This window comes from Protopterus annectens, chromosome 4.part1 (genome assembly GCF_019279795.1).
Source record: "Protopterus annectens isolate FY-2018-M chromosome 4.part1, PAN1.0, whole genome shotgun sequence".
Classification (NCBI taxonomy): Eukaryota; Metazoa; Chordata; order Ceratodontiformes; family Protopteridae; genus Protopterus; species Protopterus annectens.
This window is the reverse complement of record NC_056734.1, coordinates 745050531-745122619: the sequence shown is the minus strand read 5'-3', so window position 1 is coordinate 745122619 and position 72089 is coordinate 745050531. Positions and strand designations below refer to the sequence as shown.

Genomic DNA, 72089 nt, shown 5'->3' with positions numbered 1-72089 from the left:
CCACAACTACATGTCCAGGAGCCAGGACAGTGCAGGACGGTTGAGGCATCGACGTGGACATCTGCCAGCAACATTTTCAGCTGCCAGTCATCGCGGATGGCAACAAACACGCAGCCGCTCCCATAGTGCCATTACCAGCCCCAGCAATGCTGGGTCTGTGCTGTCATTACACCGTCCTAGAAGACCATGTGCACGTGGCTCTGGACAGTCCCAGCAGGGACATGTGTCCAGTCAACAACCCACTGCTTCTGATAACAGTACCCAGTCTGGCTTAGTACCTGATACTAAAAAGCGATTCAGCCAGTAAATCCAATAAATTTATTTTCGTAGTACTGAATATAGATTTCTCTTCTCCAGCACCTCGGCATAAGCCTTTAACAGAGTATAACAAGAACCATTTCTCATTCCTTTTTATAGTAAAAACAGTTCTAATAAAACAATTAAAAAACAATTAATTATAACAACCATTTCCAATTAAGCTCTCTGTTTAACCCCCTTAGGGTGTAAGGTGTCAATTTTAAAATAAGCAATACTTCTTTCCATTGTAATTTATTCTTAAGGCACATACCTTTTTCACAATGCACTTTTTCCAAAACTGTGCCTATTAATTTATTTCCGTCACTGTTATGATACTTTTTAAAGTGTAAGCCTAATGGGCTTTCCACCTTTTCATTTCTAATATTTCTCAGATGTTTTAAAAATCTAACACGAAAACTTCTTTTAGATTCTCCTATATAAAATAAATTACACTCACATTTGAGCACATAAACAATACCTTCTGTATTACAACTGCAAACTATTATTCACACTAAATTTCTTTCCATTTATTCGATCAAAAGAATTCACTGTCTGGCTACATATACTGCAGTGTCTACATGCTTTAAAACCACAATCAGCTACAGACTCCAGGGACGTAAACCTCAGCACAAACATAAATAGGACATGCTGCAGGGACAGATTCATTACTCACAGGCTCCCCTCACTCTGGAATTGAATCCCAGTTAAAGTTAGACATAGCCCCTCACCAACCCTCTTCCAGCAAAATACAGCCGCATGGATGGGAAATTGCAAATTCACCCCTGGGATCTCCACTGTGTCCGTGCTTGACAGAGGCACAGCAAAGTAGCCTTAAAGGGTGGCTTCTGTGACCTACTTTACAGAGGCACAGTTGGCTACTCTACTGGGGAGGTAAACGCCAAATACACTCTGCCTAGGCTTATGAATTCCCCAGGGCAGGCAGCCTAGTATTCATCTCTGCACCTATGTTTATGTTTGGGATGCAAAATATTTGTTGCTGCTACTGTTTGCAGGTCTTTATTGCCATAGCTTTCACAGTTTCTGTGAACAACGTGTGTATCCACATAACATGTTTTATCATGACAGGGTCCCGGTATATTAATATATGTGTCTGTTGTTATTTAACTGTGTGCACAGGGTGGATTGCTGGATCATGGGAGGTTCCTGGCTTAACACATACAACTGCCAGATATGTGTGACTGACTGCTATACTCAGACATGGCCTAAGTGTGTGAGCATGCCCAGTTCTGGTTTTCCATGGTTTGTTGCCTGACATGTGTCTCATTTATCCAAGTGTGTGAGCATGCCCGGTGTGACCTTTCCATATGTTGTGATCTGAAGTCCACAACATTTGTGGTTGTGTGTGAACATGACCAATATTGACATTAATACTGTGTTTGTTGGACGTCATGTTGTGTTCTTACTGCCAGACTCCTTTGTGTCATAACTCAACAGGGATTATGCTGTGCTTGCAGGGTTTCCATGGGATAGTTTGCAAAGACTTGGCAACATTCTCTCATACTGGCTGAATATTGCAATACTGTCATGGTGTGTGGTTCAGTACTTTCATAATAGTGCACAGTATCATGGGTTTGAGTCCCATCACTGCTGTAAATGCTCATACTGACCAGACTAGTTAAGGGCCAGTTGGGCAACTATGAGCATGTTGCATTTTGTTCAGCTATGGCCTACTTAAACCAGGCTTGTCTGACATTGCTGTGTATTCACCAACTTGGGTGGACATTGGCAAACATTACTCCACAGTGACCACAGTTGTACTACTTGGTGTGTGTGATTCTGTTCATAGGTTCATACTAGGCTATCTGCCCTAGGACATTTATAATACTAGCCAGAGTGTGTTTGGCTTTCAACACACATTGTAAGTAGAGTTTGCCATTACATTTTTCATGGTTAGTATACTGTGCCTCTGGCTAACAGTGACATAGAAGTGATACCCAGGGTAAACCTACAATCTCCCATCCACTCATCAGGATTCCTCTTGAAGAGAGTCAATGTGGGACTCTGGCTAACCTGGAGTGGGAGTTTACTCAAGAGTGGGGGGAGCCTCTGGGTTATGGATCTGTCACTCCAACATGTCCTATTTATTTCAGTCCTGAGGTTCAGGTCTCTTGAGCTCATAGAATGATGGGATTCTGATTTTCCAAGGTGCAGCATGTCCATTGATTTCAGGTTGGACATGGCTTTATACATCTGGCACAGATCGCATCGGGGCAGGCAGTATGCCACTAAGTGGAGCTGCAGTTTCTTTAACCAGGCAGTGACTGGCATGTGTTTGAGCCTTTGATCCTCCTGGTGAGGTACTTTTGTAGTCTTTCCAGCTGCTGCAGGTGTCTGAAAAGGTACATCCCACAAAGGGCATTGTACTCAATTATGGGCCTGATGAGGGATAAGTTAAGAGGCACAATGACCTCCACTGATGTAGATGTGATTACCTTCATGATTCGGTGGGCTATATGAAATGTTTCTCTGCACACTTTGGCCACATGGTTATCAAATGTGAGATTGCTATCGACTTGGGTCCCCAGGTCCCTTATCACTTCTTCCATACTTAATGGGTTACCACATATGTAGTAATTTGTGGGCACTTCGTTTTTGACAAAGGGGAGGACTATACACTGTTTTGTGTTTAGCTTGAGGACATGGCTCTAGCACCAGTTGTCTATTTCTACGAGGCCCTTTTGTAGGATGCTTGTGTCAGCTTGAGGGTTGATTATGGTGCCCAGTTTGCAGTCATCTACAAACTTGTTCACCAGCAGTCCTTCTGTGTTGGCCTGTACCTCTGAGAAATATATACCAAACAAGGGAGGTCCCAGGACTGAACCTTGTGGGATGCCACTTGTAGCTGGTTTGTGGTCTGACTTAGATCCAGCATTTTAGACCATGTGGGTTCTGTCCTTGAGCCAGTTTGCAACCTATCTAGTGACATAGGGGTTTCTATTGAAGCTGGTGATCTTATCTATGATGACCAAGTGGGGTACTGTATGGAAGACTTTTGCAAGGTCCAGGTAGGCTGTGTGGACCACCATCCCCTCGTCAATGGCCTTGGTGACTGTTTCAAATGACTCAACCAGGTTTAAGAGGCAGGATCTGCCCTTAACAAAGGCAAAATGGGTAGGATCTAGTGTCTGTGTGTCCCCAATATGTTTATTTCTGAGGTCCATGATGATCCTTTCCATAGTTTTGCAGACCAACCTAGTCAGGCTTCTGGGGCGATTGTTTGCAGTATCCGTTGAGGCACCACCTTTGTGGAGAGGGTCCACTGTTGCTGTACACTGATCTTTGGGTACATATCATGTGTTAAGGCTGACATTGAACAGTGGTTTTATGTGTGTGTTCAATTATTCTTGGGGTTCGTGTTGGACATAGCCCAGAACACCGTCTGGTCCCATTGATGCTGTGTGTTTTGCTTTGGAGAGGCTAGCTGTTACCTGAGCATCTGTGACATCACGGGGTCAGCACTCTGCTGGGATAGATATTTGCCCTTTTGGCGGGGAGGGGTGGAGAAGTTTGCACTGAACCTGTCAGCTTGGATGTTGGCAATGTGTGTGGGTTTGTTGTATTGTTTGTCATTTTGGACTAATTCTGAACATACATAGGGATTCCCACACAGGTTCCTACAATAAGTAAAGAATGCCTTGTGATTATCCTTGGTGTCCTGTATGATTTTTATCTCACAGATGGCCTTAGACAATTTTATGTGTGGACGTTGTTTTTCAATAATACTGGTCAGAGATGGCTTCCCTTTTTGTGATTTGGATCTATCATATAGTAGCTTCCTCCTTGTATTGTATGGTTTGTTTATGGCTGGGGTCCACCAAACAGGATGCCTGCCTTTGGAGGATTGGGTCTTGGTTTTATTTGGGATTGCATGATCCATGCATTCCTGATGGTGTTCATAGAATGCGTTTATAAACGGTTATGAGGTCTGGGCCATATTTTCCACAGACACAGGGGCTGTGAAGGATTCCACCTCAGTTTTGAGGTGTGGGACATATGCTTTAGTGAACATTTTTCACTGTGGTTTTCTGGCCATGGGCTGGGGTGGGGATGTGAATATCCAGTGAGATTACTATCTGGTGTGATCATACCAGTAAGGGATACACTTCTGGTCTTGGGCATAGAGTCCCCATGTTGGTGATGATCAGGTCCAGTATGTTTTCCCCTCTTGTGGGAGTGGTAGCAAGTTGTTCCATATCATTTTGGTTTATAAATTCTGGGAACCTTTGGCCTAGGGTGTTAGAGCTAGGGTAATGCTCTCAGTGTATGTTTGGGTAGTTGAAGCCACCCAATATAATGGTGTTTGGGGAGATCTTCATATTTTCATGTGTTCTCCAGTCAGCCAAGTGTGGTTCCTGGGTTTATGAGGGTGGTCTGTAGCAGGCTATGAACTGGAAGGCGGTTTTACCCACTGTTGGTTACACATGGGTAGTCTCTGATGCTTCATGCTGTGCCACCAACCTGGGGGTGTGGGTATCTTTGACAAATATTGATACTCACCCTCCTTTTGTAGTTTGTTCAATGTTTTGCAGCTGTAAAGCATGGTATGAGGTGTACCTGTGAATGCTAGGCTGCTCTTGGGAACCTTGAACCAGGGTTCTGTTACTGCACAGATATCAACATTCTCCATGCTGAGGAGTGTTTGGAGTGCATGCATCTTGCAGTTTAGACTTCTGGCATTGAGTAGCATTACTTATACTTTCTTATCCCTTGTGATACCTATGGAGGTGGGTTTGTGTTTTGAGCCTTACCTACAAAAGGCACTTTGGGGGTGACACTAGCCTTTGGCAATATTCAATAGGCCACAGGTGATAGGTGAAATCCATCCCTAGCAAAGCATCATGTCTTGTCGAGCATCTCATCCCAGGCTGCCAGGCATTGAATCCCCTTTCACTGACACCAATACTTAAGCCAATTGTTGTAATTGATCATCTTGTCTTCATATTGTGGCCTCATGTTTGGTGAGGGTAGGATGCTACTGAAGGTCATCAAGTTTGCATATACAACATGGTGGTAAATGCTGTTTAGCACTACCTTACATTGCTTAACACATGGCAATCATGCCTCAGGTGATGCTGCAGGGCTGCCTATGTCGGATGCGCATACTACACTCCCTATACATGTTTGGCAACAGGTAGTGTCAAGTTAGGCATCCCTTTTACTATATGTGCAAGTCAGAGAGAGGTATATTTTCCAGGATTCCTACTGAGCCAGTGTATGTGCTATGCGTTGCCTCTTTGCCAAGGCCAAGGCATACTGGGCATACCTCCGTCTGCCTACTGGGGCAGGCTCAGGTTGTTCCTCCTCCGAGTCACGCTCTGCCTGTGATGGCCTTGGCACTGGTGGGGGGCTGTTTGGCCCAGGCCTATGCTGGTCCTGTTGCAGCTGTTTTCGCAGGATCATATTATGTAGCATAGCACATACCATGACAATTTGGGTACATGTAGTTGGTGAGTATTGCAAGGCCCCACCAGATGTGTCCAGGCACCGGAACTGTGACTTGAGCAACCCAAACACACGCTCAATTACATTTTGTGTTTGTGCGTGTGCCTCATTATGGCGTTCTTGTTCAGGTGTGTGTGCATATCTGATGGGAGTCATCAGCCACAGCTCTAGTGCATAGCCAGCATCCCCCACTAAGTGACCATGTGGGATGTCCCCATTGGCAAATGTCTGGTACAGCTGCCTCAGATGCCAGATATGGGAATCATGGTAGCTTCCAGAGCAGGCAGCACACACATTCATTATTATGCCCTGGGCATCACATATGACCTGGCAGTTGATGGAGGGCAAGCCCTTGTGGTTAATGTAGGCCCTACCCTGCTCACCGGCTGGTGTTTTGATGCATATATGCATGCAGTCTATTGCACCCACTACCTCAGGGTATTCTGCTATTTGCTGGAAGAGATGCATATTGCTGGCCAATACCTCACGGGAATTGGGGAAATATACATGATCACAGACATGTGCTGACATGGCATCCAGGAACTGGTGCAGTACCCTGGATGCTGATGCCTGTGATATCCCCATCATATCACCAGTTGGTCTCTGAAAGGTACCTGTTGCTAGTATTCTTAGGCCAACACATACCTTGGTTTCCACTGGGATGGGTTCCCCTCTGTTGGTTCTGTGTGTGAGGCGTGGCCTGCACAGCTCCACAATTTGCTGCAGGAGGTCTCTGTCCACTCTATAGCGCTCCACTATCTCCAGCTCATGTAACCCCTGGTAGGTGACCCTGGGCCTGTACACTCTTCTCTGTCCCCTCACTGTGGGTTGTCCGGCAGCATTTGCATTGTCACCACCCTCAGCATTTTGCATATGTCATCTTATAACAGCAATGTCAGCCCCTAGCATTTTTTGCCTGAGTGAAGCTTTTTCAGTTTTCACTTCTAGTAGCATACTCCAGTGTTTCAGTGTCTCTTGTGAGAAACAAACTGCACTGTTGTTTGCAGAGTTTTAAGTGCTGGGCTGGGCTAGGCTAGTGCTCTGCCTGTGTTATTGCCTGATTTGGATTGTTTTCACCTGCTAGCTCTACTAGTATCACCTGATAGCTTCCTGCTATTTGTTGTGCTTCCTTTTTCCTTTCTGTTTCCTCAGGGGGAGCGACGCGCATACAAGCACAAACACGCTCACAGCATCTTACACGCACGCACACATGCTTACATGGACTAAACTTGCTTATTCGGGCTAAAACACATGCACGCCAGTGCAAACACACTTACAGGTCTTTAAACAGCCTTATACATGCTTACTCCAGCTTACACGCGCGCAGTCATGCTTTCACGCGCGCACTATGTCTTACTCAGGCTTACAGGTGCGCACACGCACGCATACCCGCTCAGCAAGAAACTTTGGTGTTATCCACAGTATACACCTTCCATTTCTTGGCTTTCCCTGGCCTACCTGTTGACACACCTCTTTCCATGATGTCTAACTGACACCTAACAGATGCCACTGTCCTCCAATGAGCTGCACTACTTTCATACATACCCCCATGTGATGTTACCTATCTCCTACTCTGTTCATCCCCATATCCTACTCCTACACTCCACTGGCTGTGCTCATTTGCTATGTAAAAGTGTGATTCACTATCCTAACACTCATTTATATAGGATTGCCTACTAATGCTTGGTTACATGTCTTAGAATTGGCTTCTCCCCTTAGCAAGCACAACTCGGTGGCTATGTTGTCTTCAGCCTGCTATTCCCTTACATTGAAATTTGACAATTTTCATAAATTCCATGTTTGTGGCTTTTATTGCCTTATTTTATGATTTTTATAGTGCACCCCATTTGCGCGGTGCTGCGCTATGCTTAAACATTGGAAATCGCCAAAAAAAAAAATTATTTTAATTTTGCATCAGGGAAACTTTCCAATGGCCGTATATTTGGCCATTGGCATGCTTCCTCAACCATATGCAACCTTTATTTGGAGCTGCCAAGGCTCCATTGTGCTATTTGCAGAACGGTACTCAGTTGTCAATGAGTACATTTCTGCAGCTAACACATCTCCTACTCGGACAGGTTTCTGCTTCCTGGATCACAAATTTACCTCATTTGCATGCCTTTCAGCTGCAAGTGAGGTAATTTGCATACCACACCTCTCTCCATGTAGGAGACATGTTAGGAGCTCTCTTACACGCCCCTACAGGCTGTTCGTGGATCGCTCATCGGACATGATGGCTGCATGGAGTCTTACTCTATTCGTAGACTCCATGCAAGCCATCATGAATCCGGCCCATAGTCTTGTAGTCAAAACTGAGCTTACATAGTTAGCTAGTTAGTCACATTATCAATAATATATAATAGCATATTAGTAATACAGCATGATTGTTATAAACAATGTTATATGTGTTGCATTTTATCTGTGTTAATCCATTTTTTTCTCACACCTGAAAGAAATTATTGGATTTATTCTAAAATTGTATTGTGACAAAAGTCACTCTACCAGTTCTGTCAGGTAAATGCTTTTTCAAATAGAGTCTGCATGTATTGTTTGTACACTGCTTTCTTGCTATGATTTTCTTATTTTTGTATTAATATGCAATTATATTTATTTTTGTTACTATGTATATATCAATTGTTGGAGCTTTTCTCCTCGGATCTCCACTGAAAATGGGCTATAAACTGCTCAGTTGGACCAAACCAGTTAACAAATGTGAAATAAATAAATAACATTTTTTATAAATAGAATAGAACCAAATGTCTACAACATTTGATATGCTTTACAGTTTATAAGTTTTATAGCAAGCAAATGAGTGTTTATAATCTGAATAATATGTATATACTAACTCCTTTTAATTTTGTTAAATAAGTTTAACCTTTCATATATCATAACTTTAGAAGTAGTAGAGTGGTGCTAGATACTTACTTGAGGGTAGATGGTAGTGTTTGAATAAGATTATTATTCAAACCAGGAGTTTTAAACTCCATGGTGGGAGGGGGAGATGGGAAAGAAAAGTACATGTATAATAGTTTACAAATTAATTTTTTTTTTGTGTGTATCTACTATTCTTGATAGAAAGTTTACAGTTAATAATCTCAGTCATTTACTTGCATTTACTAGTAAGCAGTTCACTAGATATAATAATAGTATTTCAGTGTTATATTATTTATAAATGTATGAGGGTATTATATTTAATGCTTATTTATTATTTCCTATTTCGGTAGTATGGCATACTTGAAATACATATCAATTAACATCAATGCATTAAATAATTGTAAAAGGGGTAGTTTATACATTTTTTTAAAAAATGTTTCGTTCCCAAATTATCTTTTTCCAGGAAATACATTTAATAAAAGAAGATTTGGACAGACTTAACACTAAACACTATTCTATATTGACTAGCTCTCATTATAAACAAGAGAAGAGGAGTGGTTATTTTATGGAAAAATTATTTGCCTCAACCTATAATCCTGAATACATTTAATGATGAAAATGGCATGTTTTGTTCAGTGACTTTAGAGATTCAAAGGTAATGATACACATTTCTTAATGTCAGTTGGATACCTGGATTGGAATACAAATAGCTAAACAACAGTTGGGGAAAATACTATGAATATCAAAGGGAAACATTATTTTTGTAGGTAACTTCAGTTGTATTTTATCTGATAAGGATACCAGCACTAGCTGTAAAAGGAGGAAACCTGCCTCTGTCAAAACTTTGATGGATTTCACTGATTTATATAACATGAGAGATATAAATGTGTTTTCAGTATCATATTCAGTCTTCTTTACACATTTCATACAGAGGCCTGGGACACAATCAGAAATAACTAGAGTGTATGTTTCAAATGAGATCTTTAGTAGAATAGATAACCTTAAAGTAGTCTCTTGCCCACTGCCAGATCATAACAAAATAACATTTGAAGTTATATTGAATTCTAGTAATAACATCCCAGTTAAATGGATTCCTGCACATATAACCAATATGAAAGACTTTAATAAAGAAATTCAAACTTTTATTAAAATTAATCATGCAGGTAACACCTCAGAGATTTTTGTATGAGACTCTTTAGAAGCATACATTTTTGTTAAAATTACAAGTTGGTATGCACAAAAAAAAGTAACAGTGAGACAAAGAATTGATATATTTACAGGAGAAAATTGATAAGTTAGAATTAGCCAAAAAAGAAACAATAACATAATTGAAGAAATAAATAGCTTAAACAGTAAATATTTATAAATTTTACAACATAAAACTATAATAAATTTAGAAAAGATTAAAATAACTAATTATTACATAAATTCTAAATCCATGCATAAACTGGCTGCTAGAACAAAAATTATTGTTGCATCTAACCACATCAAAGAATCATACTCCTATAGTAGTAAAAAGGTTACTGAAATAGAAGATATTTTGCATGTTTTCAGATCTCATTTTAATAGGAGTAATCAACACAAACCAACAATGGATACACAAAATCTAATTAAAATGGATCTATATTACTTCATCAAAAGCTTAATTGAGTGAATTTCTATTAAATGAGCTCAACTGGAAGAATCAGACTACTCCTACAATGAAAGAATTTGTACACTTGGCAACACAAGTTTGTCATCTTGAACTTATCATGATCAAGACAACAACATCTAGAATCACGTCTTCATATATTATGTGGTTGAAATTCAAAGAACCACTTGATAAACAGACTTTAATAATTAACTAACTCTTATCACATTTATTTTTCTGTTTAAAAACTTTGTTTTATAGTAAACACCATTGTAAATAGTTATCTTAGTTGTTGTTTATTATTGTTCTTTTAGATATGTATATTCATTTTATATTTCTGTTATCATATATTAATGTTTTGTTGTTAAAAATTTCAGTATAACTAGTTGAGAAAAAAATTATAGTTCTGTATTCAAATCTGTGAGCTACAGAAGCAAAACAAAAATTACCAATGAGTTACATTTATTACTTTCAAATGTATTGGTACTTCTAATGTGACAATTAGTTTACTGACTCTAGTTCAGTTTTACATTTATTGGGATAATTTGCATGTCTCTGAAAAAAATGAAAAACAAATGAAGTAATAACTTAAATTAATCTATGTCAAGTAAAAACTTGATATGATATCACATATAGAGTATTATGCTTTGTGTCTAGATGATATGGCTTTTAAAGTTTTACACATATATTTACTAAGTGCATACAAAGTAAACATCTAAAGCTCTGCAATGTCTTGCAATTACATCATTTTAAGTATTATAAATATTAAATAAATAAAACACAATAAATAAATAAGTATAGCTGGTTAATTGCATATTTTATGTACTGCATCATAAACGATTTATTATATAAAACAACATGCATTCATGGAGTCAGATAGAAAAACAACCACTTAGTAAAGCAGATATTACCCAGGAAAAAGTATTAAAAAGGAGCAAGGTGATAAAATAATTGATTTAAGTGTAAGCGGCAGATGTGTGAATAAAAGTAGAATACAGGGATTATTTGAGCAGTGGGAGGAAGTTGCTAGGCGATAATGAAACTCTTGTAGCAACTAAAGAAGGAAAGTCAGTGAAACTTATGTGAATGGATTATCATGTTAGAGGAAAGGAAATGCAGACTTGAATAGGGATAAATTTAATGTGGTAAACTGTGAAACTAAAGAGTTAATTATTTTCTAATAAGCAGCTAAGTGACAGGAGATAAAGGGGCTGTAAAGTCTCATAAACAACATTAATACCTAATTTAGTGAGAGGGAGAAGAGAAGATACTGGAAAAGAGATTCAGTGCTACATGTTGGAAAACTAAAGAGGGCTAGCAGTATATGCAGGTCTGGAGAAACTAAACTGCAAAACTCATACAGGAGTTAGGAGGCTAGAGTCAATGAAAATAATGGAACATATTACTTACTTATATGGTGAAGCTGTTGATGAGGATGGAGGGCAAAATAAAGTCGGAGGAAAGAAAAACACAGGATTCATTAACACCTACACAAAGTGTACAACATTCTGAGTGAATAGACAACACAAGTATAACTCAGACCTTATTACTCCTAATTTTAGTTTTCCTACTGACTTTCTTGCAGTCTTAAATATTGAGGCGGATGCATAACGGTTACCACAAACTGTAGACTATATGAACATATAGTGTAATCTTTCTGAGTGACTACAAAGCATAAATATGTGGTAGGGATGATCTTGAATACAGATTGTGTACACTTAGTATAGGCCTTAATGAATGAAACTAGATGCAGTTGTTGCAGATAAGGGGACTATACAGAGCATAATGGGATAAATTACAATGGAAAAAAAAGCAACTTGAACAAATATAGTGTCACAAAGAGCCAGACATTGATGGAATTAATAAAAAAGTTGAGGTATTAGAGACTGAGTCTAAATTAGACAATGCGAGTTTAAAACCTGTGATTTGGAAAACAGATCCCAAAGAGATAACATTTATATAAAAAGATAGAAGGAAAGGCTGAAGGGTGACACAATGAAGTTTGTGCAGGATTGATTCACTGAACAGTTCAATAAGTTGGTGGTTTTGATCAATACATGGACTGGGCGCTCAGGATACAAAATGGCCCAAATGCAAGAGGCAGACATATAATTTTTAGGATATACAGCCATCAAATGAGACCATCTGTCTTCACACAGGCTACCTGGAAGAGGGGGTTATGATGGGAGGGGAGAAAGTGAAGGTGATAGAAGACATTTAAATACTGGTATATCAGCAATGAATAGAGATGAACCCATTGTTATGTTATTTAAAACAGCAGGGGGTCTAGACTTTTGGAACATTCAAAAGTTCGAAAACTGAAGTGGCAGGTTAGGGTACATTATTGCCATACCATAGAGGAAGCCATCAACTTCTTCACTAAATTGATGGTGAGTACTAACAAAGAGAGGGAATAAGCAGTCACTGCAGGATGAGGAAGGAGGCCACCAAAGAATATGGGATACGGAGAAACTGAAGGTATGTGGTATTATGGGGTGCTACAGAAGCAAACAGGCAGAGTTACCAGTTGGGTAAGCTATGATACCCTCAGTGGGAAAGGCTGAAACATGCATTCATATGAAAGCGCAGATGGAGGGATACAGGGTTAAGTCACCAGTTTGTACATTGATTAGAACAATCAATGTGGCACAAAATATGCCTTGCAGAAAACAGAGTGTTATGGGGTGGAGAGAGGGGTACAGAGATAGATCATCATTAAAGACCCTGAATCAAAAGGAAGAAGATTATTATGGACCATTTGAGGTGTATTCAGTATAAAGTAGGTGATGGAAGAAAGGAGTAAAGCAGAGAAGAATGGATTCTGGGAGGTATCCTACTTGGAGAATCAGAGAAGGACTTCAGAATAAAACAAGATCCAGACAGATGGTGGTGTCAATATTAATGGCTTTTTGGCTAGAGATGAGCCAGGCTCAGTCTCTGCAATACATGTGTGCCAAAGAAGAGGAGCCCAGTTAAGTGTGGAACACTTTCCAGTGGAAGCCTCAGACACATAATGTTTTGCAATGTGTGATTGCATCTCTTCTATCTCTCACTAGTGAGATAAAATATTGAGAAGGAAGATGAAGATGAGCAGATAGAGAGGACAGCTGATGAAGGAGAGTACTGATATAATGAGTAAGAGGATGAACGTCAGAGTGAGGTAAGACCTTATTGTTATGAGAAACATAGTAAGAGGAAGTCTTGTTGTGGCAACTGGCCAAGTGAGCAACCAAAGGTTTTTCCCTTGTGGAATATAATATTGACTAACATATTTATATTTGAAAAATGTGTGAGGAGTAGTAATGAAAATAAGAGGGTATTCTCTAATTGCCACTAAGAAGTATAATTATGCAGTGTATGGACAATGCATTTAACATTCTGGACCAGTTTTATTAATTTTTGTAAGAAAAAGTAAAGTTTGTATACACAGAGGTAGGCCTACAACAACTAGATATAGAATAGGTAATGTTTACTTTATATATGCACTGTTAAAGTATACAGTCTAGTGGAATATAGTCAATCAGTACTTTCACTCCTATTAATCAAATTGCATTAACGAGTGGAATAATTGTTGTTTTATGCATGATGTAATCTAGGAAAATAATGTGCACAGTTTTAGCATATTATGTCTGTGTACAGTCATACTCTGCATGTAAATTATACAAATGATTGCTGTTCCAGTCCCCATAGGTTATATTATATTATACTTGTAGCATTAAAGGATCATATATAATATAAGACAAAGAGCTAGAAAGGGAATGATTATGGTGGTAATATATTAACGGCATGAGGCCAGAAGGAAGGGCTGGAGAGTAAGGAGAAAGCAGAATAGTAGGTAGTTCTTTGGGTACCTTAAAAGCTTTTTTTGTAGTGTGAGCTGTTGTTTTTAACTGAGGTAGAAGAGTCAGTACAGAGTTAAAATATTACCCAGGTGGCATCATCCAAGTGTTAAGGGGCATGAACAGCACTGAATTTTTACATATTTTGTCCTGGGGAGAGGGAACTCTTTGGCTTCTTTTTGGTTTATACAAAGAAGACTGGGGTCCAGCTATTACGCAGCTATGAATAGATCAGAGGAGGTGGTATGATGGCCAAGGAGTTGGAATATAAGATTGTGAATAACCCAGTAAAGAGAAACTGTATATTGAGCATAATTAAAATGGATGGGCTAGCAAAACTATGCCTACATGAGCTAAAACTTCTTAGAAGGACATGAAGAAGATGCAAAAGAAAGGTTATAAAATTAAGGGGAAAAGGATTGTTTTCCAGGAAGAGAAAAAAAGAAGGGCGAGAATATTTGTGTAAGGGGGGGGGGGGTAGTGGCTGGTGACAGTAAAGTGCAACAAGGAAGACTGGGAAGTAGTTGGTGTGCAGAGGTATGTTTGAAAATAACCCTTGACAGAGATCAAGATATATGGGATGGTACAATTTCATATGAAATGACAAAATGTCTAAATAAATGTATGAAATGAGTAAGAGTGTCAGATGCATGGATGGAAAATGGGGAAAGTGAATCAGGCTACACTTATTAAATAAAAAGGTAAATTGAGTAGACTGCATAACATATCACTAAATGATAACATCGTCTGAGGAGGAGACTATAGATATATGCCAAAGTGGATGCCTGATCATTCCATTGTTACTGTGGTATGGAAAAGGGGAAATGAATGAAAAGAGTTGTGGAGATGAAACTCATGTATGTGGAGAGGTGCATATCAAAAACGGCCAGGGAGGGATGCAAAATGTATAGAGCATGATGGTGCAAATGATGGAAAACACAGAATGTCAAAATAAAGGGCTACATGGCACAAAAGTATGGATCCCTAACTGTCACTCAGGTGACTGGGATTTGATTTAGTGGCTCTGGCAGTGAAGGTATGAGGCAAGAAGAGAGACTATTTTGGGGTATGGCCTGCTTTCTTCTCCAGTGGGGTAATTAGGGGCGATATTGTACTTGAGGTCCTCACCAGATGTACAGTGGCAAGCCCCACCCAAAACCCGCCCCTGTGCTGTTTCGTAATCGGGCACCAATGAATATGTATTCCCTCGAAGAATCCTAATATGCTGTCTGGCTTTTAGTATGTGTCTTGCGTTGTCTTCGAGAACAATTGTTTGTTTCTTATTTTAATATAAACAAAGAAATGTGTATTTATTAAATAAAAGCCATATTTCAGAAACTTCATTTTGTTCCTACATCTGGCTATCTGCAAAGTATATTTTCTTTTAAATTAAATAGTAAACTACATGGTCACTTTTTAGCTAATGATTTAATTGGGAGATACATTTTTTTGTTCAAAATAAAGTATATAAGCTCATATCTTATTCTTGTCCTGACCTAGGGTTACCACCAGTTTTCCTTTAGACTGGGCAGTTTCTTATTTGGCGAGATGTGTCCTTGTCGGAGAGGGGGATATGAAAATGTCAAGTGTCCTTTTTTTTTAAGTTTCCTTTATTAGTTGACTAAAGCTATTATTTTTGTATTTGAATCGCTTACCAACCAACCAAAATTCTAAAAAGAGTGGGCTTTTATTTTAGCAAAAAAGCTACTATTTTTGTATCTGAAACACTTCAAAATGTAACAAGCAACTAAAATTCTTCAAGAGTGTGCTTTTATTTTTAGCAAAAAAAGTCCATTCGTTTGCATTGTTTGAATGCCATGTCAATCATGGCTCATTACATATGCAGACCTGGTCGTCGATCATTCGCGACACGCCTACTTCTACGCGAAACGCCAGGTGAGGCCTTCAAGTACAATATCGCCTAATTAGGATTGTATGCACTTAGGGATACACTGGTTAGGTGTAATTTCCCTAGTGCAAGCAAAAAAAGAAAACCAAAAAAAAGATCTCTATATATCCTTAATGGTCAGCCCACTGCATTTCACCTATCAAGCAAATGGGTGTGCATAGAGATATTAGGATAAAATGCAGGAAAACCAGAAATAACCCTTTATAGATACCATGGTGATGGCTTCTCCTGGTCAACCATCACTCTGTTGATGAGGAATTGATGAACAGATTGGCTAAGAGGGGCTAATGACCAAAAGGCATTGGAGACAAAATGTGTTAAATAAAATCAAGAATTCAATACACAGGAGGTTCAGTTTCAAAAGTTTACTAGTGTACACCAGGAGGCAAAAAACGTACAAGTACAGAATTTTGTCTGACATGAAACAGGAAGCACACAATTTTATATAGGTTTAACATTCAAGCTGTGCCCACCTTATTGACGTGGTATGTCACAGGGCATCTGCATCACTTTAGCTTACAGTCCGCTATTCATTAAATCTGCTGACACTGTATATTTAAAAAAAAAGTTTTCCTAATGTAACAATACGGCCTTGCTATCCACCTGGTCAGACATAATGTCTCTCTGTAAAGTTACTTCTTCAAGGTTTCATATCAGTTCGAATACAATAGCAGATTCAGTCTTTTAATACACATCTTTGTTCTCTGTTACACTTTCTCACACAGCTGCGTGCTATCTCAGTAATACATATACAAGGCCAAATCATCCCAGCAGGAAAGAGCAGAAGATTTCATTATTTCACACATTTAATTTCCTGACCCAGCAGATAATCACTTGTGAAAAGCATAAACATTAAAACTTGCTAAGCTAGCATCTGCCAGGGTCGAAGGTCAGCCTTGCTTCAAGCCACACTGCTGTTTCAAAACTACTTTACATTTAAACATGAATTAATCCTCTCTACTATATGATTAATAGAATAAAATGCATTATATACTACTTTGCTTTTAAACTAGCATTTCTCATATATTCAAATACACATTTTTCTAACAAAATGAAATAAGAAAAATAAATGGTGACAAAACTGGATAGGGAAATAGAAATGGAGCTGCAGCAGAAATGAAACTTGAATGAGCAAGAAGAGATTCAAATGGATGAAGGGTAGATGGGTAGGACAGACAGGATTAAGGAGCTGCAGGATAAGTTAATACAGTTAGCAGAGAAGCATATTCAGGCAGAAGTGGAGGAGACAGATGGAAAAATAAAGGGGAATCTGAAATCATTATTACAAAAACTTAAAGATTCAAAGAAGCAAGCATGAGAACTGGAACAGAAATGCAAAACAGTAGGAAGGTTACAAAGAATATGGAGATAAGTGAGGAATTTAGAATATTCTATGAGGCTTTCTATGCATAATGAGAATAAAGTTGGATGATGTTTAAGGAATGACAAAGGCAGCAAATAGCAGAGATAGCTAGAGAAGAGAAACATAAAGAGGTAATTCTATAAGAGTTGGTACTGGCAAACAAACACATGAAAAAAGTAAAACAGGAGTCCATCTGGATTGCCAACTAATGTTTACATTTTTAATGGATGCACAGATAAAGGAGCATTTGGCAAGTTTGTTTAAATGAAAAGGAGAAGAAGGAACAGTTCTGGAATCCATGTGGCAAGCAGAGATGGTTGCATTGTAAAACTGAAGGGATGAAAGGAAGACCCGGTAAAATATAGACCAATTCCCTTACATAACAGTGACGCAAAATGTATGGCTGGGATATAAGTAACATGTGTAACATATGGGCGGTATGAATGTTAGGTCATCTATGGACCATTGGACAGTATTGGGTTATTTTTATGAACTGGTGTGAGAGAAGAAGACAAGTGGCAAGGATAGCACTTCTGTATATTCAGAAGGCTTTTTCTTCAACAAATTGGGACTTTATGATGATGACAGTGAAGGAGATACTGAGTATTATGAATAATTATGATGTTATAAAAGGAACCAAATGTCCATGTTTTGATATATAGATAGCCTTCAGATAAAATGAGATTAAACAGGGGGATAAGAGAGGGATGTCCATTATCCATGGGAATATTCATTTTGGTCATACATACATTAACACAGAGTATACGTTAATTGATGGAAATTTAAGTAAGGAAAGCCTGAGGAAAAGTAAGGTAGTAGGATAATGAAGAATGTCAAAATACAGGAGAAAGGCTATGCTGGTGAATGTAACATGAAAACTGAGAGGTTTGGAAAAGTGACAAAATTAGGTGGAAGGTTTAGGGAGATAACAAAAATAAGGCAGAGAATTTGTAGGATAGAGGAGAAGAGAGCAGAAGCAAGAACAAGAAAATTTGTTTGGGGGCAGAGTGCGAGGACTGAAATTGTCTAGCACTGGGGACATATAGAGTAAGCAGCAGCAACAAGAATTTAGAGGTGAGCTGAAAAACTGGGGAGAAAAAGAGTTGCGATATGTTGAAGAGATGCAAGAAGATGGAAAAGCAATGTTTTTTCCAGTATGTCCTTCAAAGAAGTGGAGATATTTAGGTTAAAGATTTGGGACTAGTAAATATATAGGTAGGTAGTGAGGAGGATAGTTGTGAACAGTAAACCAAAGGGTTCTATATTAGATCAGCGAATGCTGATTGATCCACCTTATTTTAGCGAAAGTGAAAAATATCGAAGCAGCAGAAACTCAAATTTTTTCCTAGGGAAAGAATTTGGTTGTCGGTTTCTGTTGCTTCTGTATTTTCAGTGCTGTGGTGGAAAGTTACGGGTTGGATTCAGGTAAGTGTGCGATTGTGTGAATGTGAGTGTTAGGGTGGTTTAGGTGACTTAGGGTTAGGGCTCGGTTTAGGTATGTGTGCGATTTTGTGGACATGAGGGTTAGGGCAGATTTTAGGTGAGTTAGGGTTAGGGAGCAGGTGAGGTGAGTGTGTGATAGTGATGGACCTTAGGGTTAGGGTTTGGGTTAAGGTAAGTGGATAGTTAGTGGTGTGTGCATAGTTTAGTGTAGGGTTAGGTGTCAGATTTTAGGTGTATGTGTGTGGATTTCTGTTTGTTTGGTGTGCTTGTGTTGTGTGTATGTGTTTTGGATCAGCGATTTTTTTTTCCCTAAGAAAAAAATTGCTGATCTGACAGTTCGAGATTGTAAGCTTTCACTTACATAAGGTTGATCAATCAGCTTTCACTTTTTTAAGTGTTCACTGATATAATATAGACCCGACCAAAGTGCCAAAGAGGAGAAAAGATAGATATCAGCAGAAAAGTTAAAGTAGTGACTTTGGAGTGTAAAACTAGGGATGATAAGGTAGATAACATAAGCATTTGGGAGTGGAGGAGAATGGGATAGTCATCAGTAAGTTTAGTGAAAGAAATATCAAGGAAGTAAGGCATAGGAAAGCATCACAGCCAGTGAAAGATCAGTATAACAAGTTCTTACATCAATGGAATAGTACTCCAAATTAGGAGAGAAGGGTTACTGGAAGAGCACAGCATGTTTTAGGTGTGGAAAAGAGGAAGTAGACAGCATTGATAAGTGTTGAGGATGTAAAGAAGTGCAGAGAGAATGACAGACAATGTAAGGTATATGGAGCAAACTATATCAGGAAAATGTGAAGGGGTGTCTATGTTATCTTTATTTGGACTGGATGAAGATCAGGATTAAAAGGAAGAGAAGAAATGAGAGAACTAGTTGAAAATCACAAAGGGAAGGAAAGCTGGGGATATCAATAATGGTAAGGAAAAATAGGATGATTACTTAGGCACGTAACATTAAGAGAAGGTAATAGGAGATGGATAAGATTACTGAAAGAGAAATGTGATAACTTTTAGTTTTATCTATTAACTTAAATTGATGAAAATGATGGAATGTTTTATGATGGATAGTTTGTGTCAATAACTTAGATGAGAAGTGTTATGATTTCAATAAAAATGATTTAGAAGTAAAAATAATGCACATGCCTTGTATTTGTGCATGCTTGAGTGTCAATACATTTTTGTCTAGAAGTGGGTGCATTTATGTTTCTACGTGCACGTGTCTGTGTATGTATTTATGTGTGGCTGTTGTGGTGTGTGTGTGTGTGTGTGTGTGTGTGTGTGTGTGTGTGTGTGTGTGTGTGTGTGTGTGTGTGTGTGTGTGTGCATATGTGTGTGTGTGTGATAAAAGTTTTCCAGTCTTCTGACATCTTGCAGTTACTGTGTAAGTCTCTTATTTCTTGCCTATGTTGTATACTGATACAACACAATTTATATCACAAGCTCACATATGCACTGTTCTGCTTAGGATGCATTCATTTATAAATGGCTGTTGTGATGAATTTCAGTACTGAAGCATTAAAAATTTAACATATTACACATTATGGAGGCATTTCAACAAAAGCAAGAGCTATTAGGAAATAATTAGGAAATGGAAATTTGTAAATGCAATAGTGGCTGGTGCTTTACTAGATGCATTCATTTCATTCAGAAAACATATTTATGATTCTCACTATCTTACTTAATCCCATGTTATACCTCAGGAAAACTCTGGTTACAAAACACAGAAGTTTGTTCATAACCCAAACTAGATTACAGCTTCTGTTGTAAAGCCTATATTTTTTTAGAACTTTTATTTCCCATTAATTGTTCCTTTGTATTTAGATGTGGCCTTAGTAGAATAATATAGCATTTTGGGAAAAATATGCAAATAATAATTCCTACACCTGATGCAATAATGGCAAATATCTCCACAGCTACCATATATTTCCCTGTTGTGCTGAGGTATGCTGGAATAAAAGACAGCCAGACACTGAGAAACACAATCATACTGAAACTAATAAATTTAGCTTCATTAAAACTATCTGGCAATGTCCTGGCTAGAAAGGCAACAACAAAGCTAACACATGCCAGGAGGCCGAGATATCCCAACATGCAGTAAAACATTATCTGTGAGCCTTCATTACATACCAGGATCATTTTCCCCTCTTCTATATTTATATTCTGGTCAGGAAAAGAAGGATATTTTGCCAACCATACAATGCATATACAGACTTGACCTATTAAGCTGACAATGACAATATAATAGGGTGTCCTTGGTCCCACATAATTCCTTAGGTTACTGTCAGGCTTTGTTGCTTTGAAGGCAATAACTACAGTAATAGTTTTGGCCAGGATCCCAGAAACACAAAGGGAGAATATAATGCCAAAGCCAATTTGTTGCAACAAACATGTTAGTATTTTTGGCTGACCAATGAATATTAAAGGAGACAAAAAACAAAAGAACAAAGATGTAAGAATAAGGTAACTGAGTTCCCGGTTGTTGGCTTTCACAATTGGAGTTTCCCTGTACTTAATGAAGATACATAAGATAAATCCAGTAATTAAGGACAAGCATGCTGTGATGACAGTCAAAACAGAACCCAGAACCTCTTCATAAGAAAGGAAGTCCACTGATTTTAGAATGCAGGCACTCTGCTTTTCATTAGGCCACTGATCATATGGACAGCTGAAACAATTACTGGCATCTGAAAGAAATAAAATGGGTGAATGTTACCCACAGAGGTCATTCACAGCATTATGTCTTTTATGCAAAAGCCAATATCAGTCATTACAAAAATCTGTAATATTAAACCATCTTTGATTTTCACTGATGTTTTTAGTGGTAATATTGATAGTATATGGTTACAAGGTATATAGGTGTGTATTATGCATTCTATGCACTTGCTCACCATCAGCTGGGACACTCTAACTTTACTTCTGATTTCCTATAAGGAGACATTAAAGTTGGCATGCCCCTTGATAGTGCTTCTGTCAGCTTTAACTGTACTGTTTCTTTCTGTGGATGATTGGATAATGTTTTCCATATTTGGAGATTGTATTGCCACTCTGCCATTCTCTAAACATTACTGTTTAACAACTCCTTGCAAGCCTTCCATGTTCATTACTGCTGTATGCCACTAAGGCACTGGTTATTGCCTAGTTAGCTACACAGATCTTGATAAATGGCTATCAACCCAAACAATATGCTGACCCTTGTGTGCCTGTTCATAGACATACAAACAAAGTTCAGGTGACATTAAGGAATATACACACAAAGATGGATGCCTTTGTTAGTTAACATCAAAGTAATGCAATGAGGATAGAGTAGCAACTAAGTAATTGACTTAACTAGTCAGTATTCCTAGGTTACTCATGGAAGCTGGGAAGTTAGCATAATGATTAAGGTGTTTACCTTACAGAAGCAAGGTGCAGAGTTTGATTCTCACATCGATAATTGGCTATGCTTAAAATGGTCCACAAGGGCAGTTAGCCTAGTACTACTCTACAAACCTATAAATTGTGCACACACTAGTGAATAAAACAAAAGAATGCACTGTAGAATAATTTGTTTTTAGAGCCAAAGGGGCTCTAAATGTCAATGACCACAAGAAGAGGTTTGCATTAAACTCAGTAGTTAACAAAAGCTTCCAGTCTCCAAGATACCATGACTATCATAACCCAATAATTTCCATAATAAATAATTAATAACTTAAATAAGTGAAATCTCACATCAGAATCATGCCAAGGTCATCGGGCCCTCTGTACTGTTCTGCTGGCTGGCACCACTGAAAACTCAAAGATAAAATGTAAGAGAACAGAGAGATGAAGGCCAAAAGAAGACTGAACTATTTTAGAATAAAATGTAAATCATCATGACAGAGACAGTGAAATAAACATTAATGGGAATCAATGGTCATCGAATGCAAACCAAAGATTCAGTAAATAAGAAATGGCATATCCTTGAGCTGGAAGTAGTAGTTAATAAAACCGACAGCTAGAAAATAAAAAGATGCAATATAGTAGGAGTCTGTTTTGGGAAAGTGGCTATCCCTCTCCCCAGAACTCATATGAAGATGCTACCAACATAATCCAAAGGTTAATATCCTACGGCTACTATCACATGTTATGAAATACGCAGTAATGAAATGGAAGACAACCTTAACTCATTACATCCAAGTGACGCCTCCAGGTTCATCTGCAGTTAACTCCTACTGATGCCTCTAGGCGTCAAATATTGATTGTTCATATTTGCATCAATAATTCCAAAACCATGCTATGAATAGAGTTTTAAAAGATTTAATTTTAAAGTTTACACAATGGCAAATGCAACTGCATTAATATTTGACCTCTGTCTTGTGCAGATAAATAGATATTAACTGTTGTTTTTATTATATTAAATTATGCAGATAAAATTTTCACACTTTCTAAATATCTCAACAACCAAGTAAGATAGGCAGAACTCCTTAACATCATATGAAAGCTCTCAGCTAGATTAATAAAATGTTGCTGACAGTACAGGTCCATTAAAAACTTCACTCCTCTGTTACCCCCAGTACCTGCCCCCCCTCCCCTTATCTCTAGGGAGTAAGTCATCACTGCCCTCTCAAAGGCAAAAAGTACAGCCTTCATGAGACCCGATAACATCCTAAGCTGCATCCTACATGAACTCAGACAGGAGTTTGCAGCACCATTATGCGCCCTATTCAACCAAAGCCTTAGAATCAGCTTCATCTCAGCTGAGTGGAGGATAGCTACTGTCATCCCTTTGCACAAAGGTGGAGTGTCCACTGATCCAGGAAATTATAGACCCATCAGCCTAACTAGCCTGATCTGCAAGGCCATGGAGTGGATTATCATGGACCTCATTAACAAGGACATTGGCAACTTCCAGACACTTGATCCCATACAGTTTGGTTTTGCCAAGGGGAGGTTATACCTGTTAACTTTGGTCGACTTCTTTGAGACAGTCACCGAGGCCATAGATGAGGGTAAGACATTGGACACCACCTACCTTGATTTGGCCAATGCCTTCGATACTATTCCCCACTCAGATACAATAGATAAACTCTCTCAACTAGGCATCAATCCATATGTTACCAGATGGGTGGCAAACTGGCTCACTGACAGAATCCACCTAGTCTAAATAGGGGAAGCCACCTCAAATAGTAGTCCCATAACAATCGGTGTACCCTAGGGATTGGTCTTGGGGCCTCTGTTGTTTGGTATATACTTCTCAGAGGTGCAGTCCAAATCTAGTCGGCTATGGCTGACCAAGTATGCAGATAACTGCAAGCTGAGTGCTGTCATCAGTTCCGCTAGTAATGTGGACATCCTCCAAGAGGGTCTCATCCAAACAATGATTGGTGCCAGAAACATGGCCTCAAACTGAATGCCAAAAAATGCATCATCATCCCTTTTGGGGAGAATGACGTTCCCACAAATTATCACATTGATAATAAGGCACTAAGCATGCAATCAGTCATAAGGGACTTGGGAACCCAGGTTTATAGCAAACTGACGTTTGACCAACATATTGCCTCCATTGTATGAAAAGCTTTTTACATGGCCCACCTCATCAGTAAGGGTATTTCATCCAGGGACAAGGTGGTCATAACATCCCTGCATTCTTCCCTTATAAGACCGATTATTGAATACAATGCCCCTTTCGGCATGTACCTCACAAAGCACATGCAGCAGCAGGAGAGACCACAGAGATTCCTCACCCAGAGAATCAAGGGCCTCAAACATCTACCCTACAAAGATAGGCTAAAAGCCCTGTCTCTCTACTCAGTCTCCCACAGACTCCTCAGAGGTGGCCTCTGTCAGGCATACAAAGCAATCTCAGCCCCCACCCTGATGGGACTGCTGCATATCCGCAAGTCAAGCTCCACTCAAGTAACCTGCACACGAGACCTCACCCTGGTCTGTGACATCAACAGGACGTGTTGGCAGGACAGATTTGTGTCCCAGAGACTCCCCCTTTTGTGGAATGGACTCCCTCTCCAGATAAATCATAGTACCTCATTAAACTTTTTTAAGCACAACCTGGATAACTGGATGGGGAACAGAAAATGCACTTCTGGGATTCCACCTATGTCCATGCTGGACAGTGGTATAGGGTGCTGCCTTGTTAGAACATGGGCTAAATTCTTGGTTAGGCTTGTAAGGGCCTCAGGACCAATAGCCTTGTAACTTCCTATGATCATCTGATCCTATGTGTGTAACTTGAGTGGTTGATGAGATATTGTAAGTTATTTACAAAATATTACAACTATAGTTGTTACTGTGTGTACTGTGACTTATAAAATTATGTTTCAACCTAGAACCTAAAGAATACTACCACTATAAAAATAGTTTATGCTGAAAGTTTGGCATTTATACTTCTTTCATAACCCCTATGGTTCCAGAGATATGAACATTTGTTTGAAATGTGAGAACACAATTTGACTCGGTCAAAAGGCTTAGGCTCAGCCCATTGGAAGTTACAATGCAAACTTCCAGAGCTCCACTGAAGTGAATCAGTTAATGCTACATTTCTGTTTAAACATTAAACTCAGTAACATGGTGAGAAGTCAATGCAAGTGATAAGAAATTTGAGTGTCAGAGTTTGATAATTATAATGAAACATCCCTGGTAAACACATAGCAAAGTAGAAGCACTCACATGGGTGCTATACCTGGAGGTGGCTGTTTGATCATGGCATGTTACATTATTTTATTTTATTTATTTATTTGCATTTGTTTACCTGTATGGTCTGCTGGGCCTTAGTGAGCCCATTTTCAGTGGAGGCCTGGAGAGAAAATTTCCACAATCAATTATACAGTATACAGTATACAATATATCAATAAATATACAATATACAATCCAATATATGCATTACACAACACATACAATTGCTTAGATAAGCCCGAGTTGCAGTATGGAATTGAGTGAGTAGGTGAAAATTGTTGCACGATTATTAGATTACAACATACAGGATAAGGTCAGTGTACATAGAGAGTTTAGTACGAATCATTGCTCTTTGTAAAGTCATCAGCCTGAAGTAATGCTAGAATCAATATAGTAGGTAGTGTTAGAATTGCAGTAGCCTAAGTGGATGGAGGAAGAGTTATAACCATGTAGTAGGTAGTATTAGGTTTTGGCAAGTACAGTTTTGGCACATGTGCACTGTCATAGAGAGGAAAGGTGTTGTCTCAGGGATTTTTTAAAAAAGTGCTGCATTGCTTGTATTCCTGAGTGATAGTAGGAGGCTATTCCATAGTTTAGCAATAGTAAAGGAGTACAGCATCTGACAAGCTGAAAGGTTAGGTTTTCCTATATTTAGGAGCATTTGGTTTTCGGATCGGCGCAATCTATTTGGGTGGTACAGTGTAACTAGTGAAGAGAGGGCAGGGAATTTAGATGGCTTGAATATCAATTTGTGAGGCAGAACGGTGAGATGAATATTTTGCATTGGTTATAAATTTAGCAATTTTATTGTAACGAGTCCAGTTTGGATATAAGAGAGGACTGAATATTGGTAAGGGGTGGAGCCCCATAAAGAAGAGATGGTAGTAGAAAGGAAGAGGCTAGGGACAGTCTTGCAGAATAGATGAGGAAGTATTTGTGCCTGTAGAGCATGCCTATTTTTTTATGTGTTTTTTTTTTTTTTTCTGATATTGCTGTTTATGTGCAGGTCAAATGTTAGGGTTTCATCTATGATGACACCTAGAAGTTTAGTGTTGTGGACAACCTCGATGAAAGTGTTATTCTGGGAATGAATAATAAATTGGTCTTTGTTTAGGGAAGTGTTTTTTAGGGGTGAATAGCACAAGTTATTTTTTGGAGGGATTTAGGGCAAGGAGGTCATTGGTCATCCATGTTTCGGTAGAAACAAGGGCACTTTGAGTGAGTGACTAATTCTGGTATGGAACTGGCAGTACAGATGATGTTTGAGTCATCTGCATATTGGATTACTGTATCTTGACCAAGAATGGTATGGAAGCTGTTGATAAAAATGCTGAACAGAAGTGGCCCTAATATGGATCCTTGTGGACCTCCAGTGGTGGAATTGGGGAATGGAGATAGGGAGGGTTGCCACTTGGTTACTTGCTGCCTGTCTGTGAGGTAGTTAAAGAACCAGGTAAGGGTGGGGGAAGAGATGCCTAATTTGGAGAGTTTAGACAGAAGAAGACGGTGAGAGACTGTATAAAAAGGCTTTAAAAAGATCAAGAAAGAGTGAAGAGACAAATTTTCCAGCATCACATGTCTGGTTATCTATATCCAAGAAGGATATATGGGTGGTGGTGGGGCTGTGACCTGGCCTAACCCCATGCTGAGTGGGAGGAGAAGGTTTTATTGTGTTGCAGATAATTAAGATGTTGATTATGTATGCATTTTTCCAGGATTGTATTTTATTTTATGTTATTTTAATACAAGTAATATTAGGATAATAATATTAGGATCAAGGTCTGGCTTGACTGCGGAAGAGTCCTATGAATGGCCAGTCAACTAATGGACAATTTATCAGCATGGGATGGGGGACTCCCAGCTGTGCTATTTAGTTTGAGGACCCAACACATTGTCAAATAACTAGACTTTGACAGTTGAATTGAAAGTTACTGCTGGTGACGGCCCATTTCAGAATGTGATGATGACCTGTGAGTTGCCTCTATGTATTGTCTGGTCATGCATACATTGAAATGTGTATTTTCTCGCAGTGTTTTCTCTTATGTTTACCAGTCAAGTAGTGCAGACTATCAGCCCTAGGCATTTGCTTCTCTACTCATGCCTTTTTTTTTTGTTGTATGTCCAAAAATATTTCATTGCTCAGTTTTATTGATTGCTTTTCAAAAAATAAGGAAAAATGACATTTCCAAATGGGGAGGAACAAACAAGAATATCATTGTACAATTGTAAAGAAAAGGTTCTCTAACAAAATCAACATATGGGTATGATAATCATGTATAATTAAACTGTTGGTAGTTGTTATCGCATTGTTGAAAATGTGACTAAACTGGTCATTTAAAGTCCTCAAAGAGCTAATTGGTATTGGCATACATCCACCCCATAAAAGTAGATCATACTGTAAACATATGAAATGTCAGCTTCCCAGTCCATTGTGGCAAAACTCTCAGGTTCAACATAATCAAGCAATGAATTAAAGCTAACTAAATTATTGTCATGTGCTTGTCAGAACTGAAATAGCTTAGTTTTTCAGTATAACAATGCTATTCAATGCTGTTGAATTTAATAACCCAAAGAAAGATACAAAAAAATTCATCCCAAAACTATAGCCTTAATAGTAAAGTTTGTTCTCTTTTAAATTAGTAACACATTTAATTAAATGTTTTAGATGTTTTATGTTAACATATGCAAGTCTATTCTCCTTCCCAGGTGCTAATCTCCAAATTGCCAGAGTCATGCATTATGTTGTGACACATTGTTGTGTAATCACCGGTTTGTAATCTGATGAAGTTCCGGTTAAAGTAAACGAGAATGAAAGTCCTCATTTTTTGTATCCCACTATTGGTCAGCAGTTTGGTTTCTTCATTATATATTTTTTCTAAATCATTTGCCTGCGGTTCATCTAAGTTGTGACACATCAATAGTAACTAATTTTTAAATGCTTCATACTGTTATACTTCATTATCTTTGTCCTGTACAATCTGGTATTAAACATAGTAATAGTCTTAAAACAGGTTTGGCATTTTTGCTGAAGCATGACAGTGTCTCTACTTGATTCTAATAGCAGGGGATCATCCATTAGCGTACGCAATAGTATTGAGTTGGACTAGGTCTGTGGCAATGTCATTAATGAATAATGAGAACAGCATAGGCTTGAGTATAGAGCCTTGCAAGTTGTAATGATATTCGGTTGGTAGAGAGCCGCCTACAGGCACTTGAAGTGTTTTACTTTGTAAATAACTTTCAGACCACTTTAATGATGTGCCAGAGTTAAATTTGGAAAGTTTGTATAGGTGATGCTTGTGTTTTTACAGTTTCAAGGTCTCTTGTCATACCTATGAAAAGGCCACTTATCTTAGAATTATCCATATTATTAAAAATGGTGTTTAAGGCAGACTATATTTCTGTCTTTGTACTAAAGGGGTTGCAGAAACCATGTTGAATATCAGAAAGGACGCCATATTTATTGATGTATTCAGTTATTTGTTTCTAGACTATCTTTTCAAATATTTTTAAGAGACATGGGTTAGCTATGTGTCTGTAGTCTTTGTAATCTTTTTTTTTAATGGTGGGAGTAATATAATAAAGGCATGCTTGAAGGCTGTAGAGAAAATAGCAGAAGTTAGTGAAAGTTTGAGGATGCAGGTGATTCATTTAGCACTATGTGGAGCTGACATTTTCAGGAAGGAAGGCAGGGTGAATTTTGTTGACCTTATTGTTAGCTTTTCATTTAGATTAAGAAGTGCTTTTTTCACTTCTTTATCAGTAACTGAGCTGAAATAGAAAGTTGGGGTATATTTTGCTATAGTACATAGTTGACAACAGTCAGTGAGCTGTTCCTGTGATGCAAGCATAATTGATGTGGCTGGTATATTTGGGTAAAGTGTTTGGTTAGGTCTTGAGAGATTTCTACTAGAAAGTGTTTATACTCGACTAATTTGTTGTTACCTTTAATAGTATTAATGGGTTTGGAATTGACTGCAATTCCTTCAGTTAATTTTTAATTTCTTATCATAAATGCTTAGGACTGGTAGCTAATACTTAATGCCTGTTTCTGAAGTCAGTAATTTTTGTTATATTGTTAGCAATTCTGGTGTTTTTCATTAGCACAGATAGCTCATTTGGAGGTGCATGTCTAAGGGTTGCTTTTTCCACCTTTCCCCTACTTGCTTCTTAGATATGAACCATGTTTTAAGTTCTGACTTTAGCCAAGGACATTTCTGCTCTCTAAGTTTTCTTTATACCATTGGGATCATTGTTTCCTGTGTTTGTACCAACATGTCTAAGATGAGGGAAAAGGCTGCATTTGAATCTATACAGATATATATATATATATATATATATATATATATATATATATATATATATATATATATATATATATATTGGAGACCAATCAGTAATATTTAGTTGTACTTCTAAAATGTGTTGTTTCATCTCTGAAACTGATCTATATGAAATGATACCTGGTGAAATTTTTGATGCCTTGTAGGACCAGTTTGAAAAAAATGGACAAGGATTGCTTAGAATGTTTGATACAATGACTTCCCTGCACTTTTCTCTTATGTTGATTATAATGAGGTCAGGTATGGAGTCCTTGTCTGCAATGGGGTTGGTTCTTGTAGGTATATTCATCAGTTACTCCAGGTTATGATAAAGGAATAACTTCTTATGTGGATGGGATGTTGAAGCATTGGCTGTTATACTGAAGTCATCTACTGAGATTGTATTGTTAGGAACCCCCTTGGTGAAAACATGCTGGATTCATTGCTGTAGAGTTGATACTGAAGATGGTGGAGGATGTAAGTTATGCATAAATGCAAGATGGTGTATACATATAGTGCTATATCTATTAGAATCCTGTTTTCATTTATTTCTCCAGAGCAAGCCACATGAATTACTTTTAAGGTGGAGGCTGACATGTTTCTAGTAACAAGTAATGCTACCTATATTCATCTGCCCTCTGGTCTATTGTCATAATAAGTGAAGTAGTTGGACTCAATGTATTGTGAGGATCAGTAATTGTCTTTCATCCCGTTTTTGTTAGTCCTAATATATGTTTTTCTATTTTTGCTGATGTAAACAGGCTTCTAATCCTGTATATTTATTGTTAAAACTGAAAATGTTGAGACAAGCAGTTCTCAATGATTTTCATATATTGTGATTTGGATATGAAAATATATATGTTGAAGTTTGCCTAATAGTTACATGTTGGAAAGAAGAGGTTTGTGAAAGCCATTTGCTAAAAGTTGGTCCCTGGTCCCGGGACCAGTTGTATGTCCCTAGCTCATAGAAGGTAGCAGAGTTTTGTGAAATACCGTTTCATTAGTATATCAGGATAGCTAATTTTATAGTCAGTATTTGGAAATTATGCGCTGTCTTCTGCATACATAAGTAATGAAAGAGTAATAGATATGGGGGATGAAACAATACGGAAGATGACTGGGGATTTTTGAGGTTGTGGTGTTCCATGGTTGAATATTGTTGGGAGTGCATCAATTAAAAGTAATATGAATAGTATGATACTACAGAGAGTAGTGTAAGTTAGAGTGACTAGTGAAGATTTGGGGCAGAGAGGAAGAAGGAAAGAGGAAATGAGGTAATCCAGCAAAAATATGGCTGGATTATGTGAGAGGAGACCTTAGTCAGGCATGACTGTGGAAGAAGGTAACAGAGTAGCATTGAAAATAAAGAAACATTGATAGATGACATAACACCCAAACTGTATATAGAAAATGGGAAAAAAGGGTGTTGCTGCTGCTGAGGATGATGATGATGATACCATAAGTGAGAATAGTTCTATGTGTGAACAAGACTGTATTTAAGAAATACAATAGTAAGGTGTGAGATAAGTCCCTGCTATTCTATCCTATGTACAGATGTTATGTCACTTCTGTACACAGATTGATCACTGGATACACTGGTATGACCTATGTCTGTGTCTGTTCTGAATTATTTCTACATATAAGATTTCTAAGTAAATGATTTGGTAGGTATAGGATATTGTTTATGCTTTGCAGCATGAACAGATTTGGTCCCTTATTACTAGGGGAAAGCAGTATCTTATTTTGTTTGCTTATTGTCATTCATCAAACCCTGCTGCCATCAGTGCTCTGAGAAATTATTACAGTTATCAGACAGTGGTAAGAAAGCTGGAAATTTGGGTTCTACAATTAGATGAGGTTTGTAACTGATTGTGTTGTTTCCTGCAATTACTCAGGACCTGAGGCCACTAATGCCCTGCAAATTATTGCTGTTATCGGAGTGCAGTTAGAAACGTGAACATCTGTATTCTACCATGAGTGCATGAGTATTGAAATCACTTCTGCCACTAATGTCAATAATGCTTTAGGTTAAAGTAGAACAAGTATTTGGCTGATGGTTCTATGCATCCAATTCCGGAGAACAAATAATAAATATGGGAAGAAGTGAGAGGAGTTATTCCAAGAGTCTGGTTGGCTACCTTGAAGGAAATGATATGCGGGGTGGCTAAAGATGGGGTAATACTGAGGAGTGGAATGAAGCCACATGGAGCATAACTATAAGGAGCAGAGCTACCCCCACTTCAGTGAGTTATTTCTCAGCCAAAGACTATCTCCACACAAAAAAACTTGTTATGGGCAAGGTTGAGTATGAAAAAATGAGCTTATCCATCTCCACCCCATTCCTTTAACTCTTATGGGTCTTTTGCATCTAGAGACACATCAGACATGGTGTCGGTGATGGGGGAAACCTGATGGAGTAGGACATTCTGGTTCTTCACTTGAGCAATCCATATCCACAATGATCTGAGAGATTAGTGAGCAAATCTACATTAACTTGGAATGTATAGGAGATAAACCACAAACATTCACAATTGAAGAGAAGAGCGTGAGGCAGAAGGAGATGATTAATCATTTGGTTGATGGCAAATGGGTTCTTTGGGTAAAGATTTTATGGTACATAATTTAAGCTATATGATAATTAATGAATGTCATCTTTCTTTATTGAGAAAAGGCTTCACAATTTTATCCAACTTTAGTACTGATATAGTGAATGTTTTGATTAATCTTAAACTGTATATTAGACTTTTGAATTTAAGATTATTTTCTGGAAGTTATGCTGATGTCAGGTTGCCAGTGATTAAGATGAAAACTACATTTATTCTACCTGTGTACCCAATTTTAAAGATTTTGGGAACACATTTTGATGTAGGTTTCATGGCCTTTTGTGCCTCTCATTGTACTTTTCCTGACAACTTAACCAAGTTTGAAAGATGATCTTTGAAATAATTATTAGCTGACAAGTTAGGGTCATGAAGCCAGTAAAGGTGGAAAGTCTGTAATTCTGGATTATTTGGTTTATTCTGGCAAAATTTTACAGATATTGAATTACCCAGGAGTTTATAGTAGAATTTCTAAGAAAAAATTGCACATTTTTACTCAATGGTTGATTGCCAACTATTTGACCTTTTTATAGAAGGTACAATTACCAGACAATCTTATGAGTTTTTAACAGTTGACCACAGCATTATTCTTTTGATTTTCAGCATTTTAAAAATCTATAAAAATGCTGTAGATCCTCCATTAAGACATATTGCAGCAGCAGCCATATCAAAAATGGAACCTTTGGCTACTTATATTGATAACCACACTAAACATTCACTGAATTCTTTTTCTTATGTGTTACTTGATTCTTGGCATCTTTTTTATTTTTTTTTTGCAGAAGCTTAATGCATTTCTCTTTAATAAAAAGAGTTGTTTAGTAAATATTGATGTGGTTAACCTTTCTTTGGTTATACCACATGATGTAGGTTACATTATTTTTTGCATGTGCTGTCTGAACTGTTCATCTTATGCTAATACTGTTATTAATGTGCTTTGTGATCTTATGGACATTGACTAACTAACAATTTTATGTATTTTGAGGGCTAATGTTTTCAGAAGAATTGTGGGAGTTGCAATGGGTGCATCTGGCACCCCACGTTATGCTAATCTTGTATTATCTTGGTGAGGGAAAAGTTTTGTCTTTTTTCAGACTTTTACAGTTCTGTTCAAAACTAATATAGGTATCTGGATGACATTTTTTATTTGAAATGTTGAGACAGGTCATCTTTTAAGATTTATTGACTATATAGAGCACAATACATCCGTTCTGAAAGTTACATTTTAATGTGATTTTTCAAAGATAAGTTACCCTGATGCATTGCAAACCAAGGATTGTAACAATATGTGTTTTACATCTAGTGTATTCTGCAAAGATACATATTCTAACACCTATCTTCATTTTAATAGTTGCCATCCCCTCTGGTTAAAGAAAAAGATTGCTAAATGATAGATAGGTCATCCAGAGTAACTAGTGATGACAGTGTCTTAATTGAGGAGTTAGATTTTTTTGATTGAATTATTTCTGTCTAAGGGTTACCCATGCGACTTCTACAGTGTGAAAAAAGGAGACTATACAAGCATGATTAACAAAAATTTTGTCCAATTTTGGGAGTAACTTCTATTTTGTTTTTGCAAAATAGATTTGATGGGATTTTGAACAATAGAAATTCTATGGTCCTTCCTTTTAATACAAATGCAACATGTATAATCAGGATATTAAGCAAAATTGACATTTGACAATGACAAAAGGCTTGAAGGATAAGCTAGATAAAAAAACATATGTTCCTTACAGTAAGGGAAGAAACCTCAAATTACTACTGGAGAACAGTAAGAAAGATATAATTTTAAGACATCAACTTATGGGCATGAGTAAATGTGGTGCATGCAAATTTTGTAAATATATTAATAATGGCTCCCATGTTACTGTGGACATTTATTGCAGATCCACAAGTTGCCCATGTCACTTAAAATGCAGTAGTTGCAGAGTGGTCTACCTGAGAAACTTGTATCAGCAGTGGTGCATTTTATGTGGGTAATACCAAAAGGAGATTAAGAGACAGAATTTATGAACATGTCAGGGACATTAAGTACCAAAATCAGACTAATACCTTAGTTAAGCATTCGTTAATGTGTTCTAACTTTAATTGGTTTATATTTTTTATTATAGACCTAATACATTTCCTAAAAAATCAATAATCAAGTTCTTACTCAAGTTCTTTCTGTGTATAACCATGTAGAATTGCTCCATTAATGGGGTAGTCATAGTTGCATTCACAAATCAGATATGGGGTATTCCTGATTCTTATGAATGTGCATATCAAAGGCATGAGTCACAGAGGCCATTTATGCTAATGCACGAGGCCTAAAAATCAGTGCAATGCAAATGAGATGTGTTGTAAAGCATAGTATGTTAATGAGGCAGTTTTGCAATACATAGGTGGAGATTTAATAAACCCCATGTAGGAATAGCGGGAAGCCTACATAGAGTGTACAGTGGCTGTGCCTGTGGCTCCCTCTCGGCAGTGTGCCTTGCATATTAATGAAGATGCACTACTGAGGGAGATCCTTGTAACATGGTTACTGTATCAGTGCAGGTGGTGTGTTACAGTGTCCAGAGATGAGTAACACACCCCATGCAGTGTCAAAGTGCTGGCTGGCACTGAAATATAAAAGTTAATTATTTTATTTGTTTTTTTTTTACTTTTAGTTTTAATGGAAAAGGTCACATTAAAGCATACTGAGTGCTTTTGTGTGGTGCAGTACAGTGCTCAGCTGTGCTTAAATGTAACTGAGATCTATATAGAAATGTATAGCTGTAATCATCATATCCATGGTAGCTGAATGGTTAGAGTCCCGGTCTTTTGTGCATTAGGTGCATGGTTCGAATACACAAACTGGCAATTTAGCTTTTACATGTGATAGCAAATTGGTATAACAATTTATTTTTTTTAATTATGTATATAGAGACATTTGTTAAATGAGTTAGTCCAACTGGGCCAGAAGTCTATTTGCAGTGGAGACCCGAGGAGAAAAGCTCCAGTTATACACAAGTGTCCAATACATTAAAGTCACACTCCAAGATAACGTAATTAAAATACATAAGGTTAGGTGATATAAAGTAAAATAGCTACACATAGTAATAAAGCATCATTAATGAACAATTAATTTCAATATATTTTATTTATATTTTTAGTAAAATCTGCTTTGCTCTTAGGTAGTTCTGCTAAGCACTGCTAAGCCAAACCAAGCAATACTTAAACAGGACCGATTTTAGCAGTACTTAGCAGCACACATCTCCACTTAGCTGGTTTGGTCACTGCTAAGAAATACCTGTTTAAGCAGTCTTCAGTTCAGCTAAGTTGATTTGTGCAGCACTAAGCATTGCTAACCATTACGAGTTTAAGCACTGCTCAGCTAAGCTTAATGAGTTCGAGCGGTGCCAAACTTCACTTAGTATTTTTAAAAATTGTCCAATGGTGGCAAAGAGTAGGAAAACACCCTTATTTAAGCTGAACAGCTGGGAATACGGCCAGAACCTGTTGGAGTTTGACCTGTGTAGGAGCTATGGCAGGGTTTGGAGAGGGTGCACACTTCCAGGCACAGCTGTGGGGTATTTAGGAGTCCAGGGTCATGGTTGGGCTCCTCGTAAAAGACCATGACATATGGCTGCTGCAGGGCCAGTACCAGGGGTTGGAATACAAATCACAGGCCTGGGACTGGCTGGCACACAACCTCACTAGTGCATCTGGTATCACCAGCACAGTTGAGCAGATGCATCACCACTATGATGACCTGAAGCATGGGAAGGAGGATCTCTTGGCCCAATGGATTCAAGATGCTCAGGATGACAATGTCCCACAAGTTTGTAAGTATAGGAAGCATTTATTTACCAAATTCTAGTATGAATATCTAATAGACACGTACTCATAATGGTGTGTTTCTCTCTCTACAGCTGCAGGGGAGAGAGCTCACAATCTGGAGGCCCATGCAGGGCACCTGGCCAAGTTGTGCCATGAGTGTGCTGAGTACAGATGTATCTTGCAATCTATAGTCATATAAACAAGAAAGAGTAAATTGGTAACTGCCAGTAGGTATATTCTGCTTTGAATATAATGCCAGGTACAGTTCAATACAGATGAAAGCATGAAACCTGATAATGTCAATAAATAAAAGATTTCAATTGCATTAATAATGTTACTGAAATAAAAGTTGCCATTGGATTAGTTATGTTAAGGAAAATAAGGTAAACTGCATTAATAAACGTTACTGAAATAAAATGTTCAACTGCATTCATATTGCAAAGGATATAAAATATATACTGCATTAATTGTAGAATTACAGCTGTCTTGCAGCATCAATACAGACTGCTAGATATATAAAAATCACTGCATGATGTCACCAGTAATAAAGCTGTGACCTTCAATATTTGTGTATTTGGGCTGTTGGTCAAGAACTTGAGTATTATAACTGGTGTGAATGACAAACAAGAATAATACCACTAAGTGACTGAAGATGTGGACCTGTACAACAATATATAATGCATTCTGACATTTGTTCTGCACTAAGATCTGCACCTCTACAGTAGTGTGTATCTCTAGGATTGCATTGTGTTAACCATTGCATTTCAGCTATATGCATCCCTGATCTTAGGTTATGCTGCTGCAGACAAGTATGAAACTGTAATAGCTGTAGGCTACAAATATACCATCTGCAACTGTATATGGGTGAGATAGCCAACCCAGAACTCCAATATGGTCTGTACACTGCACACATATTTGCACCGACTAGGGATTTATTTATTTAGTTATTTATTTCCAGTTTGATGACTGGGGAGGTCCACTGGGCTCAAAAAGCCCATTTGCAGTGGAGGCTCGGGGAGAAAAGCTCCAATAATACATAGTACAAGCTCCATAATATGAAGTACAATACATAGTGGAAACAGAAACAAACTAAGCAAATTTTACATAGAAAATAGCAAAAACTAAACAAAAGTTAAACAGCAGCTTGGAGAAGGATATAAAGCATATTTACATGTTTAGTGGTTGAGAACAGTAGTACCAGGTTAAATTAATACAGAGGTTTAAATCATCTGAGAATGATATAGAAGTAATATTAGCATGGATGAGTTCTTTATGCATGAATATTAGTACAAGTTAAATTAATACAGAGGTTTAAATCCTCTGTGAGTGGTATAGACGTAGCATTAGCATGAAGGCAGTATTTAGGGTTAATCAATAGTGTGTAAGGAAGAACAAACTTTGTGTGTTATAAAGTATTTATGTATTAAATCCATTCATTGTCTACACCTGCATTCCATGTATTACTGCACAGTTCACTTGCTATCTCCGTCATATGTCTATCTCTGTCATGCATGAATGGAATGCATGTGTGTTCAACTGTCACTGTGGTCTTGTATAACAAGCTACCTCTATTAGCAGGTCATAGTTTGTTACCAAGTGAACTCTAGGCACATATTGGTAAAAAAAAAAAAACAGCAGTGGCTCAGTAGCTCGGTTTGTATAGAAACAGACAAGTAATACAGAATATTTATAGAAACAGTTATGTATTGTTAACAGATTTTCTTCTCACAGGACATACAGGGAAATACATGTCTGTATTAGCTGTAAGAATGGTATACTAATTTCTATGTCCACTGTCCAGATGTACTTGTGTGTAAACAGAATTGCTCAACAAGGTGATAAGACAGCATTAAATAAACACTCAACAAATATACTACTATTCCTACTTAATAAGATAAATAAAACAGTTTATTGTTAGTACGACTGTATGACTGGTGTGTCTGTGGATGTCTACTGATAGTCTACCCCATGCCTGCCAAGGACAGCAGGATAAGTGTAAACTCTCTGTACTGTGCATGATACATGTCTCTCAAGTGTCACACTGTCATGGATAGTGATCACTGTTGCCAAAACCCTTGGACACAGATATAATATCCAGTCAAAGTATGTCAATAGCACACTCACACAATGCCAGTGCACAGTACACTTTGGTAGTCATATATGTTCCCCTGACATGTAATAGTTCCCTGTAGTTTTGTACCTGTAGGTGTTACAGCTTGGCCCATACTGTCCCATGCAGATAACATGAGAGGTATGTACATGCTGTAGAAGCTATAGGGAACTTGTATACATAAAGTAAGGGCAGATCTCTAGAGTATTGAACACTACTTTTGCGAACAATATAGCCTATAGTGTTGTTAATGGAATGTCTCTTTCTCTCCCCACCCCTTATCTGCATCACAAATTATTATTGTTATACTGTGGGTATGGCTTCCATTTCACATATGTTGTTCTCAAAACCTAATGTTGGGCCGTGTGCTTTATTATTGTTATATATTACATTGGTTGCATACTAACATACCTTGTTGAAATACCAATGTTGTTGGCCTTTTGCCGTAACTGTTACTAGCATGCTGTTTCAATACTGACTGTTATTCCATTTATTCTTGTGTTCTGTAGGCTATGCAACATTATTGTTCTGGGTTAATTGGAACACCCTTGCTTGCTGTTATAACAAACATTTATACACTTTGAAAAAAACCTCAACACCAAAGCACGAGTGGGTAGGCCGGTTCCTGTGGATCCACCTACCCCACCTCAACTGGCTGTGGCACTGGGTCCCAGTATGTCTCAGACCCAACCTGGAGCTGCCCCCTCCGCTGGTCCTGCACCACCCATGGGAGAAACTGCCTCAGGGGACAGGGCCCATCCACCCCAGATGTGGGCACAGAGAGGGAGTGGTCACCCAGCAACAGCTTCCAGGGATGGTGTGCAGGATTTTCCAGCATGATTTGGATGATTGACTGAACCAGATTGAGGGCAGACTGGCGCACCTGGAGGGGCAGGCTGTCCTGGTGCCCCCTTCCCAGCACAGTCACCTTCATGGGGCCATGAAAGAGCAGTGGTGACTGCCCTTGAGTGGGGAGTTATGGTCCTTTCCTACACCCATCTTGCACATCCCTACCTGTCTTTCAGCATGTTTTTTCCCCCTCTTATCCCTATTTTACCACTTTCCTATCCCACTTTTTATTTCTTTTTTTAAAATTAGCATGGGTTTAAGCAGAGCTAAGCAGCCCCGCAGAGCGTCATGCAAACCCGAGCAAACCCGTTTAAAAATGCTTAAAATGGTGTTATTCACATTATATGTTCCAGATGTTGTTATCCACATTAGCAAAATAACCACCCCTGCTAAGTCTTGAACTCGGAACCCTGTCAACTATAACAAAACGCATTACCTGCTAGGCCACTCAGCTCTGGAGATTAGCAGGTGTTCCCATCAACGTATCCTGATTGCCAGTGATGCACATTGGCAAAAAGAATGACCCTGTCAACTACAGCTTAGTGCTTTAGCTCACTAGGCTAAGCAGCTATTAAGAATAACAGGTGTTTCCATAAACATATCCTGATTGCCTATGATGCACATCAGCAAAAAACAATCACACCTGCCAAGTTTTGAACCTGGGAGCTTGTCAACTGCAGCACACTGCTTTAGCCTACTAGGCCAGCCAGCGCTGCAGAACAGAAGCTGTTTCTATAAACATATCCTGATTGCCAGTGACACACTACTTCTACATATAACAGGATAAATGGCAGCAGACACTGAACCAGTACACAGCCAAATACATGTTGATGGATATAAGTGAGGCCAATGATATCAGGTAGAGCTGACACCTGCACATACTATAGCAGAATGTCCACAGTTGTGCCATCTACTTTTGGCATGGTTCTTACAGAACCTATTCCATGTGCAGAAGTACTGGCAAGTCAGTGCAGATTGACATTACAAAATCATGATAGATAGGTCACTGTCAAATGTCATACCCATCCGAACACACACATTCATGCGAATCCTGTGTAACACACTGTATGCATGCACATATGTCTTGCAAAAGCACCCACTATAAGATTAACCCAGTAGCTCTAGCGGTTACAATCCTGGCATGCTTTACATTTTGACACTCACAGTCCTGGCTTCCATCCCAGTCTGTTGCACATCAACTACATTCTTGTCAATACAACAAATAACTAACTGAGCCCTGTAGTGTCCAGCAGAACTGGTTGCTGCTACTGCAGTAACTGCCACCTATATTAACATGTCAAACGCCTGTAGGGTGGGACACACTTCACAAATATGGATAGGTGTCCCATATGTTGCCTACCAGTCTCTGGATGGCACTATTACTTAACATATGTACCAGAGTCACATGCCTCACCTGGACTTTTATGGGTACCCTCACCCTGGCTATGCTGTAGCAACACAGCTGACAATGCTCCCTCAATGACACATACAGCTTGCTATCCCCAATGGGTTCACAATCCCTAGTACAACTCCTGTCCAGAATACAGCAGATGCAGCAATATGTTCAGGTACCTGCTGCAGACCAAGCATACCTTCCAAACACCTACAACAAGGAATCCACAAAACACACATACTTAAAGGGGTGGGGGTGGGGGCATGCTCAATTTACAGGGACATGTGTCACAGTCTTATCCTAGAAACATACACAGCTGATAGACCAGCATCTACTGCAGCAGCATGCATATTCTGATGCAAATGATGTTTGACACTCACATCTGTCTGTCTCCTTACTGACCTCAACCCACATTGTTAAACAGTAAACTGCCACATAATCAGAAAGTCTGTTAAAAATGGTTAAACATAGCATGCAAAATTGTGGACATGCCATATCAATCCAAACAGTGGACAGTATTTCTACCTACCCGCTGTGATGCTGTATTCCCCATACCTCGATAATGTCTTTCTCACAGGCCAGGAAAAAGGCTAAGGTCTACATGAGCAGTGAGTTGCCATGCCATTGACTAATGGAAATGCAACCCAGCTGTTCTGGATGTAGTTAGCAAGTCTGAGCCACAGACTGGTGCACAGGCAACCACCTGTTCATGAGCATTACCTACAACAGGCAAGCTGCTGCCTATGGTAAACAGGTCTGTGACTTTCTTCATGAAGACAGGCTGCACTATTCTAGGAAAACTACCACTGGGTTTCTGCTCAGAAAGGAGGACAGCACTATACCAGGTATGTCATAGAATTCCCAATGTAATGGGATGTAGATGGGAAGATGCAGTCATGGGAAACAGGAATTACAACACTAGGTCTGAACAACATATCTTGTAATGACATGTTGCTGTTAGTCAGCTGTCAAGTACCTACAGTCTTCTCTTTTGGCTCTTTCTGCAGTGACATAGATCACAGCTCTAGCCACTGAGTGTCCCCAGCAATGCTCAGCTCACATACGAATGCTACTGGATTGTCTATTTGACAATAGTGACAGCAAGTACTGGTGGATACAGCTGGTATATCAGATCATTGACTGTCAGTGAGCCCCTCTCAGTCTGTGAATGCCATACAGGCATAGTTCAAACATTGTCCAGGTGTCCCTGACTGTTCCTGACATACTCTGGCTAGGTCACTCTGTATTCCACACCTGTATCGCATGACTACCATACCTGGTGTCTCCCTGGAGCAGGACAGCAGGTTAAAGCCAGTGGTAGTGGGGACACAGGATCCACCTCACCAACAGTGTCTACATATCAAGCATTCAATGTAAGGGAATGACTGCAGTACCAGATATTAATGTGCCATTAGTCTGTCCTGAGGGGTCTGGCATGTCACAGCTACATTCCCCACAATCTTGGGACAACCATTACATATTGTCCAACTGGTTTCCAGACATCCACATTTGTCACACACCAGGCACTAAACAGCCTATAATTGCAAAGTACCTTGCTAAGGTAAGGGAAAACAGCTCCTGTACTTTAAAAAAAAGCACCAAACCAGGCATGTCCAAGGGTCATCTTCCGTTGATTATTCCTGTCCACCTCGTGAATCTGGGCACACTGGGTCAATGCAGCAATTGCCTCATGTACACAGACAACCCTCTCCTCCTTCCACCCAACACTACAACCTGTGAGAGATGCACTTACATAGCAAAACTGGAAGCAAAGCTCTCTCCGCCCAAGATTGTGCTAGACAGTCAAGAGGAAAAGGTTAACACCCACACTACACCTCAAGCAACACATAGCCCTTCTAAACTCACACCACCAACACCTACACATAGCAGCACTAAATCCATATATGTTGAGGCCCTTAACTGGAACCTGCCCAAGCAACAAGGTCCTCTGAAGCTGAAACACAAACAAACACCAATCACAAACAAAGTGTCACATATCTCACAACACCAGTGGGACACCCAGCAACAGCCCCTAAGGCAAGACAACATACCTAACACTTTAGTCAAAGGTGACCCTATAGTCAGGTACACTGATGTCCCACTCATCAGGCTGAACAAGGAGAAAATTACAGTGAGCTGCCTGTTGGGTGCCAGGATCCACGACATAACACTTGCACTCAAGTCACTCCACAACAAGTACAAATATGACTCTGTCATTGTCCATGTTGGAGTGAATGACTTGAGACCTACCTCCCTGGACTACATGAAAAGAGACATGGAAGAGCTCTCAAATCATGTGGCCCAGGCAAGTATGACCCTAGCCCTGAGTAGCATCCTGCCTTCGCCCAGAATGATACCACAATATAAGGACAAAATGATTGACTTCAACAATTGGCTAAACATCTGGTGTCATTCAAAGGGGATCCAGTATCTTTCTGTCTGGGTTGACATGATCGACTGACCATGATGCTTTGCCAGAGATGGTCTGCACCTGTCACCTATGGGATTCAGGTTACTGGCTAAGGCTCTTTCCAGCCCTATAGTGCCTTTTTTAGGCAAATTTCAATGGACAAAACTACCACCGTAACAGGTACAAGCATGCAAAATCTGAAGGTAATGCTACTCAATGCTAGAAGTCTAAACCTCAAAATGCACTCTCTCGAGGCACTCCAAAAATGGAGAACATCTGTATCTTTGCAGTAACTGAGACCTGGTTCAAGGCTCCAGAGAACACCCCTGCAATACCAGGCTACAACACTTACCACACTTTTCGGCCACCAAACCAGGATTGCAACACTAAAGGTGGAGGAGTATCCATATTCACCAAGGATATTCACACCACCAGGTTAGTTGCCCAACACAATGCGTCTGAAATTCTCCAAGTGCAACTAACACTAGGTAAGACTGCAATCCAAATTGTAGCTTTCTACAGATCCCCCACCATGCCCCAAGATTATCACTACACCTTTCTAAACATACTGGAAAATATTAATATACAGACAAACACCCTAATACTGGGTGATTTCAACTACCCTGCCATTAACTGGGAAAACTAGTCATGTACCAACACCTTTGCCCAATGGTTCTTGGAATTCATAAATTACAATGCCCTGGATCAACTAATCTATAGTACTACCAGGGGCTCCAATATCCTAGACCTAGTCATTACCAACATGGGAAATCGATGCTCCACACCTATGGTCACTCCCTTGGTCAGGTCAGACAATAAGCTAATCCCTCTTAACATCCACATCCCACCCCCACCCCCCCAGTAAGGAAACCTCCATAAAAAAACTTCTCCAAAGCCAACATCATGCCACTCCAGTCAGAAGTTACAAACTTCATGACACCCATGCAGATGGGAGCTGAAAGTTCGACTGCTGAGTCCTACACTAAGGCACTGCACAAGCACATCCACTCATGCATGAATCGTGCCAACCCAAATAGAACCAAGATGCTCTCCTCCAAAAAAAGGAAGCCAATCTGGTGGTCCCCTGCCATAAACAATCTTTACAACAAAAGGAAGAAACTGTTGCAGAAAAGAGGAAAATCCCAGGATGCAAAAAACTCCCTTACCAGTCTCAGTAAGAAGCTGAGATCCCTCATAAAACCCTCCAAAGCTAGTTATGAAAATAAAATTGCCAAAGATTCCAAAGACAACCACAAGGCATTCTATAACTATGTCAAGAATCTAAATAGGAATGCTCAAATCTGCTCTGAGCTACAACAGAATGGCATTAAATATACTGATCCCAAGGATATTGCCAATATTCTGGCAGATCGATTTAATGCCAGCTTCACCCCCCTCTCACCCTTTAAATGGCCCATCTCAATACCGAAAGATTGCCAAATTCCAGTAATAATGGCCACACAGGTAAAAAATGCACTCTCCAAAGCTAAGAATACAGCATCCATGGGACCAGATGACTTCCCGGCTGCATGAACTACAAAATGAACTGGCACCTCACCTAAGTGTCATGTTTAATCATACCCTTACCTCAGGCTTTGTACCCACTGAGTGGCACACAGTTACAGTTATCCCACTCCACAAGGGGGGATCCACCTTGGATCCTGGCAACTACCACCCCATCAGTCTGACGAGCCTGATCTGCAAGGCCATAGAACGTATTATCATGGAACTTATAAACAAAGACATTGGCAACCTTAAAACACTGGAGCCCACCCAGTTTGGGTTCATGAAGGGCCGATCTTATCTTCTGAACCTGACTGACTTCTTCAAATCAGTCTCCAGAGCTGTGGACGAGGGTAAGGCAGTCTGCACAGCCTATCTGGACCTCGCCAAGGCCTTTGACACCATCCTCCACTCTGGAATCATAGATAAACTTACTAAGCTGGGCATTAATCCCTACATCACTCGATGGGTTGCCAAATGGCTTACTGACAGAACCCACACTGTAAAAGTAGCTGACTCCAAATCCAGCTCCAGACAAGTGACAAGTGGAGTACCTCACGGTTCAGTCCTGGGACCTCTCTTGTTTGGCATCTACTTCTCTGAAGTACAGGCCAACACTAAGGGACCCTGGCTAACAAAGTTCGCAGATGACTGCAAACTGAGATGTGCATACTCTACAAAAGGGCCTTAAAGAAACAGATGCTTGGTGCCAGAGCCATGAGCTCAAGCTCAATGCCAAGAAATGTATAGTTATCCCCTTTGGGAAAAAACATGTACCCATGAATTACTACATAGATGGCAGTACACTAAACACCGAAAGTGTGATAAGAGACTTAGGGACACAGGTGGACAGTGGTTTCACCTTCAATAACCACATCGCCACAACAGTCTTCTATGTGACACACCTCATCACTAAGAGTTTTCATCCAGAAAAAAGGAGGTCATTGTCCCACTGTACTCATCCCTCATCAGACCCATTATAGCCCCATTTGGTATGTACCTCTCAAGACATCTGCAACAACTGGAAAGGCCACAGAAATTTCTCACTAAAAGAATCACAGGCTTAAAGCAGATGCCCTTTGCTGACCACCTTAAAAAACTCAAGATATACTCTGTTGCATAACATCTACTCCAAGGTGGTCTCTGCTTAACATACAAGGCTATGTCAAACCAAAAGCTGTTGGACATGCTACACTTAAAGAAATCCCAATCCCTCAGAGTCACACACTCCAGGGATCTAAACCTTGTCATCACAATAAACAAAACATGCTGGAGGGATAGGTTTCTGACCCAGAGACTCCCCAGACTCTGGACTAGACTGCCCATACATGTCAAGCAGAGCGCCTCTTTGGCCCTCTTCAAAAGGAACCTTGATGATTGGATGGTTGAAAGGAAATTCACCCCGGGGATCACATCAGTCACCCTGCTAGACAGGGGACCAGGGAAGTAAAAAGTGTGGGAAGAAATAGCCAGGGAATTGTTATGGCTAGGCTTATATAGGCCCTAGGGCCGATAGCCTAGTACCAACCTAAGAACCTATAAACCTATGTCTGGCGGTGGGTCCATGTATATCAGGCACATGTACACAGTCCATAAACATCTGTGTACTCCAGATGTTGGACACCTATGAGGGGGATAACCTACACCACATTTGCATTGCTCTCAGTAATTGTGTAGCACAGATGTTGCTGGAATCTCCACATACACTTCTGGTACCACTCAGCTATTTGTCAGATGGTGGCTGTATGATATGATACTGGAACATTGCCCATAGGGGACACACTACAGTAGATGGCAGCAATGGGTGTGGACACATAACAACACAGTCTGTCACAGCACACAGGCCATAACTGATATACCTAGGATCATATGAGTTTACTAATCTATTGGCCCTTACACCCTCATAAGCCTAGTCCAGATGTTAGCCCATGTGTATGCAAGTCAGTACCTGACGCCCCAGTCCAACAAGGACACAGGTAGTATCCCAAGGGTGTATGTGCTGTTAACCATCCAGTTATCCAGGTTTCACTTATAAAGGAATTAATAGCTACCCTGCCTGATGTGGACAGGGTGACCATTCCACAGTAGGGTGAGTGTGTAGGACACACATCTGAACCACCAGCAAGCCATTGTTGATGTCACACACCAGGTTGAGAGAGTGTGTGTGGGTTAATAGAGTGGAGCTTGAGTTGCACTTGTGTAGCAGTCCCAGCAATGTGGAGTCTGTGATTGCCTTGCATGCCAGACAGAGGTCACCTCTGAGGAGTATGTATGAAATTGGGTACAGGGATGGGCTTATAGCCTATCTGTGTATGGTACATGTTTGAGGCCCTGGTATTCCCTGATTGGGAACCTCTGTGATGTCTCCTGCTGCTGCATGTGCTGTGCAAGGTGAATGACGAACAGAGCATTATACTTAATAATGGGCCTTATTGAGGGGAATACAGGGATGTTTTGACCCCCACATCCCTGAATGACACACCTTTTTGTATGATGTGGGCCATGTAGAAGGTTTACCTTACAACGGAAGCAGCATGGTGGTCAAATGTCATGTCGCCATCAACCTGTGTGCACAGATCCCTCACAACTGATTGTGTGCCTAGGATGTTGTTAGTACTGTGATATGTGGGGATGTCACTCTCCCCAAAGGGGTTGACACTGTATTTCCTGGTATGCAGCCTGAGGCCATGCTTTTGGCACCAGTCATGTGTTTGTGTGAGACCCTCCTAGGCAGATGACTACATCACTAGGGAATCTGGTGACAGCACACAGCATTCAGTTATCTGCAAACATGGTCAGCCATAGCCCAATGGCTGTGCCCTGCACCTCAGAAGTGTACAACACACATAAGAGAGGCCCAAACACAGGACACCAGGTTACTCCGCTAGTTATGGGTCAACCACTTGAGGTGGATTCCCCTATGTGGATTAGGTGGGTCATATCAGCGTGCCAGTGTGCTACCACTCTGGTAACATATGGGTGATGCCTACTTGGGAGCATATATCTATTATAGCCAAGTGGGTTATACTGTCAAAGTCTTTGTCCAGGTCAAGGAAGGCAGTGTGCATGATCACCCCCCCCCCCATCCATGTTTTTGGTGACTGTGTCAAAGAGGTCAACTGATTGTAACAGACATGATCCCTGCCTTGACAAAGCTTAATTGTGTGTGATGGAGAGTGTGGAGGTTGCCAATATCCTTGTTAATGAGTTTCACTGTAGACTGTGCTATGGCCTTACAGATCAGCCTAGTTAGGCTGATGGGACTATAATGTGCCAGATTGGTGGACGCCCCACCTTAGTGTAAAGGATTTACAGTGGTTGTCCTTCACTCAGCTGGGACAAAGGTGGTGGACAGGACTTGTTTGAAAACAGTGCCTTATGGTGTTGCAAGGTCACGCTTGGGGTTATGTAGAGTGCATCCTGTGATGTGACAGGCTCCCATGGCAGCTGTATACCATGACTTTCAGATGGCAGTGCTGACCTGTTCCCTATATATAGAAGAAGGGGGCAGGTACTGGTAAAATCCTGATGTACTGATGGGGTAATAGGGGGTGAAGCCTACACTGACTCTGTCAGGCATCAGGTATGCTATACCTACAGCACTGGTATAGGTGGTGTCCTTGACCATCACAACTGAGCAGATCCAAGTGCTTACTCTGATGTTGCGGGCATATGTGCAGAAGGGGAGATAATTGTCTGTAGTGGATGCCGACAATGTGGGCTCTGCAGGTTTCCAGGAGTGATCCCATTTGTTTGTTCTTAGGTTCATAGGTAGATACTAGACTATCGGCCCTGGGGCCTACACAAGCCCAGCCAAAAAGGTACCCTGGCTTTTGCCACCCAAGAAAATTATTTTCGTGTGCCACTGTCAAGCAGAGCCACAGAGGTGATCCCCAGGGTGAATTTCCCATTTCCCATCCAATCATCAAGATTTTTCTTGAAGAGTGCTAATGAGGAGCTTTGTTTGATATAGATAGGTAGTTTGTTCCAGAGTATGGGAAGTCTCTGGGACAGGAATCTATCCCTTGAGCATGTTCTGTTTATTGTGGTGACAAGGTTTAGGTCCGTAGAGCATGTATCTCGGAGGGATTGTGATTTCTTTAAGTGGAGCATGTCCAACAGCTCTGGGTTTGACATAGCTTTGTATGTTAGGCAGAGATCACCTCTGAATAGGCGATATGCGACGGAGTAAAGGTGGACTTTTTTGAGACAGTCTGCGTAGGGCATCTGTTTGAGGCTGGTAATCCTCTTTGTGAGGTATTTCTGCGGCCTTTCCAGATGTTGTAGATGTCTTGTGAGGTACATACCAAAAGGGGCGTTGTACTCTATAATGGGTCTAATGAGTGATGAGTAGAAGGGAACAATTACCTCTTTTTTTCTAGATAAGCAACCTTTTGTGATGAGGTGTGCCATGTGGAAGGATTTCCTGACTACTGTGGCGATGCAATTATCAAAGGAAAGAATACTGCCCACCTGTGTCCCAGGGTCTCTTATCACACTTTTGGTATTAAGTATACTATGCCTATGTTGTAGTTCATGGGTACAGAGTGTTTACCAAAGGGGATGACAATGCACTTTTTGGCATTGAGCATGAGGCCATGGCTTTGACACCAGGCAACTGTCTCAGTGAGGCCCTTTTGTAGGATGTCCACATCGTTAGGAGTTTCAATTATGGCTCCTAGTTTGCAGTCATCTGCAAACTTCATTAGTCAAAGACCTTCTGTGTTAGCCTGTACTTCAGAGAAGTAGATACCAAACAGGAGAGGACCTAGGACTGAACCCTGTAGTACTCCACTTGTCACTGGTCTGAAATCGGATTTGGAGTCTGCTACGTTCACAGTGTGGGTTCTCTCAGTGAGCCAGTTGGCAACCCATCTTGTGACATAGCTATTTATACCTAGTTAAGTGAGTTTATCTATAATTCCAGAGTGGGGGATGGTGTCGAAAGCCTTGGCAAGATCTAGATAGGCTGTGTGGACCACCTTACCCTTGTCTACAGCTTTGGTGACTGCTTCAAAGAAGTCTATCAGGTTGAGACATTGCTCCAAAATGAGCACCTGCTCCTACTTTGTTTCAGGCAACAGTATGTCATCCTGTTATAGACACTGTTTATTACAGATATCCTCCAGACAGGTTTATGTATCCTTGCAGAGTATGATGTAATCATGTCGGGTATACCTGACTCCATGCATCTATACAAATGCATGTATAGCACTTGTGTGTATGTGTGGATATTGGTGCCAGTTTCTACAGAGGTGTGGGGGGCTGCAAATCTGTGTATACCACCCCCAGGAGGCTGTGTTCCACTTTGAAGTCATATGCATGTCTGACCCTAGCTAGATGGTAATTGTGGGAGATGGTGACTGCAAATGTGACAGCATGATGGTTGCTTTGACACAGAGGATGACGTAGGGATGCTGCAGTGGTTACCTGTTTTGTGTAATATCAACTCCAACACACCTTCACCTCATGTGTGGGTAGTACCTAGCTGCAGTGAGGTGTTTGTAATTCCACTGTTGATGGCTCTCTAGCCATTTGCATGCTGGCATGGGTATATCATCTGGTGTATATTTGGGTCATTCAAGTAACCCAGGATCAGGGTACAGACCCAAATCCTAATACAGTTGATCGGATGATGTCCATATAGGCAGAATGGGCTTCCTGGTCACATGTGGGGGCTGGTAGCTAGCTATGATTTGAGTAGGTGTGTTGGCAATGGTGAATTGCCCCTGCAGTCTCCCCTGTGCATCTTACTTCCTGTACCGCAAGAAGGTGTGTATGTGTTTCATATATACTGAAGCCCTATGTCCCATGGCATTACTGTCCAAAATTGGGGGTCCGAGTATATGATAGGATGGTTGAGCAGGTAAGGATGGGGTGCTCTCTGCAGCTTTGAACCATGTGTCTGTGACTGCACAGATGTCAGCATTTCCCAGGGTTAAGAATGCTTGCAATGAGGGCAGCATCATGTGTAGACTAGTAGCATTTAGCAGCATGGCCTTCAATTTGTGCTGTACTGACAGTTGTATATTGGTAGTGATAACCTCACCGTTTTTCCTAATGAAGGCACTATAGGGGTGGCGAGAACCATTGTCAGATGCCTGAAGGCCAGTTGAGACAGATGGAGTCCATCTGTAGCAAAGCATCGTGGTCTGTAGACAATATCATCCCAGACTCACAGGTACTGAAACCCCCTGGAATATCACAGGATAAAAGGCCACATGTTAAGGTAAATAATTTCCTGAATGTATTGTAGCATCAGTCTGGATGACAGCGGAATGCTGCATAAGGCTAGGGACATACCTGTCTGGGACACATAATCAATGTTCTCAGGGATGCACAGCTCAGGTGAGGCACACCAACATGGACTGTGGCAGACTCATGACAGTACCTGTTGCTGAGAGACAGCAGTGCATATGTGATATGGTGAATTCTGTCACCTGACCCACAAGTAAATGTGACCATCCACATATGCAGCCTGGTGAGAGACACACCAGTATGTCTCCCAATGGAGTCTCTCCTATGTGTAATATGTTTGATATGTAGTGATGCCTTTGTGGCTGTGGGACACAGGTGTGTGGCTGTGTGTAGTATGTGCTGTGTAGGGCTGTGATGTTCTTGTGTGGCTTTGCCTCAGAGGTCTCCTTTGTTTGTGTATGTTTATGTTGAGGACCTCTGCCTATGTGGGCGTCTGTTGTGTAGGTGTGGGTGGTGTGTGAGGTGCACTGATTGTGTTTACAACCTGTTCAGTGACAGATATCAGGGGCTGACAGGGAGAGAGCATGGACTGTCGGTTACTAATGTCATTGCATCACTCACACAGTGTATTCCTTGGTGGTGTTTGTATATGGTTGTCCATCTGTGTACATGAGACAGGTACTACACTGTGCCTGGATACCCATATCAACTGGACTGGCAAGGGAAACTGTAGGACATTGTCCAGCCATATATTCCAGAATCTGATGGGAGGAAGGCCAGGGAGACCTAAGAGGTGGGCCTACAGCCCAGGTGCTTACTACAATGGTAGAAGGCTGACACCACTGCATACAATGTAGATAGGCTATGAACAAGCAGAAATAGGTGCAACAGGAAAGTGCATTTGAACTCCTTATAGGACATGCAGCAAGTGGCACGAAACATCAAGATCCGGAAGGCAATGCATGATGTATTGCCACTATGTTGCTGATAGCCACATACATACTGTGGTGATAGATGGAGGGGTATGATGTGAGAGTTAATGGTGGTTAGTGCTGGCAAATGTGGATGTGCAGGGTCTGTACATAATGGAGAACAATGTATGTGGTCCTGGGATGTGTTCCCCTCTTCTTGTATTTCAGGAGGGATGTATCACCATAGGAACCTACCATTTTCAGAAGCAGAGAATGCCACCATAATTGATGGCCTGAGACTCTATTACTACGTTCTGTTGTCAAGGACTCACCATAATCATCAACAATCTGCTGCACTGTGGGCAGACCTCATGACATTGGTGAATCATGTCGTCCAACAGGACAGGAGATATAAGCAGGACGACACTGAGCCACAGATATGATAAATAATGCATGGCAAAGGGCCGGAGCTGTGGCCAGGGACCATGCTGGCACTGGTGGAGGGCCTGCAACACAACAACCACTTTTGGCCAAAGAGGAGTACCTGGCAATTCTGGGTTTGGCCACCAGCTCACAAGAATTATGGTGTAGAGATGGGTGGCACAACATGCACAGCCAAGGAGCATGCAGGTAAGCCTTCTATCATCATCACTTTAATACTGTAGGATTCAGAGTGGCAGCTTCTGCATACCTGTACACATGTGTCAGATCAGTCTGCATTTGTGTGTGTGTGTGTGTGTGTGGTGTTGTAATGCACACATGTGCACACATATTGTGAATGTCAACAATGCGGGGAGTATCACAGTTTGTATTGTACATGTTGATATATGCACATATTATCCTGTACCAATGCCACATTTGTGTCTGCTGACAATACCACTCGCCTACAAATCCATAGGTACCTCTTGTGTGGCCGGGGTCCATCATCCTGTAGCCAGTGAGTGTGGAACTGTTTTGTTATGGCTCATCTATAACCTAGGCATGTTAAGGGCTGCCATTTTGCCATGGACCCAACTGTTAAGCTTAGCCATATTGCAATACTTGCATGTTTGCTAGTGGAGGGGTTCTCTGCACTGCATTACATCTGTAATCACAGTAGCATATTTGCAGGATCTGTGAGATATTAGCACATATTTTTGTGAAGGTCTAGGTCTGCTATAAAGGGGGGGCATTACTATTGTGGAAACAGGTGCACTGTGTTTTAGGTGAAGGCCCATCACATACACTGACATGTCAGTTATTTCACATTTGTATAGTACTAGCAACATTAACTCAACAAAGCTGCAATGCATGTTGTTAAGGGCGTGTCTTGTGTGTGTCTTTTGTGATCTGCTTCTGTGTTGTGCATGGCATCAGTCATAAGATGTGGTCTGTATAATGCATTTGTGGAACCTCATCGGTGTGTGTGTGTGTGTGTGTGTGTGTGTGTGTGTGTGTGTGTGTGTGTGTGTGTGTGTGTATCAGCAGACATTATAGTGCAGGAATTAATGTAGTCATGTTGTCTTCCCCTCACAGGTGACCACGCGGGTTAGAGTGTGTCCCCCTCACAACCTCATGTCAGTGTCTCATCAGACTCTGATGATGATGGCAGCCATAGTGAGGCACAGATGGGGATGTTGGGGGCTGAATCTGTTCCACGGGTTGACATCCCACTTCCTCCCCCAATGTCCCTGGACACAGTCAGTATGCCCACACATACCCAGTCCCCAGCAGCCACAGATATTGGACAGTCAAAGGGTATTGGCATTGAATAAGAGAGTGTGGCAACTATGGCATCTGTGACTGCAGACACTAACAATAGCTAGAGACCTGGCAAGGTCTTACACAGGCAGATTGACAGGGATACTCGAAGGAGGACTGCTGCCCATCCAGCACCTGTCAGAGGTGTCACAACATGTGTCACCTAATGCATGTTTCAGTCCTTCCTGCAGGCACAGGCATGTTCTGAACACAACACCAAATGGATGCTACATTGCCTGGCATGCATGACTCGATCTATGGCACTGGTGATGCTTTGAATCATTTCGCTGATGTAGTGGTTAGATGGTGGGGGTGAGACATTGTCAGTCCTTAACTGTGCAATGTCTGTGCTTGAAAATGTGGTGGGAGTAATGTGTCAGACATGTGGACATAGGTCAGCAACAACATTGACTGAGATCCCAATGTGGTCATGCACAGTCACACTCCTGTAGTGTAAGTACCACCAGCACTATCGAATGAAGGGTGCTGTTCACACCATAAAGTGGCAGGCCATGGGCACGTGGCCCTGGGTGGTCCAGTGAGGGGCACAGACCCAACAGACACTGGTCACTGTCAGCAAGTAGTACCACCTCTGGCCCTGTGCATGGTAGTGCCAGTGCCACTCATGGTGGAACCAGTTTCTGTGTCCGTGGCCAGAGATGGTGAACTGTACATTCTGCCATGTATGGTTCACAGCTGTCCAACATAGCCTTGTGTAGGGCTGGCACATGGATTGACTGTGTACATGCACACACTCACACATCACTGCCACATGCACATCACCACCAGACACACACAGCTCCTCTCCATGGCCCAGCTGACCAGCACCCCTCAACACGCACACACACACACACGCACACACGCACACACACACACACACACACACACACACACACACACACACACACACACAATGTCAACTGTGTGGCACAGTCTAGGCCTTTGGCAATCCCACACCACACCCTGTGCATGTGATGATACCTATGTCACATGTCTGTCATCCATACCACTGATGCAGGAATATGCTAATATGTGTCTGATGCACAGGGTGAATATACTATATTTAATGACAGTTTGTAGTTCAGTAGTGTTATGCCCTGTAAGGTGCAGTCTGCTAGCATGTTTCATGCGAACACATCAAAGTGTATGTACCTTTGTTCCTTGATGCTGACTGACTGTTGTCTCCCAGACCTGTTTCTGTTTCTGTTCCAAGTGCCTGTGTGTCGATGCCGTGGGGAACTGCTGCCAATAAAGCAGCTCAGGATGGCATAGTGGCAATGCAGAAATGTGACATTGCCAAGGTACAGCTGTATATGTGTATGGTTACCTATATGCATATTGGTAGAACAGTGTGTGAGAGACAATGGGGGCAGACAGTGTAATCTTGCATGCATACCCCTTGACACAGCATGCTACTCTTGATACATGTCACCTGGGAGTTCAGTAGGATCATAGGTTCATAGGATCATGGAAGGTTACTAGAGTAATGGCCCTGGGTCCCTTACAAGCCTAGTTATTACTTTATCCCTGACAGAAGCACCGGTTAGCACCTGTTGCCCCTGTCCTTGAGGGACACAGGTGTGACCCTGGGACAGATTTGTGGATCGCCATCCATTCGTCACGGATGGACTTGATGAGGGTATGCATGGTACTCTTTTTGACATGTATGGGAAGTGCATTCCTGAGACAGGGCAACCTCTGGGAGACAAACCTGTGTCTTCAGCAGCTTTTGTTGATGTTGCATATCAGATTCAGGCCTGTCGTGCTGGTAATGGATGAGGAGTTAGATTAACATATATGGGCCAGCTTTTAAAGGCAAGGCCCAACGTTACCATCTAGGCATGCCATAGCTCACCTCTGGGCAACCTGGCTGATACCGAGTGGGGCACTATTGATTTAAGGCTGTCTGCATGGAACAGGTGTTGGAGGCCACGGATTACCTTTGTGGGTATTACCATGGCCTTTACAGTTGCTTCAGATATCTGGATAGGTACAAACCAAATGGGCCATGGTAATAAATTATTGTTGTACTGACTGATCTTTAAAAGGGAGGGCTAATGGACTATCTTTATTGTTATTTTTTATGTCCCTGACATGTTCCTGAATCCTAACTTTAAACATCCTTTTAGTCTCCCCCACATAAAACTTATCACAGGGGCATCTAAGAATATAAACAACATTAACAGTATTGCATGAAAAGCTTTGATTTGGATAACATTTAAAGCCATTAATGCTTGAAAAACTATTAACAACAATTGGACAGATAGAGCAAGTTCCACAGGGGAATATAGATTTCTTAGAAAAACTTAACTTATTAATTTTCACATCAGGAACTTTAAATTTACTATGGACTATTAAATCATCAATACACCTTCCCTTTTCATAAGAAATGAGGGTCTTTTCCTGAATAACTTTGGCTAAAATGTCATCCCTAAATAACATAGGCCAAAAATACTGTATAACCTTTTTAATTCTATTAAATGGTATATTGTAAGGAAAAATTGATTTAGGCCTTATTCTTTGGTTAGGTCTTATTTATGAAGAAATACGGTATGTACTTATCCCATGCACCATGGAGTTTATGCGTTTGGAGAGTGTCCTCTACTGCTGTTTAGGTGGATGACATCAGCAGCTGCTGACAGGGATGCCACTGTTGTGGAGGACACTAGTTACAGGGCCATAAATGAGTGATCATTGCACAGACATAAGCCTGTTGGGCATGTGTATTCTGCTGCATGTGGACTGTACACACACACACACACACACACACACACACACACACACACACACACACACACACACACACACACACACAGTATCTGATGTGAGATTGGAACCCCAACCTTCCTGCTACTACAGACTACAGCTCACCATACAAATTGCATGTGCAACTGGTTACAATTTCTGTACAAGTGGCTTCAGCAGTACATCACTCTATGCCTTTCTGGGTCTTCTCTCTCTCTCTCTCTCTCTCTCCCCCTCTCTGTATATGATGTACACACACACATATATATATATATATATATATATATATATATATATATATATATATATATATATATATGTATATATATATATATATACATGTATATATATATATATATATATATATATATATATATATATATATATATGTGTGTGTGTGTATGTCACCTATATATATTTGTATGTATATACAACTGTACAGATCCAGATATATCTTATATGTGCCACATACTGATAAATAAGGGTAATCATGTCTGATAGGGATAGGGGGAGACAGTTAGGTGTACATAGCTGTCTGTATGCACAGAGATGTATAGATATCTCCATTGTATAGTCAGATGAGGGTTCAGAGATAGGCTGAAATTAGATAGGTGTAGCAACATGGACAGAGTAGCCATCAGTATTTACAATGGGACACCAGGCAGACATCAGATATGAGCTGCAATTAGCTAAGCCTAGACTATTCAAAGTGGATCCAGTATCTGTCTGCCTGGGACAACATGATCGACAGATCACGATGTTTTGCCAGAGATAGTCTGCACTTGTCGCTCCTGGGATTCAGGTTACTGGCTAAGCTCTTGCCACCCCTATAGTGCCTTTTTTAGGCAAAGTTCAGAGCGAAAAAACACCGCTGTAACAGGTACAAGCATGCAAAATCTGAAGGTAATGCTACTCAATGCTAGAAGTCTAAACCTCAAAATGCACTCTCTCAAGGCACTCCTAAAAATGGAGAACATCAATATCTGTGCAGTAACTGAGACCTGGTTCAAGGCTCCAGACAACACCCCTGCAATACCAGGCTACAACTCTTACCACACTTTTCGGCCACCAAACCAGGACCAAAACACTAAAGGTGGAGGAGTGTCCATATTCACCAAGGAATTCGCAACACCAGGCTAGTTGCCCAACACAATGTATCTGAAATTCACCAAGTGCAACTAACACTAGGTAAGACTGCAATCCAAATTGTAACTTGCTACAGATCTTCCACCATGCCCCAGGATTCTCACTACACCTTTCTAAACATACTGGAAAATATTAAGATACAACCAAATACTGTAATACTGGGTGATATCATCTACCCTGCCATTAACTGGGAAAACTACTCATGTACCAACACCTTTGCCCAACGGTTCTTGGAATTCATAAGTTCCAATGCCCTGGATCAACTAATCCTTAGTCCCACCAGGGGCTTCAATGTCCTAGACCTGGTTATTACCAACATAGGAAATTGATGCTCCACACCTATGGTCACCCCCTCATTGGTCAGGTCTTACAATAAGCTAATCACCCTTGACATCCACATCCCACCCCCACCCCCAGTAAGGAAACCTCCGTAGAAAAAACTTCTCCATAGCCAAATTCATGCTATTCAAGCCAGAAGTGACAAACTTCATACACACAAACATACATACGTACATACATACAAATGTTTCAAGCATGGGCATTAAAGCCCTTCTAGCTTGCCAATATGCCAAAACACTTCATGACACCCATGCAGATGGGAACTGAAAGTTCGACTGCTGAATCCTACATTAAGGCACTGTACGAGCACATACACTCATGCATGAATCATGCCATCCCCAATAGAACCAAGATGCTCTCCTCCAAAAAAAGAAAGCCAATCTGGTGGTCACTTGCCATAAACAAACTTTACAACAAAAGGAAGAAACTGTTGCAGAAAAGAGGAAAATCCTAGGATACAAAAAATTCCCTTACAAGCCTCAGTAAGAACCTGAGATCCCTCATAAAATCCTCCAAAGCTAGTTATGAAAATAAAATTGCCAATGATTCCAAGGACAACCACAAGGCATTCTATAGCTATCTCAAGAATCTAAATGGCAATGCTCAGATCTGCTCTGAGCTACAACAGAATGGCATTAAATATACTGATCCTAAGGATATTGCCAATATCCTGGCAGATTGATTCAGTGCAAACTTCACCCCCTCTCACCCCAAATTCTTGTAATAATGGCCACACAGGTAAAAAATTGCACTCTCCTAAGCTAAAAATACAGCATCCATGGGACCAGATGACATCCCAGACTGTGTACTACATGAACTACAAAATGAACTGGCACCTCACCTAAGTGTCATGTTTAATCATAGCCTCACCTCAGGCTTCATGCCCAGTGAGTGGTGCACAGCTACAGTTATACCACTCCACAAGGGGGGATCCAGCTTGGATCCCAGGAACTACTGCACCATCAGTCTGATGAGCCATCTGCAAGGCCATGGAACGTATTATCATGGAATTTATAAACAAAGACATTGGCAACCTTCAAACACTGGACGCCACACAGTTTGGGTTCATGAAGGGCCAATCGTGTCTCCTGAACCTGATTAACTTCTTCAAATCAGTCTCCAGAGCTGTGGACAAGGGTAAGGTGGTCCACACAGCCTATCTGGACCTCACCAAGGCCTTTGACACCATCCCCCACTCTAGAATCATAGATAAACTTACTAAGCTGGGCATTAATCCCTACATCACTCGATGGGTTGCCAACTGGCTTACTGACAGAACCCACACTGTAAAAGCAGCCGACTCCAAATCCATCTCCAGGCAAGTGTCAAGTGGAGTACCTCAGGGTTCAGTCCTGGGACTGCTTTTGTTTGGCATCTAATTCTCTGAAGTACAGGCCAACACTAAGGGGAGTCTGGCTAACAAAGTTTGCAGATGACTGCAAACTGGGAGTCATTATTGAATCCCCAAATTATGTGGATATTCTACAAAAGGGCCTTACAGAAACAGATGCTTGGTGCCAGAACCATGGGCTCAAGATCAATGCCAAAAAATGCATAGTTATCCTCTTTTAGAAAAAACATGTATCCATGAATTATCACATAGGTGGCAGTACACTAAACACTGAAAGTGTGATAAGAGACTTAGGGACACAGGTGGACAGTGGTCTCACCTTTGATAACCACATCATCACAACAGTCAGGAAATCCTTCTATGTGGCACACCTTAGCACTAAGGGCTTTTCATCCAGGAAAAAAGGAGGTCATTGTCTTACTGTACTCATCCCTCATTAGACCCATTATAGAATCCAATTTGGAATGTACCTCTCAAGACATCTGCAACAACTGGAAAGGCCGCAGAAATACCTCACTAAAAGAATCACAGGCTTAAAGCAGATGCCCTATGCTGACCGTCTAATAAAACTCCACCTATACTCTGTCACATATTGTCTACTCAGAGGCAATCTCTGCTTAACATACAAGGCCATGTCAAACCCAGAGCTGTTGGACATGCTACACTTAAAGAAATCCCAATCCCTAAGAGGCACATGCTCCAGGGATCTAAACCTTGTCATCACAATGAACAAAACATGCTGGAGGAATAGGTTTCTGACCCAGAGACTCCCCAGACTCTGGAATAGACTGCCAAGACTGTCATGTCAAGCAGACCGCTTCTTTGGCCCTCTGAAAAAGTAACCCTGACGGCTGGATGGGAGATAGGAAATTCACCCTGGGGATCACGTCAGCCGCCTTGCTAGACAGAGGTCCAGGGAAGTAAATACTGTGGGTAGAAATAGCCAGGGAATTGTTATGGTTAGGCTTGTATAGGCCCTAGGACCAACAGCCTAGTACAAACGTATGACCCTATGAACCTAAGTGTAGGAGCATGCCCAGTGTGACAATCAGAACTTACAATGGGACTCCAGGCCAGACCTACCTGTAGTCCAGTTTGGGATTTTGTGTGCTACAGCCAATTGTCTGCTGAATCTGATTAAACAGTCCAGCACCTCCCTGATATACTGCCTGAGGCATTTCCTGCCTGTGTGTTGTCTGTAATATCTGACTCTTATCTAGGGTGTGTAAAGAGTGTAGTAGATTACACAGGATTTTGCATAATATGTCTGGTACATTTTACATGGCACTGTGATTTTCCAGTATGTCAGTGACAGAATATTATAGATTGAACCACTGACAGACATTTGAGTTATTGACTCCATACACTGCCAGGAACCCATGCTAATGCACAAACCTTTCTATTCTGCACTTTCTACATTTGTGTAGCCAGTAGTTCCTCCTTCTCCTTATGTGTGGGACTTTCTCTGCTCCAGTTCTGGCTTTCTCCACAGTTGCTGCTCTATGTAGTTGTAGGTATGCTGTGACTGGAGTATGTGATGCAACACCACACACAGGGTTACAGATATCACACCTCTGACTGTACTTGTTTAAAAGGATGGCCAGCCTTGCACCCCATATGTCTGCTCTGGTCCTCATAGTGTTGTACTGTTAATATAAGGCTACATAGTGCCCAAACCTCTCAACCTCTTAGAGCCAGGAATCTAGACAAAGCCATATATATAAGTGGGACACAGACACAGGCACAAACATAGGGGCAAGGTTTGAATATTGCTCTTGCAAAGTTAGACAGTTGGTAGAATTCAGGTTTTGTATTAGCATGAATGTTATGATGAGTATGAAGTGTGGCTCTCAACTGCCTGTCATTATTTTCTGATGTTAACCTTTATTGACATGCCACTAGTTTGCCAGAATAATGCAATATTATGTAAAATGGATCATAAATATGAGGCAGGAATGTGGACATTCTGTGACACTCTGTACATTTGATGGGTATGATGGTGCCCACTGACTTGTTGCAAGTACTGACATAGTTACATTACAGCTTTTACATCCTCTTGCTACTCTGAGTTGTTACAACCTGCTGTTCTACTAGCCACCATCTAGGTTACTCAGAGCTGTGTACTGTCCATATCTGTGGCCACCTGTCCCTCCATTGCTTCTGGCTTTGTCCAATTTTTTTGCAGCAAAAAATAGTGACATATGGACAGTCTGTAGAACTCTTACCAAAGGTATAACTCACGTGCAAAATAGTAGGCAGAGCTAGGATCGAACCATGAGCGCCATCATCCATGGTAACATACTTAGCCCACTAAGCCACGACAGCCACCAGACAGGGCAGTTTAATTCCTGACAGTGTCGCCAACAGACAGACATAGCACATTGACCCCCGCATATTGTGGAAAAAGAAGATGTCACCAGATTGATTGGGACAGTCCTGGGATGGTGTGGTCTGCTGTTATTACCTTGCAAACATAATGTTACTGCAGTTGTATGGGAAAATGGGTGTATTGGGGGTAGGGAACTCTGGCATTGACAGTCAAGCACCTGCCCTATGATCTCACTGTTTGTAATTCCCTTGCATAGTGCTATGGGTTTTGCTGAATTGGGGCCTACTGCATATCATGGGGTGGAGAGTATGGGGCATAGAGTTCCTGTTGTCCCACATAGATGTTAGTTCTCTGCAGGTAACCCAGTAGCCCACTCTATTCCCTTGCATACATGCAGCAGGTCCATACATATGCTACCATAGTCTACTACCCCATACATTTGTTGTAAAGAAGAGGGACTTACCTTTGACTGCACCAGTTGAGATAACAGTGCTTCAGGGCTGTCTCTGTCTGATGCTTGCAGCACACAGCCAATACATGATAAGGTACAGGTTGTGTAGTGTGGCTAGCATCTTTTTATATGTATGTGAATTGGAGTGAGGTGTCAAGCCCTAGGACTCTAGGTTGTCAGTGCATGTGCTATGCATTCTCCTTTTGCCAAGACCAGGGCATACTGGACATGCCTACATCTGCCTACAGGAAGAGGCTTAGGGGGTTCCTCCTCTTTGTCCCCCTGTGGCTGTGGGAACCTTGGAACTGGTGGAGGGCTGTGCATTCCTTCCCTGTGATGTTCCTGCCACAGCTGTTCCCACAGGATCATATTGTGCAGCATGGCACATACTGTGAACATGTGTGCACATGTGGCTGGAGAGTACTGCAGTGATCCACCAGATATATCGAGGCAGTAGAACTGTGACTTCAGCAGCCCAAACACATGCTCTATGATGTTCCTGTTTTGTGCGTGTGCCTCATTATAGCATTCTTCAGTACTTGTGTTTGCATTTCTGATGGGTGTCATCATCCACAGTTCCAGTCCATAGCCAGCATTACCCAGTAAATGGCTGTAGGGGATGTCCCCCCGGGAAATGTCTGGTACAGCTGTGAGGCATGCCAGATGTGGCAGTTGTGATAGCTGCCAGGGCTGCCAGAACACACATTCATGATAATGCCCTGGGCATTGCACATGACCTGACAGTTGATGGGTGACACCCCTTTTGGTTGACGTAGACCCTACCCTCTTCACCGGGTGGTGCTTTGAAGTGCACATGAGTGCAGTCTATGGCACCCAGTACCTCAGAGTAGTGTAGACGAGATGCATATTGGTGACCCGGTCCTCAAGGGTTCAGGCTAAATATATGTGCTCACTGGCATGTGCTTGCATGGCATCCATGGTGGAGTACACTGGATGCAGATGTCTGTGAGACCCCCATTATGTCCCCAGTTGGTCTTTGAAAAGTACCTGCAACTAATATTCTAAGGGCTACACATACCTTTGTTTCCACTGGGATGGCTTCCCCTCTGTTGGCTCTGGGTCTGAGTTGAGGGTGGCAGAGCTTGGTGAGTTCTTGTAGTATGTCCCTCTCCACCCTGTAGTTCTCTCAATCTCCAGCTCATGTAACCCCTGGAAAGTCACCCTGGGCCTTAACACTCTTCACCTTCTCAGTCTGAGCCTATTGTCAGCATCAGCATCATCACTGACCTCAGCCACAAGTGCATACAGATGTAGCAGAGTAGCAGCAACCCCTAGCATTTTGTCAGTTAAACTTCCCAAGTGTAGGTAACTCCCAAATCTGCTCTGAATGTGTGGTCAGGAATACTACATGCACAAACGCCATAGATATAGCCAACCTGCTGGCAGACAAGTTCAATGAAACTTCACCCCCCCCCCCTGTCCTCTCATCAGTAAACCAGGACATCCCCAGCATCTGCCCCCCCTCTCATAACCAAGGAGGAGGTCATTAATGCCCTCACAAAGGCAAAAAATACAGCCTCCATGGAACCTGACAACATCCCTAGCTGTGTCCTACATGAATTCAGGCAAGAGCTCTCAGCACCACTAGGCACCCTATTCAACCAAAGCCTATGCAGCGGCTTCATCCCAGCAGAATGGAGGACAGCCTCTGCCATCCCTCTACACAATGGTGGAGCATCCACTGACCCAGGAACTAGCCTGATCTACAAGGCCACGGAACACATTATTATGGACCTTATAAACAAGAAGATTGGCAACCTACAAACACTTGATCTCACACAGTTTGGATTTCTCAAAGGGAGATCATGCTTGTTAAACTTGATCAACTTCTTCAAAACAGTTACCAAAGCCACAAATGAGGGCAAGACAGTGCAACTGCCTACCTTTACCTAGTCAAAGCCTTCAGCACTATTCCCCACTCAAGCATAATAGATAAACTATCCCAGCTAGGCATCAACGCATATGTTACTAGATGGGTAGCTAACTGGCTCAGTGATAGAACCCACTCAGTCAAAACAGGGGAACCCACTTCTAGTAGTAGACCTGTAACAAGTGGCATACCTCTAAGATCGGTCTTGTGCCCTCTACTGTTTGGGATATATTTTCTGAGGTGCAAGCCAAAACCAGTGGTCTGTGGCTGACCACGTTTGCAGATGACTGCAAGCTGGGTGCTGTCATAAATTCCTTTAGCGATGTGAACATCTTTCAGGAGGGCCTTAACCACACTAATGACTGGTGCCAGAAGCATGACCTCAAACTGAATGCCAAGCAATGCATCATTATCCCCTTTGGGGAAAATGGTTTCCCCACTAATTATCACATTAATAACAATGTACTAAGCATACGATCAGTTGTGAGGGAATTGGACACCTAGGTTTATAGCAACCTGACTTTTGACCACCATGTCGCTCAATTGTACAGAAGGCTTTCTACATGGCCCACCTCATAAGTAAGGGTATTTCATCCATGAACAAGGAGGTCATACCATCCCTGTACTCATCCCTTATCAGATCCATTATTGAGTACAATGCCCCCTTCAGCATGTACCTTGCCAAACACATGCAGCATTTGGACAGACCACACAGGTTCTTGAGCAGGAAAATCCAGGGTCTCAAACACCTATCCTATACAGATAGGCTAAGAGCCCTGTCCCTCTACTCAGTCTAATACAGACTGCTCAGAGATGACTTGTGCCTGGCATTCAAGGCCATCTCAGACTCATCCATGATGGATTTGCTGCATATCTGTAAGTCAAACTCCACTCATGCAACCCCCACACAAGGTCTCAAACTGGTCTGTGACATTAATAGAACTTGTTGGCAGAATAGAATTGTGTCCCAACAACTCCCCCATCTGTGGAACAGACTTCCTCTCCATGTCAAGCAGAGTACCTCACTAGCCCTCTTCAACAGGAACCTGGATGACTGGATGGGAAACAGAAAATATACCTCTGGGATCCCACTTGTGTTCCTGCTGGAAAGGAAAAACAGGTGCTGACTTTGTGGGAACATGAGTGAAATTCTTGGCTAGGCTTATAAGAGCCTCTGAGCCAAAAGCCTAGTATTGTCCTATGAACGTATGAACCTATGTATCCAAATAGTGCAGAGTATGTGGGAAAAATCAGACTGTAGGGTGTATGCATACTTTATAGTGGTGCAGCCACTTGCAGCCTGTGTGATTGGCTCATTATGCTGCATTCCATCTGACAGGTATATCATTGGGGGTTTGAAGGGGGCAGTGTCTGTTGAAGAGGGCTTATCAGTCATTTCTACCTTATTGGCTTTCCCAGGCTATATACTTTTTTTAAAATTTATTTTTTCAAATTCTTTTTTTTTTTTTATTTATTTTTTCAAATTCTTTCACTGCTAAGCACTGTTGCATGCCTCTCAAATCCTCAGCGCTAGTGTAAACAGTGCTAAGCAGTTTTGACACTCCCCAAGAATGGGCATGTTTGGCTGGGTTGTATCCGTGGGCACCGTAGCTTTTTGCAATTCAGTAACCCCAGCTCATTTACATACAGCTAATTATGTATACCCTGGATACTTCACTGCTTTAGGGCCTGTCTCGATAGCAACCACTGACACCTGCTATTCTAAGGTTCTGCATGCTGGGCATTATAATGCAATATTTTTGAAAATGTCTAATTTTTATTTTTTACACTTTTTATATTATTTATTTATTTATTTTTGGCATAATGGCATGTTTACATGTTGCTGCATGTTGGGCAAACGTGATATACATATATATTAAAATAAAAAAAAATATATATATATATATATATATATATATATATATATATATATATATATATATACATATATATATATTGTATTTATTTGCATTACTTTTTGGACTCACTGGCCAGAATTTTGGCCATTTGCATGCCTATAGTACCATAGCCACCCTTTTCTGGGGGGGCTTTTACAGCCCCTGTTTAAATTTTACAGTCCAGTACACGTTTTTTTTCCGGATACATTTCTTACACTAACACAGCACCTACACGGGTGCATTTCTGCTTATTGGATTGCAAATCAACCTCATTTGCATGGAGTTCACTAGCTTATTAGGTGATTTGCATTCAGCAGACATTTCTTTGTCCACACGGTTGTGCACTTCCCTCCACCCTGTTTATTGGATCACTCATGGCTATGTTCCATGTTGGGGCCATGCCACTGTGCCTACATGGCAAATCGCTCAGTGTAGGCTTTATTGAATTCCACCCATTGTCCCACATCCCTGTGGTATGCTTTGTCTTTCATATTGGAGTTGCAAGCTGTAAACTTGTTTAAGTATGCAGAAGCACTTCCCTGACACACAAATGCATTAATTTCCCAATCAATCCTTCATTAGTTTATGACACAATAAATTATTTTATCCTGCAGTCACTTCAGCAATCTGATCATGTATGCACAAGCACTTCCCTGACACACAAATGAATTAACTCCTCCATCAACCCCTTCATTAACATTTCCTAGTACACACAAGCACTAAAATGAAGCATTCACCCAAATGACCCCTTCAGTAACATGCCCTGTTATGGACAAGAGCTAAAATAAAACATTTTACTCAAGCGATCCCATTGGTAATATATCCAGGTATGCACAAGCAGTAAAATAAACATGTCACCCAAGTTACCCCTTCAGTAATATCTCCAGGTTTCGACAAGCACTGAACTAAACCATTTCACCAGGCAACTCTTTCAGTAATATGTGCAGGTATGCACAAGCTTTAAAATGAAACATTTCATCCAAGCAACCCCTTCTGTAGTATCTCCAGGTTTGCACAAACACTGAAATAAAACATTTCACCCATGTGACACCTTCAGAAATATGTCCAGATATCCACAAGCTCTGAAATAAGACATTTACCCAAGCCACCCCTTCAATAAAATGCCTGGGTATGAACAAGCATAAAAATAAACATTTACCCAAGCAATCTCTCTAGTAAAAATATCCAGGTATGTTGAAGCACCAACTCAGTTCTCATTGTATCTCTATATCCAACTGAAAATGGCTGCTTTCTGGCTTAACTTCAGGACAATTGACACTGTTTATATGCAAATTAGTTAATTATAGATTCATGTCTATAAATCAAACTCATGCAAGCTGTATACCCCCTTAACAGTATAGCAAATGCCCCACTATCAGTTATGGGTAAATCACATTAACCATTTCCGATAGGGGAACATGTTCAGAAAAAAGTCCTCCACATTTCCATAGTCATCCTGACAGTCCAGGATTTGCATAATGTTGTATCACTACTCTTTATAGATCTACAATGTGAATATGAGAAGCCCTGAACTATAAATACTGCCCTAAATGTCATTAAAATTTTTGGAATAAATGAAAAATAGTGACCTTCAAATGTAATGTATACAATATTTTTACTCTTTCAAGTATGAAATACCCGACAAACTATGAGACAGAAGCTTACAGGGTTATATTTGTTTAATAATAATACTAATAATAATACTAATAATAATACTAATAATAATATAATAATAATAATACTAATAATAATATAATAATAATAATAATAATATAATAATAATAATAATACTAATAATAATAATAATAATAATAATAATATAATAATAATAACAACAATAATACTAATAACAATACCAATAATAATACTAATAATAGTAATGATAATAATAATACATCAAAGGTATGTGAAAGCGCATTCCAAGGAACTGATACACTGGACTCCATAATAACCTGAGGTCGTGGTTCTCTATGAATGTAAAGTGAGACCACAACTAGTTCTTCTGGTGGGGCATCCATAAAAGGATTAACTGTATGCAACCAGATTTGCAGAATTACAAAAAAAAAAATTCCTTCCAAACTTCAGATATGGTTTAATTGATTAGCCACCTATATTCAGCAGTCATGAAAAGCAGCTGAATTATACGTGCACCTTCAATGACAGATACCAGTTATGAAGGTATTCTGTGGTAGTTTGGAAGTATAGAGGCTTTCAGCTCCTTATTTGTGAGATACCAGGTTAGCAGTTCAGCAGAACCTATCTATTGATCAACTCCAAATTCATCAATAAACCATCAATATGCTGAATTTTAATGTAAACTTTCTCCATTTCCCAGTTCCTGTGCTACCTGTACTTTGTTTATATAAGTTGTATGATGACAGTGCAGCCCTCTTCAATATCCATGGCAAAATCAAAAACTTACACTGTAAACCTATTATTATGAGGCACAGCTGCAATGACTTTGGAGCACATCAAACAATAAAAAGTCCATTTTTAGGATTGTCATAAATGATGAAAACTCTACACACAGTTAGGAAAATATTTTTTTTGAGCAAAAGATAAGTATCTGTGATATCAGTTAAGAGCAGAAGGGAGAGTGCATGTTTCAACATATAAAAACAGAATAAGAAGAAAAGGAAGTTATATCAGAGACAAGTACTAAGAACACAACTTTGTGCAAAATGTTTTACTCAGTCAACCCACTCCAGCTTTGTAAAAGCAAGCCCATTCTGTACAAGTGTTTTAATTATTTGTTCTTATCTATGCTGCGTGTACCAAGTATCCAAAACATCTTGCATAATTTCATTGAGTTCTTACTTCTTAATACGTTGCTTACCTGTTTCATTAGAGATCTCTCCCTTGGAACAAACAATACAGTCATAGCAGCAGACTGGTTCTCCCCTACGGGCAGCTTTCCTCATTCCAACAGAGCATGGCTCACTGCAGACTGAGAGTGGGATCTAATATAAAATAACCATTTTAGAATGTTCTAGTTTATCTGAGCAAACAGTAGATTGTTAGGCAGACTGTTATGTGAGAAAATGCACTTTGCTACTAATTTCCCCCTCCCTGACACAGAAGCCCTCCAGCATGAACTTACACTTACAAATGTCTGGGGAATTGAACATTGGCTTAAATTAAGTGTTAAAATGGCATCATTATCACATATGGCAGACATGATTAAAATCTGGAAGTGACCAGAAATGACTAGAAGCACTGTTTCTCTTTTCAGTGTCTTATGGCTCCATAAAGAACTATGCCTTGTCTACTGAGCAATCAAGGACCCAGGAGTCCAGGATCTTTTCTACCATAACAATTCAGATAGTACCCCAATACCAGAACAAGGGATCTAAACCTTCTTCACCAGATGAATATAACAATGTGGAGAAACTCAAGTGTTCTCTCACATCAGTAATAGACTCCCTCTGATACACTATTTTCCTTCAAATGGGAGCTGCATAATTGGATAGATATTCATAAATTCACCCCAAGTTTGACTGGCCTCGCCCTCCTTGAGAGGGGAGGTACAGTCTACTGTAAGAACCCACAAGGTGGAAAGGTCAAAGGTACTTCCTATGAATGCTATGTTGTTTGGCAAACTGGCTAGATAAGTGATGCTCTATTGTATGTTATGTTCAGAAGCCTCACACTTCCTTTGTTACTATGCTTGTTACTTTCTGCATGCTTGACTCTGTTAGTCAAACGCACAGGCCCTCTTTTACAACTCATATCTGACACCAAAATTACATGTAAAATAATCTAGACGAATCACAGGCTTTTTCTCGTAATAATACAGTATACTTAGAAAAGTGTCACAACACTGCCAAGAAATCCAAAAAGTGAGTAAAAGTAAACTTTATTTTCTTAACATTGACTCTCCTGCCTTTGTGCTGTAGAAGTCACACTCTATAAACTAATTATTCCAGAGAAGAAGCATCTAAATGTTAATGGATGCTATCTAAGACCTTTAATCAAACTGACAGTCTTAAACAAAAATCTAGCCTCACCCCTCAAAACTCAATTGCATTCAAAACTGAATTTAAAGTAACTCAGACAAATTCTATACCAGTAGAATTTCTTTGGTAAATTTTTAGTGCATTTAGATAATTGTCATACAATGTGTCATACATATGTTTTGCATTCTAAACATTTATATTTATTTATTTTATTTAGCTCTGTAACCATCAATGACATAAATTAATCTCAGTAGGCTGTACATCTGTTTAGAATCACTCCAGCTTCTCAGCATGTGGGTAACAAACTAGAAAATGAATAACATTGACTATCAAGAGAATTGTGTTGATGAGAAACAACGAAACTTAATTATAGCTATATAACACCTACATACAGTGTCATTCTAGATGCAAAATTAAACAATAACACAAAAAATGTACATGTTCATAGTAGTCATATAGTTACCTTTGAGACAATGAGCAAATAAGTGCAGCAGGGGATGCACATAGAGTGGTAATATGGTGATTAGGATTATAATTGGGAAGGAAGTTGGGGAGGGAATGCAAGCTTAACCTTTATTACTGAAGCAAGACATCGTGATTGCTTTTGAAGGTAGGCCTTTTGATGCTTCCCAGACGGAGGAAGGTTATTGATGTGTGCTAAAACATTAATGAGAGATTTCCGAGTAGCATGGGCAATTTTGGAAAAAGATAATTCATCTATGGTCTTGTGAAAGGGGACTCTGATAAACTGCATGGCATTAGAATTCCTAAAGATAAGTGACTGGTGGAATATAGTTTGTTGTGAAATGGAGGCAGTAGGACTCATGTACAAAGTAATATGTTAAGAGAGGTAAAAGGAAATATGTTTTTACAGTAATAGGGAGACAGCTGACTTTTTGATAGATTGTTAGTTAAGAGCCCTAATATTTCCACCATGATTTAAATCTGTGTGTTTCACTGTTGGCCTAGTATTTTATGGATAGCACAAGCAATTTAAAATATGCTTCCATTAAATGTTCTACAGATTTTTCATCAGCACCATCTACACCAGCTACTCAGCAATATATCACAAATATGTCCCAACAGGAGATGTTAAAGTTGGAGTACAAAATCACCTTTATTATCAAGGGGTGATAGTTTTGCTATATCAGTAAACAATGGGCTTTGTTACTCGCAAGCAGTGTTCTTAGTCCTTTAAAGGGATATGTGATCCTGACTACAATGTAATCCATAAAACTGAAGCAGCTTCACACCCAATCCATTTAAAGTCCTGAGAATAATGTTTCTGTGGGATGCCAGCATAGAAAGTGTGTTCCCTGCTCTGCAGTCATGAGTGGGAGGGATTTATGAAGTTTTCACACTTTGTTACAATGACTATAGACCAGGCTACACTAGCATATTATTGATAAGAAGTGTATTCCCTGCTCCACAGTCATGACTGGGAGGGATTTATGAAGGTTTCCCATGCTATTGCAATGACTGAAGACTAGGGTTGAGGGTGGGGATTGTGCGTGGTTGTGATAGCAGGTCTGACAGTACGATAGAGAACTCTATTGAATGCTAGTAGGCATGTTGTATTCTGTAAATGAGTTTTTTTATTTATATGTCATTATTTGTTGTTCAGAGCTGCTGTGCTGCTCACCTGTGGTAACTGACCAACACATCTGCAGGGATATGGAATTTGTGCAGTAATAAGAATTACCCCAGCTTTGGGCATGTAAATCAGGTCCAATAGTTTACCTCATTTGAATCTGAAAATATGCAGTTTGTTTTGCTGGTAAATCATTTATGACTGGGAGTAGAGTTCTTTTTTTGTGTATTCCATTCACAAAGTATTATGTCTGCAAATGGTAAGATTGTGCACAAGGTCTTACTCCATTGTTCCTATGAATCACGTATGACTTTGGCATGATATACTAGTTCTTACCATCCCGAGGGCATGGTATTTCATGGTGGACAATATTTATTAATAGCTCCTGTAGAATACTGAGGTCACTAGGCATAACATTTTATAGAAAACAATATTGACAGTCAGCAAAGTTTTAGACATGGCCTTGCAATTACTTTCCAAACCTATCACCAATGCTATTGAATGCTTGACATTGCACAAATTATATCATCCGATTATATTCCTTCTGCCAAAACACCTTCTTAGAAGACAATAAATATGTTTTTGCTTTCATTTAAGTAGCACATTCAGAAAAAATAATAAGAATGAAAGATGCAGAAAATCTGTGCAAAAAGGGCACATGCAGTGTGTTCATTCTTTTCTAAGGAATATATATATATATATATATATATATATATATATATATATATATATATATGGGTTTTTTTTTGTTTTATTTTTATTTATTTGTTAGCCATGGAGAGCATTGATCCTACTGGACTATTAATTAGCTGCTTCCTATAAGTCAAGAATACACTGTTCGATTCCTTCCACCTCCATAATGCTGCATGATTCTTAGCAAGTATCTTAACCAGAGAGTGGTCCATGGTGTCTCCTCAAAAGGGGCACTTTGTCCAGTGGGTAGACCAGATGTTAAATTAATATAAACACACACACACACACACACACACACACACACACACACACACACTCATATATATATATATATATATATATATATATATATATATATATATATATATATATATATAGCTA

General features: G+C 40.4%; 1 protein-coding gene across 1 annotated transcript; it reads right to left on the bottom strand.

The window, feature by feature from the left end:
• Positions 1 to 20603: 20603 nt before the first annotated feature.
• LOC122801285 (vomeronasal type-2 receptor 26-like) lies at positions 20604 to 68389 on the bottom strand. The gene is made up of 2 exons (XM_044070833.1): positions 68305 to 68389; positions 20604 to 21517 (listed from the first exon to the last, which is right to left on the bottom strand). The coding sequence occupies exons 1-2, from the start codon at positions 68387 to 68389 to the stop codon at positions 20604 to 20606; spliced, it is 999 nt and encodes a 332-aa protein (XP_043926768.1).
• Between the last annotated feature and the right edge of the window lie 3700 nt (positions 68390 to 72089).

What these genes read in the sequence shown, in the direction of transcription:
- LOC122801285 (XM_044070833.1), bottom strand. Translation starts at nt 68,389, where the DNA reads ATGAGGAAAGCTGCCCGTAGGGGAGAACCAGTCTGCTGCTATGACTGT. An exon ending in AGAGATCTCTAATGAAACAG is followed by an intron (nt 21,518 to 68,304) that starts GTAAGCAACGTA and finishes TATTTCTTTCAG; the next exon opens with ATGCCAGTAATTGTTTCAGC.